General features: G+C 44.7%; 1 protein-coding gene across 1 annotated transcript; it reads right to left on the reverse strand.

Annotated features, from left to right (window-relative positions):
• Nucleotides 1-35,353: 35,353 nt before the first annotated feature.
• OTUB1 (OTU deubiquitinase, ubiquitin aldehyde binding 1) lies at nucleotides 35,354-49,325 on the reverse strand. The gene is made up of 7 exons (XM_077287619.1): nucleotides 49,099-49,325; nucleotides 44,337-44,398; nucleotides 44,020-44,118; nucleotides 43,690-43,808; nucleotides 38,190-38,274; nucleotides 37,839-38,033; nucleotides 35,354-35,706 (listed from the first exon to the last, which is right to left on the reverse strand). The coding sequence occupies exons 1-7, from the start codon at nucleotides 49,139-49,141 to the stop codon at nucleotides 35,509-35,511; spliced, it is 801 nt and encodes a 266-aa protein (XP_077143734.1). The 5' UTR covers nucleotides 49,142-49,325; the 3' UTR covers nucleotides 35,354-35,508.
• Between the last annotated feature and the right edge of the window lie 22,689 nt (nucleotides 49,326-72,014).

The following is a 72,014-nucleotide window of genomic DNA, read 5'->3' on the forward strand; positions in this document are numbered from 1 at the left end:
TTCCCAGAGCACCCTGCACGGGGCTGAGGGAGAAATATGTTTCTGATTTTGCGTTTTGGGAATTCGCAAACAAGTCGACCTCCGAGGTTCCCCATCTTGAGGTTAGGGATAGGAAAACCTCCTGATTCAGGCACCATTCTCCAGGATGTATGTCTTTCCTGCTGAGGAAGTCAACTTTGGTGTTGTCTAAACCCTTCAGATGAACCGCGGAGATTGAAAGGAGGTGTTTCTCCGCCCAGAGAAATATCCAAGCTGCCACTAGTTTCAGACTGGTATACTCTGTGCCCCCCTGGTGGCGAAGATAAGCCACAGTCACGTTGTCGGAGTAGACATGAATATGATGGCCTTGGATTAGAGGTGAGGCAGCTAGCAGCGCTTCCTCTACTGCCTTTAGTGCCCTCAGATTGAAGGATCTGGAACTTATGTCTGTGGGCCATAGGCCCTGAAAATGTTTGATCCACCATGGCACCCCAACCTCTTCGACTGGCATCTGTGTGGAGCACTTTCAGAGGGAGCTGATCCCAGCTTACCCCTCGCCGAAGGTTTCGGCCTTTTAGCCACCACGACAGGGCTGATTTCACATGTCCGGGAAGAGGGATTCTTTTGGACAGGGTGTTCTGATACCTCCGAGAATGTAAGAGAATGTGAGTCTCTTACATTTTAGTCCGAATTGTATCGTATGAAGGATCCACTGGTTAGTGGATATGGACCGCCATTGGGTGAGAAACCGTGAGAGACGGTCCCCGACCGATGAGTCACTGTTTATCCTGAGTCTGTTGCTGCTGAGGCACGAGGATGTCCCTGCCTCTACCCCCTTTTGTGTAGCTCCAACTACACATTTTTCCTTTTTCCCTGAAATCCATCTGAGAGGACTGGTCCTGGGGGGGAATGAAAAAAATGCTTTCTTGTAACTTTTTGTTCAGGAAGCGATTTCTTCCTATCAGAAGCCTTATCCAGGATATCATCCAGTATTGGCCCGAACACATGGTGACCCTGAAAGGGGATGGCGCAGAGTTTTGTCTTAGCGGTAATATCGCCTCCCCAAGATTTCAGCCAAAGAGCTCTCCTGGCTGAACTTGAGAGGACTAGGGACTGTGCGGCCACATGAACGGATTCTCCCGAAGCATCTGCTAAGAATCCCGAAGCCTTTTGTAGAAGGGGAAAGGAATCCTGGATTTCCGGTCTGGAAGTACCCTGGGAGAGATGATCCTCTAATTTGCGAAGCCAGAGAACCAGGGCCCTGGCGACGCAAGTAGAAGCAATATTTGCCTTAAGAAAATTCGTAGAGGACTCCCAGGATTTCTTTAGGTGACTCTCAATCTTTCGATCCATTGGATCTTTTGAGAAGAGTCCTCAAATGGGAGGGACTTTTTTTGGTGACTTTAGAGACCTGAACGTCCACTTTGGGAATCTCTCAAATAGAATTTTCACCCTCCAAGGGAAACCGTTTTTTTTAAATCTGAAGGGACACTAAGGCCCTTCTCTGGGGAAGCCCACTCTTGGAGAATGAGATTTTGAACATTCTCGTGTATAGGGAACCCTTTTTTAGAGAAAAAAAAAAAATTGAGTTCCAGCTCCTTAAAATAGAAAATGTATTGATATCCAAAATATTAAAAGCGATACATACAGGTGGATTGTCTCCCTCCGGTGGGTGCCCCTGAGCGTGAGGGACTACTAGGCAATGCGTTTCGATCAAACGATCTTTCTCAAAGCCATAAATTAGTCTGGCTGTGTTGCTCTAAATAGAGAGATTCGCCCAACCAGATTCCCGGAATATGTCACATGACAATTCTTCAGGTCCTAATATAAAATCATTAATACATATAAATGCATAATAAAATATACAATACATGATAAAACATTCACTTCTTATTCAACAATAATGGAAGAAATGATCGGAAAGATATGATAACATCAAAAAAGAACATAGATCTAAATGTGGGGAAGAAGCCCTATATATGTTTCCAATATAGTCCTCAATTCACCAAGATCAAGGATATTATCTATAGATATTTGCCTATCCTTTATGAGGATCACCAATTATGTGATATATTAAAATCAGGCATTAATGTGGTGTCTAGAAGAGCACCGACTATAGGTAACCAAATAGCCCCTAGTATGCTTCGATCAAATATAACCAAGAGTAAAAAAAAACATGGTTAAATTATCCTGTTTTTTTTAAATGTGGCACAAATAATTGTAGCACCTGTAAGCATGCTTTTGTAGCTAAAATGTTCCACAATGCGGAGGAAACAATCAAATTTGATATAAAACAATATATTAACTGTAATTCCACCAATATAGTATATAAAATCAACTGCACAGATTGCAATTTGTCCTATGTGGGTTGTACAATGAGGAAACTTAAGACACGCATCCGGGAGCACTTATATGATATAAATAACTTACAGGGTGGAAACAGAAATATGTCGGCGGCTTCCAGACACTTTGTTACTCACCATGCCCGGAGTACTGCAAGCTTCCAAATCCAGGGAATAGAACAGGTTAATATGCCTCCTCGCGGTGGGGACGCCAGGAGGCGTCTCCTTACGCGAGAGGCATATTGGATATTTCACCTCAATACCCGATCCCCGATGGGACTTAATAAACGCAATGAAACTATGCTGCATTATTGTTGAATAAGAAGTGAATGTTTTATCATGTATTGTATATTTTATTATGCATTTATATGTACTAATTTTTTTTAAATTCGTTTATTTTCAAACATAAATAAAGTATAGCATACATATTTGTCCTCGTCATTAGTCTGCATGGTTACATTTACAAAGGATAATAAGGACAGCACATACATATGCCAATTATTTCACAGAGGAAAAACTTATGTGTACAATTATAAAACAATCAAACACAAAGTTATAAACATAAAACTCTTTAACTATAACCAAACCAAGCCTCTGAAACTATTAAGCCACCATTTAACGATAGTAAACAATATTTCCCTCCCTCCGCTGCGTAGTGCTTGTAGAACAAGAGTCAAACAAACCATGTCCTTGTCTATTAGTCATGTCATAAGGTGAGATGAGAGGTGTTCCATCTATCCCAGATTTTGTTGAACTTACCCGGGCAACCCCTGTTTTGATAAAGAGTGCGCTCATATGTGACAACTGTATTCACCAACTCGATCCAGGATCTAATGGAGGGGGGTGAACTCCCCATCCACCGCAGAGCCAACAACTTCCGTGCCAAAAATAAAGTTTCACGTAGAAAGATCCCCGCATAATGGTCCCAAGCCTCCTCGTCCCATACTCCAAACAGACAGACTAAAGGCTCCATAGGAACCGGGATTGACAGTACAGAAGTTAACAATGACGTCACCTCTCCCCAATATCGAAGAACAATGGGACACTGCCATATCAGATGTACAAAGTCAGCGCCTGGTGAGTGGCAACGCAAACAGTCTGATGTCGAGTATCGACCCATCCGAAAGAGTCTCAGTGGGGTCAGATACGACTGGTGGATTATATACAGCTGGGTCATCCTGTTATTAACTGACGGAGAGACTTTGAGGGGGGAGTCTAAAATATTCTCCCATTCCTCGTTCTGCATATTAGTGATGAGCCCTTCCCATTTGCCAGTCACCGAGTCCATAACAGAATTCGCTCCCACCGATAGCAAATATGTGTACAAAGAGGAAACAAGGCCCTGAGGTCCCTGTGACAAGAATACCTATCAGGGGCAAAGATGAAATGTTACGGTTTGTTCCCACATTCCTGACAAATGACTGAATGGCAGATCTGAGTTGTAGGTATCGGAAAAATTGAGATCTTGGAAGATCATATTTAACCTGTAGCTGTTCAAAGGATCTAAAGACCCCCTGATCATATAAATCACCCATCGACAGGACCCCATGGGAAACCCAAAAGCCTGCAGACGGGTGACCCACCAACACAGGGAAATAATCATTATCCCATAGAGGCATCTCAGCCACAATGTCCCCAAATCCAATGACCTTTTTAATTTTCTTCCAAGTGGATCGCGCCAATCGTATCATGGGCAGCAATCGGGGGGCATTTACTTTTCCTGATTCTAGAAGGCCCAGTGGACATTTAGTGCCAGCAGAACTAACTAGGTGGCTTTCAGAATTAGGGAGATAATTATGAGGCATCCATTTACAAAGTGCTTTGGTCTGCCCCGCCAAGTAGTATAAAAAAAAAATCTGGTAATGCCGCTCCTCCTCCCTGCTTAGGTCTTTGCAAAGTCGTCAATTTAAGTTTGGGTCTACTTTTCCCCCACACGAATGAAGTAACATAAGAATTTAAGTTAGTGAAAAAGAATTTTGGCACGGTTACTGCGCTATGCTGAAGACAATAGTTGAATTTAGGGAGCAAGATCATTTTTATGAGATTAATACGGCCTGTTACAGACAGTGGAAGTTTACTCCAGGACGTGAATTTCGATTTGGCATATTCTAGCAGGGGGAGGACATTGAGTTGCAGATCTGATTCGCTACACCGGGACATATAAATACCCAAATATTTAAATTCAGACACTACAGGTAACGGAGAAAGAGCATCAAGATTAGACATTGGGGATTGGGACAGAGGTAGTAGGGCAGACTTATCCCAATTGATACATAGGCCTGAGAACCCACTAAATTTGTCTATGGTATCTATTACCTTTGGCAACGTTTTTTCTACCTCATCCATGAATACTATCATGTCATCAGCATATAGACCAATGATATCGGTACGGTCCGCTATTTTGATACCATCAATATCGGGGGCAGAACGTAGACGAATAGCTAATGCCTCTATCGCTAGAGCAAACAAGGCTGGGGAGAGGGGACACCCCTGACGGGTTCCCCTATGCAGTGAAATTGACTCAGACATGGAGCCATTTACGATTATGCGGGCTTTAGGTTTCACGTACAATACACCAACCCAATGTAGAAATTTTTCCCCAAAGCCATACCTCTGCAGACAAGCAGACAAGAAGGGCCACTCGAGAGAGTCGAACGCCTTAGCCGCATCCAGCGACGCCAGCGCCCAACTGTTATCTGGTAATAAAGAGCTATATTGGATCACTGATTGAACCCGTCTAATGTTTATAGATGTACTCTTACCAGGCATAAAGCCTGTTTGGTCTGGATGTATAATATCTAATATGATGGAGTTCAGCCTGGTCGCCAGTATCTTAGTAAAGATCTTATAGTCCACATTTACCAGCGATATGGGACGATAGGAACCGCACTCCAAAGGATCTTTCCCCTCCTTCTTGAGTACAATGATATGTGCCTCATAAAAAGTATCAGGTAGACATCCACCCTCCCAAATCTCTTTAAATACCTTCAGTAAAAGCGGAGCCAGTATTTCCCGGTACCTCCTATATAGCTCTACCGGGAAGCCATCCGGTCCAGGGGCCTTCCCAGAAGCCACATCTGTTATAGCTTGCTCCACTTCCTCCAGAGTAAACTCAGCGTCCATAAAGGCCTGCTGGGTGGGGCTCAGCGTGGGGAATGCTATATCAGATAAATAACTTAGACAATCAGAAACGTTAAAACTACTCTTAGACTCATACAATCCTTTATAGTAATTATAAAAACATTGAAGAATTCCCTCAGTAGTGGAATTTAATGAATCATCTGGTGAGCGAATTTGTATTATCATATTGGATGCGTTGTGTTGACGCACCAAATAGGCCAAAAATTTTCCCGCCTGATTCCCCATTTCAAAATACGATTGTCGCGTGAAAAAGAGTTTACGCTTAGATTTAGTGTCCAAGTGTTGGGTATATAGTCTTTGTAGAGTCAGCCACTCAATCCTATTATTATTAGTCTGATCGGCCGTATATGCGGCCTCAGCCTTTCTCAGTCGTTGTTCAACCTCATCGTCCTCCCTTGACGTTTTCTTTTTGATATAAGAGATTGTAGACGATAGACAGCCTCTTAAATATGCCTTAAGTGCATCCCGAAATAAATTAATATTTTGAAGGTCTGAATGGGATTGGATGTAACAGTTCAACTGATCAACCGTCCTATCATCTGAATTTAATAGTTTGAGCCAGAAGGGATTTAACTTCCATATTCTACCATTATTCATCTTCCCAAACACGAGTTTAAGTATAATTGGGCTGTGGTCCGAGATTCCCCTATTACCATGTTCCACATTATCCACCCACTGCACTAAATTGCTGGATCCAAAAATATAGTCTATACGTGAGAGAGAGCGTTTAGTGGATGAGTGACAGGTATATCCCCTCTCCTCTTGATGGCGCACCCTCCACAGGTCCACCCAGCCGCTGTTTTCTATGAACAGTGCCAGCTGAGTCGGGGTCGAAGAAGGGGGGGAAGGGCAGGGGACCCCCAGGAGATCCATCTCCCAATCTCACTCTATCGAGATCACTGTCCATAATTAGATTGAGGTCACCCATACAAATAACATGTGCGTCTGGGTAATTTAACACAAAGCTCATTGCCATCTTAAGTATAGAGGTACTGGCCGGAGGAGGGTTGTAAATACACAATATGACATATTCGCGGGAATCAATTAATGCATGGACAAAAACAAAACGCCCCTCCAGGTCCCGTCGAGTCGTCTGGGCCTCCCATCTGACATCTCTATGTACTAACAATGACACCCCTCTCGAATAGCTAGTGTGAAATGCGTGAGCATGCCATTGTACCCAAGGCTTCTGTACATATTTGGCCGTGTCTCTGGTCAGATGTGTCTCCACCAGGCCCACAATATGGGGATGGTACCGCCTTATCTGAGAAAACACCTTAATTTTCTTTCGGGGTGATTTAATACCCCGTATGTTCCATGTCATACATATTAGTTCAGACCCCATATCCACTCATTAAAGACATGATATGCATCGACAATAATAATAAGAGTCCACATACTACGCATAGAAGGTTATAACAATATCGAAGGTGGCTTTTAACTAGATACCTACTGAGGCTAGTTAAATTTAACAAAGAAAAGAAAAAAAAAACAACAACTTAACAAGAACTGGATAATCCAGGAGCTTAATTCAACGCTCCCATCCTCAAGTAAACCTGGGGATACCCCCGCTGATTCCAGCGTCCGGTATTACTGGTGTACTAAACGCTCATTGGGAGAGCTCCAATTCAACAGTTGAATAGTTGTAGATCAGCTTAGAATCTATCAGGGATCTGCTCCATTAGATTTCCCACGAGAGCGCAGCCAGTCCGCCGCCTCTGACGGGTCAGTGAAGAATAGGGAGGAGCCATTGCTGACAACCCGCAAACGCGCCGGGTATATCATGGAATAAATAATGTTCTTATCCCTAAGTTGCCTCTTGACATCTACGAATCTTGCCCGCTGCTTCTGAAGCTCAGCAGAGAAGTCTGGAAATATTGAGATTGTAGCACCGTCGAGCTTGATGGGACTCTTTTGTCGTGCCAACCGCAGGATAGTATCTCTGTCTTTGCAATTGAGGATACGTGCCAGAAAAGGTCTGGGTGGAGCTCCAGGAGGATGAGGTTTGGTGGGAACTCTATGGGCTCTTTCCACTGAGAACATTGGGGAGAACGTGTCTCCCAACGAGGACTTGAGCCAGTCCTCCAAGAATTTTTCAGGCTGCTGGCCTTCCACATGTTCTGGCAGACCTATGATGCGGATGTTATTGCGACGCATTCTGTTTTCTAAATCATCAGCCTTTTGCTTCCAGGCATTCGTGGAACCAGCAACTTTTGCCAATTTTGCCTCCATAGGTTTAATGGTGTCTTCTACCTGAGATACCCTTGTCTCCACTTCCGTCATACGTCCCTTCATAGCTTGCATGTCTTGTCTTAGACGTCCCACCTCAGTGTGCACATCCTCTATCTGCTCAGAAAGGGACGTTCTAGTCAGGGATATAGCCTGCATTAATTGTGCAGATGCCTGCGCAAGAGTCAGTTCATCTTGTTCAACCTCATCAGTACTATCAGGACGGTTTTTCCCCCGCTGGGCTTGTGAGGAGCTATTTCTAAGAGATCTTGTATTATCTTGGGCATCACTCCTAGCAAACTCTTTAAGTTTGTCAGCTGCAGATGTACTCTTTATGCGCTGCATGATTGACCAGTGAGTGACGCAGCAGGGCAGTCCAAATCAGAGTCACAACAATGTCTAGAAGCCACACCAGAGCTATTGTATATAGTATGCGATGCTGCTGTGAGCCTCTATGATCAGGAGGCGCGCTGATGTATTATCAGGAGATGTACGTTAGAAATGAACGGCAGTCCCTGCAATAGAGAAAGTTCCAAGTAGTGGCAAGAACGGTTAAGGGGGGGCTGGAGGTCTCCAACTAAAAGTACAGCCGGCTGGATTATTATTTATGGGGAGAACGTGGGGCTCAATCTTCCAGAGCTCACACCACGTTGTCCCTGAGTCTATGAGAACCAGATATGGGCTGCTCAGCCGCGCTGCGGTAATGAGAAGCTGCGCTGCCCCCTCTGCTGCAGAGGCACGCGCCTCAGTAATGGCCGCCGCACACAGCCGCCCCCGTCACCTGTACAGCCTCCTCTTCTCTCCCGTCGGATCAGGGTCCTGCAGCTCTCACCTGCAGGCGTCCGCTGCCCTCTGAAAGCCGAGGAGAATCTCTAGCTGCCGTTATCTGCAGCGCCGTGCCCTGTGTCACAGGATTTCCCGCCGGAAAGATGGCCGCCGCCACATGCAGGGCTCACCGCGCCGCCGGGCTCTCTCCCTCACCAACGCTCTCCAGCCGTCACTTCAGCCCTCACCAATGGCCAGCCGCCTCTGTGCCTCCAGGAGTCTCAGCAACGGTGAGGTATGTGCCAATCTAGGGGGTCCAACGGACCAAATGGTAGCAGGATACCGAGGAGCTCTCCCAGAACACGTCTTCCCTCACTTACTCCATAGCCACGCCCCCATTTATATGTATTAATGATTTTATATTAGGAAGAATTGTCATGTGACCTATTCCGGGAATCTGGTTGGGCGAATCTCTCTATTTAGAGCAACACAGCCAGACTAATTTATGGCTTTGAGAAAGATCGTTTGATCGAAACGCGTTGCCTAGTAGTCCCTCACGCTCAGGGGCACCCACCGGAGGGAGACAATCCACCTGTATGTATCGCTTTTAATATTTTGGATATCAATAAATTTTCTATTTTAAGGAGCTGGAACTCAAATTTTTTTTTTCTCTGATGATCAACTCGTTTTCCTGCAACGGAGTTCCGTGCACCTGCGGTGGTTACTGGTGAGCTGGCTACTAACTTGAACCCTTTTTTAGGCTTGGGCCTCAGACCCCCAAACATTACATCCTGTACGGAATGTTTTTCCTCTACTTCCTCAACCCCCATGGTGCTCCTTACTATGGAGACTAGCTCATCCATATCTTCAGAGGAAAAGTAGTACTTTTTCCCATCTGCTTTAGGGGTGGATGTGGAGCCCTCGTTCTCCCAATCATCTCCTGACTCAGAAGAATGGACCTCACCTGAGTCAGTATCAGTATTAACTAGGGCTATCTTCCTCTTTTTTTTGGGGGGGGATGCGATACTTGAGGTTGGGAGAAGGCCGCCATGGAGGATTGTACCTCCTGTTTAATCAGGCTTTTTATGCTGTCCAGGAGGGAGGGCTGTTCAGCACATATTATGTCATCCGTACAGGGTTGACATAGGGTCTTCTTATAGGCGGAGGGTAACTGGGAGCCACAAACACACTTGCGGCTAGGTTTATTCTTTGGGGCCGAGACCTTCTCTCCCTAAAAGAGAGAGGTATACTAAGTAACCCTTCAAACATGTCAGAACAGTAAAGGGACCAGCCCAGCTACTCACGGCAGGAGGGTGAACGCTGGGATCTGCAGATGAAGCAGAGGGTTTTTCGCCATCCATGGTCAGCTGTATGCAGTCACAGAGAGACAGGGGGACAGCGCTTACCTGGAGGCTCAGACCAGGATATATAGGTACTGAGGTCCCCAGCGATATTGTGTGCTCCTCCCCCTTTGGTCGATAGGGAGGCTTGAACGACCCTATCCGGTCAGCGATTCCCCCCGGTGGCCACCGACCTCGTGGAACGCCAGGCAAAGCGTGCGTTCCAGTGCAGAGCCCCAGGCCGCGAACCAGAAGTACAATGATGTCACATCCGGCCGCGTGAACCCGGAACTCCACACAGACGCTGGAGAGGGAGGACGCCGGGGAGCTCAGCGAGGACCCCGGCAGCACGTCACCGCCCCGCTTTGTCCCTGACAGAGCGCATGTAACCTGCACATAACTATCAATAAAGGTTTCTCAAAGACATATACCAGGAAGTATGAAAAATGTCAGAGGAAAATTAAAATCCATAAGACATCACTAGGGAAGAGACTGATCCACCCCTCCCCCCCCACACTGAATATATGGGGAAAAGGGAAATTTACCTATAACTGGAAGAGCTGACACTTTAACCTCCTTTTCAAGTGGCATTAATTACAGCTAGGGAGAGAAACTAATGAAAACAACATTTGAAGCAGAGACATCCTGCCTTGGACAGGTGATTAAAACAGTATATCTGCTGGGGAAAAGACAGTAAGCTTTGAGATCTGTTTACGCAGGGGAGAAGTGAAGAGTCTGCCTTTGATCCAAGGAAAGATGCATCTTGGGTTTAAAGGTTTTTTTTTTTTTTAGTGTTCCAAAAGCTGTCTCTCTATTGCCCAGATATGAATATTTGGGTTTTGTATCGATCCGATATTTGAGATATATTTTAGTTGTCATAGCAAAGGGATGGATGTGACACATTCACTCACATCGCCGTGGGGCTAGATCACCAACTTAATAACGGCCATGTTTGATCTCTATGTAACAGTAAAATCATAAGAAATATGATGTCAATATCTAGTTGAGGATGTCATAACATTTTAACAGTCCCAGCACATCCCACAATTCTGCCCCCACATCAGCTCAATTAGGGGAGTGGGCTTAACTTTGCGCTAGTAAAAAAACATTATTTGGGTCAGGGTCATTTCTCAGTCCTTGGAAGTCATAAGCTCACTGCCATTTCTGTCCATTTTCCCAGTTGGAGTGGTTCCCTCCGCTAAGCTCGGAGCCAATTTCCATGAACAGGTTTAGCAGTTTTCTTTCGTTACATGAAATAAAAAGGAATATTGTATTGTTTGTTCCCATTTTGTATCATCTTTGCATATTTTGTTTTTAATTATAATAAACACTGCCTATTTTTCTGGATTAAATATATAAAAAACAGCTTTGGTCCTCTTGCTCCATAAACCGCACCTCTGAAGTCATACTCTACCTGTAATGGGTGTCCAATCAGCCTGTATAGACAATTGGTGGCGCAGCTAATAGTTCTTTTGTTACTGCAGAGCTGACTGATTGTACCAGGGTGTATATACATATATTCCATTTGTTTGAATCAGCGGTATATGTACTATACACTCACTGCGAGTTCCTCAATAACCGACCTAGTAATGGAAGCAGCCGCGGTCTCCATTACTTGTCAGCCAATTGTGTAATTGGCCCAACGATTGGAGGCAGCAGAGTTGTGTTCCCTTGACAACTGGTGGCAATGGCGGGATCTGTGTGACCCCCGGCTGTGTATCCGTGACAAAACAGATAAGCTTCATTTAAAACATGACATACAAGGAAGGGGGAAAAAACGCAGCATCAAAAACGAGAAAAACGAAATGAGAAAAAAATTGCAAGTAATCAAATTTACATAATAGCTGCAGAAAATCTGCAAAATCAAAAACTTACCAAAAGCTCATTGTGGGAATGTAGTCTAAGGCCATGTTCACACGTTTTGTATTTTGTCAGTAGCACAATTGCAATCTGATGGAAGCTCAGACTCTGGATTGTTAGGAATGAGAATTGCTGATCTTGAAGACATCATGATTGCATTCATTTTTCTTCTGCAAATACTAGAGTGTTGGCAGGAAAAAATGCTGCGTAATATAAGCCCTTTATGTTTGTTCCCCATTTATTTGAATAGGTGAAAAATGCTGCAAAAAATGCTGAAAGAATAGAGATGCTGCAGATTAGAATCTGCCTCACATCTGCAAGGAAAAAATAATCAACATGTGCATAAGATTTCAGAAATCTCATTTACTTTGCTGGCACTGTAAAATGCTGCGTTTTTGGCTTTGGAAAAAAGGCATTAAAAACGCAACATCTGTACATACCCCTTTATAGCCTTCTATACGCCTCTATTGGCAAGAAAATAAAATCAAATAGTACTCGCCCTTCCTGGGTCCATCTTTGGCTCTCTAACACTGCTCTCTTCTGTTTTGGCTGCAGCGGTGTTGTCACAAGTACAGTGCACATCACCACTGCAGCCAATCACCGAGCTTAGCAGGTACATTGGCAGAGGTTAAACTCGGTGATGTGTGCTCTCAACACGACATTACTGCAGCCAATACATAGGGTTCGAAGCAGTGGTGGAGAGCCCACACTGGACCCAGCAAAGGGAAGTACCATCAAATGTTAGATTAAATACTGGCTAATGTAAGCTCAAAGTCCATAAGTGGAAACCCCCTTTAAATCAAATCACAATCAGATCAAAGTATGAAGACTAGTGATGAGCGCAAGTGTTCGTTACTCGAATTTGCCTAGGGTGCTCAAGTGACATGTTCGAGAACCTGTAGCTGTAAGACAGCCACAAAACATGTGGGATTGACGTTTGTCAGGCAATCCCTTGCATGTTTTGTTGCTAACAGCCGAGGGGACTCGAACAGGTCACTCAAGCAGATTATCGTGATACCCTGTGCATACCCAAAAACCCTAGGCAAACACAAATAACGAGCACTTGTGCTCACCACTAATACTCATCCTCCACATTATTTTCTTTTAGAATGTCTGAGTTATTAAACCGACTGCAGGAGAATCTCAGTTGCTGTTAATGGCCTGATATGATAATTTATGGAAGGAGAAATTAATTAAAGTTTATTGATAAAAATATATGGCGGATTAAAGAGAAAAATCATTACAATAATAGATGTGGATGTGCTAAGGGACAGAGTTCAAGAACTTAAAATTAAATCCAATAACTATGAAGACAATACATTGTAACAAATTAAAAGCATATACAGTGTTCTATATCGCAGATCCTCATTAATAAATTAACGAAAATTAAGTTGTAAATCGTTCTGCATTTAGTGTCAAAATGGAAAATCTAACGTTCTGTCTATAAGTTACCTGCATATCCGTAATGTTGGCTTCTGTTGGTGTTTTACATTCGGGATAGAACGATGTTCTCCAGGGTCGTAACATTCAAATTTCAACAAGAAAAGTGACCTTTATTTCATACTTTTGCTACTTTTCTGATATTAAAACCTAAAGTCTTTGTAAGTCCAAAGCAGAAAAATAATTTGGATGAATCTGCAATAAAAGGTAAAACTACTCCTGCTCCTCACCGAGCTTTCTGATGGATCACTTGTCAAGTGTGTTTACATGGCTGTATATCAGTCTGAGCTTTAGCAGTAAAGGTAGCTTTAGGAAAGTAATAAAATGCATGAGAATAGATTTTGCTGCAAAATGGTTCCAGATCTGCTCTAGTTTTAAAGGGATTTCCTGGTGCCAATTTTTTTCAGAATGACATTATGACCCTACTCACACCTGCCAAGATGCCTTCACAATTAGTAGATGTTGTGCATGTGTCTCGTTGACAAACCTTGGTAGATGTCTGGGGTTGTAATGACAGGTTGCCTCCGATTCAGACTAAGGCTAGGTTCACATTGCGTTAGGGCAATCTGTTTAGCGCATACGCTAGAGGATTGCGCTAACGCAATGTCCCAAAAGGGATCGCGTTTGGCGATCCCGCTAGCGCAGATGCCCGATCTGCGCCAACGAGGAACGGACCTCGGACGCTGCAAGCAGCGTTCGAGGTCCGTTCGAAAATAACGGGACATCGCTAGCGCATGCCAAAAATGGCATGCGTCAGCGATGCGTTAGCGACCCGTTAGCACATTGCGGTCAATGGGTTCGCTAACGGACCCGTTACATAGCGTTAATTGCGACAATTGCGCCATGTAACGGAGTCCGCTAGCAGACACCCATTAACGCAATGTGAACCTAGCCTAACGCTTCTTTCACAGTTCCGTAGGTACGGGACCGTCACGAAGCGTTGGCTCGACGTACCGACGGAAGTGTTTACTTTCACACTTCTGTCTGCATTGCCGAGCAGGAAGGATTGTGAGAGCTATATTTCCTGCTGGGCATGCGCAGTCTGAAACACTGGATGCGACGTACAGAAAAAACGTTCCCTTGAAAGTTTTTCTGTGACGACGGGCAGCCAAAACCCAAAGCATCCAGTGCACGACGGACGCGACCTGTGGCCATATGTCGCGATCCGTCGGCAATACAAATCTATGGGAAAATGCAGGATCCTGCACTTTCAAAAATCGACGGATTGCGACGTAAGGCTGGTTTCATACTTGCGTTTTGATCTGCAGCGTTTTAGCGCTAAAAAACGCATGCGTTTTTTTTCTATACTTAACATTAAAAAAGCATGCGTTTTTTAGCATGCGTTTTGACGCGTTTTCGGCAACACATGCGTTTTTTGACACGTGCGTTTAGTTGCAGAAATGCAACCTGTAGTAATTTCTAGCGACGTTTTTTTGCCGCAAAAAAACGCATGCGTTTATTTGCGGCAAAAAAATGTATTGCTGTCTATGTAAACGCATGCGTTTTTAAGCACATGCATTTGCTTGCGTTAAAAACGCATGCGTTTTTATAGAAAAACACAAGAAAACACAAGAAAAAACAAGAAAACCCTAACCACAAGAAAAAACAAGAAAACCCTAACCACAAGAAAAAACAAGAAAACCCTAACCCTAGGGTTACTAGGGATCCTAACCCTAAGGTTAGGATCCCTAGTAACCCTAGGGATCCTAACCCTAACCCTTAGGGTTAGGATCCTAACCCTTAGGGTTAGGATCCCCAGGGTTAGGGTTAGGATCCCTAGGGTTACTAGGGATCCTAACCCTAACCCTAGCTATTTCTGTTTATAGTGGGTTTTCTAGTTGATTTTGATAATTGGCAGCTGTCACACACTTCTCAGCATGCGTTTAAAAAACGCAAACGCAGGAAAAAACTCATGTAAACGCGGCAAAACGCCGCTTTTTTCTGCATGCAAATACGCATGCGTCTAAAAACGCAGCGTTTAAACGCGTTTACATGCGTTTTTTCACCACATGCGGTTTTTTTTTTTAAACGCTGCAGATAAAAACGCAAGTGTGAAACCAGCCTAAGCAGAAAGACGGAAGTGTGAAAGAAGCCTTAATTCGCACGGTATAATCCCTTTTATAGAGGTGTTTCACTACTATATTGATGAGCTATACTTACACCAGCATATAGTCCCCAATTCAAAAGAACTGGGCCAATTAGTAAAGGTACCGTCACATTAAGCGACGCTGCAGCGATAGCGACAACGATGCCGATCGCTGCAGCGTCGCTGTTTGATCGCTGGAGAGCTGTCACACAGACCGCTCTCCAGCGACCAACGATGCCGAGGTCCCCGGGTAACCAGGGTAAACATCGGGTTGCTAAGCGCAGGGCCGCGCTTAGTAACCGGATGTTTACCCTGGTTACCAGCGTAAAAGTAAAAAAAACAAACAGTACATGCTCACCTGCGCGTCTCCCAGCGTCTGCTTCCTAACACTGACTGAGCTCCAGCCCTAACAGCACAGCGGTGACGTCACCGCTGTGCTTTCACTTTCACTTTAGGGCCGGATCTCAGTCAGAGCAGGAAGCAGACGCTGGGAGACGCGCAGGTGAGCATGTACTGTTTGTTGTTTTTACTTTTACGCTGGTAACCAGGGTAAACATCGGGTTACTAAGCGCGGCCCTGCGCTTAGTAACCCGATGTTTACCCTGGTTACCAGTGTAAAACATCGCTGGTATCGTTGCTTTTGGTGTCAAACACAACGATACACGGCGATCGGACGACCAAATAAAGTTCTGGACTTTATTCAGCGACCAGCGACATCACAGCAGGATCCTGATCGCTGCTGCGTGTCAAACTAAACGATATCGCTAGCGAGGACGCTGCAACGTCACGGATCGCTAGCGATATCGTTTAGTGTGACGGTACCTTAAGAGTTTGATCAGTGTGATCCAATTTTCTTGGATAAGGAGAAGATAGATAAAAAATGTCTCCATTTTCTCCACTGTGTCAGTCCATGGAAATTGGACCACAGTCAGATTGCATTTCCAGAGACTCTACTTGCTTGGAAGAGTATGATCCAAATATCGGGTCAAACTCGGACATGCTGAGATTTTTCCCTGGACCGCCACTGTCCAAAGAAAGAAAAAAAAAATCAGACATGCGCCCGGTCCCATAACATTGGTCTAAGTGCAATCTAATGTTTTGTTGGACCGTACTGTGACCGAATAGTCGTTTGCATAATAACAGATCAGTGGGGGTCTGGGCACTAACACTCCAACCAATCAGCCTTTAAAAGCAGCAGCAGAGGCTTGATTTAAACCGGTTCTGAGCTAAACAGCGTTGTTTGGTCAACGTTTTAGTAGCCACTGATGGGTACTGCAGATTAGCTCTATTGGACTAGAAGCTAATCTGCAATACCAGGCAATGGCTGCTAAGCAGTTGATAGACCAATGCTAGATGTTCAGCTCCGCAAAAGTTTACATCCAGCCACCAGTGGAACGGATAAATGAAGGTGCCAGCAGGTGTCCAACCCCTACCGATCTAATTGACTTATCCTAAGGATAGCTCATCAATATCAAAGTAGTGACACATCCCTTTAGCCCATTCCTATTTAATATATACAGATGTTTCATGTCCTGAGGTCTTCACATTGGAAAATTTCCCCTTTACTCCTCTCAAACATCTGGATGGATCACTGAACGCGCTAATAGAGCACAGATGTCTGGGTACATCGGTTCTAGATTGGACTAGACTGCTACGTAATCTCTCGACCTAAGCATGACAGCTTAAAAAAAAAAGAAAATCATATTATATGAAGCGGTCAAGCTCGGGAGGGGAGATCCGCAGCCAGTCTGAGCATTTTGGTCCAATCTCATACCAATTTGCAAAGGTGTCTGAATGTGCCCTTGCAGCGCCCCAGAGCCCTGGTCGTTGCAGTACTGTGGCTCCGCCACTAAGGGGAGCTGTGGTACGTCTGATGGCACTGAAGGAGTTCATCTGATCAGGTATCACAGACACCAATACATTTCACCGCCGGGCCTCCAGGGGGAGCTAAGGGTTCTATTCATTAGGCCACTCCTCACACACTGGTAAAACTGGGGGTCAGGCAGGAAGTTAGAACAGAAAGCTGACTGGGTTGGAACCAGGCAACACCTTGTGGCAGAGGGTGTTGTGGGGGAAGATACAGTAGGGTCTCTGTCAGGGGTGGGATCCTGGCAGAGGCTTGGCAACTTGAGCGAACGAAACGGGACCGTGCCTGCTCAGGATAGCGGCGGTGCCCAAGGAAGGATCAGAAGCGAGATAGATTGTGCTGAGTGAGAAACGAGATCAAAGCAATAAGGCGAACACCAGTAGGAGTCGTGCTGTAAGACCGAAGCAACATCCTACTGAGGCGCACAACCGGTGGCCGGAACGCCGAGGGAGTATCACAATATTCAGCTTCAAGCAATACTCTAAACAGCGGCAGGACAGTCAGTCTAAGGCGGGCTGTCTCACTCAAATCACCTATGCAGTCTTGGGGGGCAACTTGTGGAGAGGGGCGACTCTAGGGTCCCGGAAGAGCTCCGAGCCTACCCGTCAAACGGGTGCCGTCCCAACCGTAACATCAGGGAGGGACGGAGGATTAGCAGAACATCATCTAATCGAGTTGTGAGGGAACTTAAGAAACAGACACAACAGTTGTGGGGACTTTCCGTAAGCACAGCAGGGAAGGACCGCAACACATAGCGCTAGAAGGAAGGCACAGATTTCCACCTGCTAAGAGAACTCTGGAGGTGCCATTGGACCGGCCGGACTTGCGCAGCCTGGTTATCCGGATTCCAGACTGAGGACCCAGAGATCTTCAGTAAAGAGGTAAAGAGACTGCAACTTGGTGTCCTCGTTATTTACTGCACCGCACCACTATCATCATCATCCATTTACACCGATCCCTTCCATTTTACTGTGCGCCCCTCGGCAGGGTCACGGACCGGGGCCTAGCCACCGTGACAACCCCAGAGCAGAGACTCAGAGGCCCGGTACCGGGTACCCCTCGGCCCTGCGGCAGTGGGGGCACTACACCCTTAGGTCGAGATGTCTGTGCTGTGGAAAAGTCCTAAAATTACATGTGGTGACATTTTCAGGGGACAGCATGGTATACATAGGAGCAGACCATTTTTTTCTCTCTCTCAAAGATTGAGAAAACCTGTGCCACCACTCTCCCCCCAGACTCTGGGACCTTGATTTCCAAATGAAATGCAAAATTTACTTTCATCTGAAAACACCTTGGACCACTGAGCAAAAGTCCAGTTCTTTTTCTCCTTGGTCCAGGTAAGACGCTTCTGGTGTTGTCTATTGGTCATGAGCTGCCTGACACAAGGAATGCGACACTTGTAGCCCATGTCCTGGATATGTCTTTGTGTGGCGGCTCTTGGAGCAATGACTCCAGCAGCAGTCCACTCCTTGTGAATCTCCCCAAAATTTTTGAATGGCCTTTTCTTAATCCTTTCAAGGCTGCGGTTATCCCGGTTGCTTGTGCACCTTTTTCTACCTCACTTTTTCCTTCCACTCAACTTACCATTAATATGCTTGGATACACTCTGTGAACAGGCAGCTTTTTAGCAAAGACCTTTTGTGGCTTACCCTCCTTGTGGAGTGTGTCAATGACTGCCTTCTGGACATCTGTCAAGTCAGCAGTCTTCCCCATGATTGTGGAAACTACCAAAACAGACTAAGGGACCTTTTTAAACGCTTAGGAAGCCTTTGCAGGTGTTTTTTTGTTCATTCTAATTTACTGAGGTAATGACTTTTGGGTTTTCATTGACTGTAAGCCATAATCATCAACAGGAAAAAACACTTGAAATAGATCCCTCTGTTTGTAATGACTCTGTATGAGTTTAACGTTTTGTATGGAAGAACTGAAATTAGTTTTTTGATGATATTCTAATATTGTGAGTAGCGCCTGTAGGTGAGGGATCACAGGATACTCAGGACCCCAGTTCTAGTGATCATAACATTTGACAGATCTAGTTTGAGGGGAAATACCGTTAATTTCATACGACGTGGATGAGGGTATCTTAAAATGATTTCCACATGTCTGATCTTTTATTCTACTAGACATGGAAAAGAAGAACTCTTGTCTGAAACACCTGGTAGTGACTTCTAATTAAACAGACATATTACACTAAAAATGTTGCATTTCACCTCTGGCAACACTTAGACATTTTGAATTAATTCCATCTACTGCTTTTTCTCCTCTATTTTCCCAAAGAGGTTGTTTCCTATGTTGGGGTCATACAACTAGAATGTCAAGTCAGCAAAGGTCCAGCTGTAATACCCCCAACAATCTCTACAACAATGTAGTGCAGTGCCACGTCACTTAACATTTTTCCAAGTGTTAGCATGGAAGGCCGTTCTACAACCCCTGGCAAAAATTATGGAATCACCGGCTTTGGAGGATGTTCATTCAGTTGTTTAATTTTGTAGAAAAAAAAAAAAAAAGCAGATCACAGACATGACACAAAACTAAAGTCATTTCAAATGGCGACTTTCTGGCTTTAAAAAACACTAAGAAATCAAGAACAAAAAGTGTGGTAGTCAGTAATGGTTACTTTTTTTTAACCAAGTATAGGGGAAAAATTATGGAATCACTCAATTCTGAGGAAAAAATTATGTAATAACCCTGTAAATTTTCATACCCAAACATAACACCTGCATCAAATTAGATCTGCTAGTTAGTCTGCATCTGAAAAGGAGTGATCACTCCTTGGAGAGCTGTTGCACCAAGTGGACTGACATGAATCATGGCTCCAACATGAGAGATGTCAATTGAAACAAAGAGGATTATCAAACTCTTAAAAGAGGGTAAATCATCACGCAATGTTGCAAAAGATGTTGGTTGTTCACAGTCAGCTGTGTCTAATATCTGCATTTAACAACCTTCCCATGTGGTTTGTATTTGGTCCAAACGTACTGGTAGACCAAGGAAGACATCAAAGCGTCAAGACTGGAACCTTAAAGCAATATGTCTCCAAAACAGGAAAAGCACAACAAAATGAATGAATGGGTGGAAACTTGAGTCAACGTCTGTGACCAAACTGTAAGAAACCGCATAAAGGAAATGGGATTTACATACAGAAAAGCTAAACGAAAGCCATCATTAACACCTAAACAGAAAAAAAACAAGGTTACAATGGGCTAAGGAAAAGCAATCATGGACTGTGGATGACTGGATGAAAGTCATTCAGTGATGAATCACGAATCTGCATTGGGCAAGGTGATGATGCTGGAACTCTTGTTTAGTGCCGTTCCAATGAGATTTATAAAGATGACTGCCTGAAGAGAACATGCAAATTTCCAGTCATTGATGATATGGGGCTGCATGTCAGGTAAAGGCACTGGGGAGATGGCTATCATTACATCTTCAATAAATGCACAAGTTTATGTTGATATTTTGGACACTTTTCTTATCCCATCAATTGAAAGGATGTTTGGGGATGATGAAATAATTTTTCAAGATGATAATGCATCCTGCCGTAGAGCAAAAACTGTGAAACCATTCCTTGAAAAAAGACACATAAGGTCAATGTCATGGCCTGCAAATAGTCCGGATCTCAATCCAATTGAAAATCTTTGGTGGAAGTTGAAGAAAATGGTCCATGACAAGGCTCCAACCTGCAAAGCTGATCTGGCAACAGCAATCAGAGAAGGTTGGAGCCAGATTGATGAAGAGTAGGGTTGAGCGACCTTGACCTTTTTAGGGTCGAGTCATGTTTTGCGAAACCCGACTTTTTGAAAAGTCGAGTCGGGCGAAGTCGGCCGATTACTGCGAAAAGTCGAGGATCGGCCGGAACACGAAACCCTATGCACGTCAATGGGTTTTTTTTTAATTTTCTCTCTCTCGCTCTCTCTCCTCCGTCCCATATTCCCCTCCGTCCCAGCACAGAAAATCTCGTGTTACACATTGCAAATCCCTACTGCGCACAAGCGATAAAATGATGATAGCCGTGCACGCCCCTAACCCCTATGTCATCACTCTGCCCACACTCCTTCATTGGCTGAAAAAATGGCGCTAAACGCGTCATACGAAACGCGACTTTGGCGCCAAGATCGCGTACCGCATGGCCGACCCCACACAGGGATCGGGTCGGGTTTCATGAGACGCCGACTTTGACAAAAGTCGGCAACTTAGGAAAATGAACGATCCGTTTCGCTCAACCCTAATGAAGAGCTCTGTGTGACACTCATTAAGTCCATGCCTCAGAGACTGCAAGCTGTTATAAAAGCCAGAGGTGGTGCAACAAAATACTAGTGATGTCTTGGAGTGTTTTTTTTTGTTTATTTTTCATGACTCCATAATTTTTCCCCTATGCTTGGTTAAAAAAAAGCATTAAGCTACTTACTGGTAGCGGCATTTTTCGGAGGCCCATGACAGCACTACGAGAGAGGGGATCCGCCCTTCAGGAACAGGAAACCTACAGATACAAAAGGGCGGCACCTCTCCCTATGCATCCTATGCATCAGCTGTATTTCAAAGCCTGAGAGGACTACCGCGGTTAGTGGCACACAATCATACAATATATACAGTTTAAACCAAAAAATATTTTATTACAATGTAGCTAGACACCACACGAGATCTATATATCTCAAATACATATATACAGTTTCAGGAAGTGCAACCCCCACGTGAATAGGGAGGGAACTAAGGGTGCTGTCATGGGCCTCAGAAAAATGCCGCTACCAGTAAGTAGCTTAATGCTGTATTCAGACTCCCATGACAGCACTACGAGAGATTTACAGAGATGTAAGCTACCTTAGGGAGGGACTACAGTTTGCAGCACCCTTAACCCGAAGGTGAGATCAGAAGAGTACCCCAAATCCAACCGATAGTGCTTAAAAAAGGTGGAAGGGGATGACCATGTGGCCGCCTTACATATCTGTTCCACTGATACTCAAGATCTTTCCGCCCAAGATGATGCCATGGCCCGGGTGGAATATGCCTTCAGATTCTGCAGAGCCGGCCCCCAACCTGCTGTATAAGCCAGAGAGATAAACTCCCTAATCCACTTAGCTAGTGAATACTTTGATACTCTACACCCTTTCTTCGGACCTTGGAAGGAAAGAAGCAGTGCATTATCTTTCTTCCAACTATCGGTGACTGAGATATACTGCAAAAGAGATCTCCTAAGTCTACGTTCACATTTGCGGTCTGCGCCGCGTCGTCGCCGCATGCGTCATGCGCCCCTATATTTAACATGGGGGCGCATGGACATGCGTTGCACTTGCGTTTTGCGACGCATGCGTCACTGCGGCGCACGCGTCCGGGCGCAGAGGACGCAGCAAGTTGCATTTTTGCTGCGTCCAAAATCAACCAAAAAAAGGACGCATGCGTCGCAAAACGCAGCGTTTTGCTGCGTTTTTGTTTGCGTTGTGCGTTGCGTCGCCGACGCTGCGGCGCACAACGCAAATGTGAACGTAGCCTAACATCTAACGTATGAAGTTCATGCTCTTTAGGATTAGAAGGATTAGGAATAAAGGCTGGCAACACTATCTCCTGTGATCTATGAAATCGTGTCGCTACCTTCGGTAGGTATGCTGGATCCGGTTTAAGGACCACTCTGTCTGGTAAGAATTCCATGTATGGAGGAAGTCTAGAAAGCGCCTGGATATCCCCTATCCTGCGAGCTGAGGTTATGGCAACTACAAAAGCTGTCTTAAGGGTCAACATTTTAATTGAGGCATCCTGTAGAGGTTCAAAGGTGGGTTTTGTTAAAGATGACAGAACTAAATTTAGGTCCCACGGAACCGTTCTGTCTTTATGTATTGGTCTAGATCTATTAACCGCTTTAATAAAGCTCGCTGTCCAATAGTTGTTAGCTATATTACAGGAGAATAGGGCACCCAGGGCTGAAACCTTCACTCTTAGGGTACTAGTAGAGAGCTTTAACTCAAACCCCTTCTGCAGAAACTCTAAAATCTGATGTATCGGCACCCCTTCTTGGATATTAAATTTTGAACAGGTCAAGAACTTCCTCCAGGTCCTAGAGTAGATTCTCGTAGTTATTTGCTTTCTACTCTTTAGGAGCGTTTCTACCAAGTTTGGAGAAAAACCTCTATCTACCAACAGTGACCGTTCAAACTCCAAGCCGTTAAATGGAGCGATGTCACTTGTGGATGGAAGATTGGCCCCTGAGAAAGTAAGTTCGGGATCTCTGGTAGTACCCAGGGAGCCGACACTGACATTGCCCTGAGCGAGGCAAACCATGTTCTCCTGGGCCAAAAGGGGGCAATAAGGATGACTTTTGCTCGATCTTCCCTGATTTTCCTCACCACTAGAGGTAACAGGTTCAACGGTCAGTGGGAAATCCCATTTTATCAGGAATGCATCCACCGCCAGGGGATTCTCCCTGGGATTTAGAGAGCAAAAATGTTTTACTTTTTTGTTGCTTTTGGTGGCAAACAGATCCACCACTGGCTGACCCCATCTGTGGACAATATGATCGAAAATGTCCTCGTTGAGATACCATTCTCCTTGCTTTAGTATATTTCGGCTGAGGAAATCTGCTGTCATATTTTCTTTTCCCTTGATGTGAAGAGCCGTCAAAGATCGAAAATTTGACTCTGCCATCCGGAACAAGCGATCCGTGACCTGCATTAACGTTTCGGAACGTGTTCCCCCTTGGCGGTTTATATAAGCGACTGCAACTCTGTTGTCCGATAGGATTCTGACGTGCTGGTCCTGCAGATATACGAGGAATTTTTTAACCGCCAATTCAACCGCCAACAACTCTCTTTGATTGGATGAGAATGTTGTGAAGGGTTCCCATTGTCCCTGGACCACCCTTTCTCTCATATAGGCTCCCCACCCTGAAGAGCTGGCATCTGTGGTTATTACCCGGGTAACCTCTATTATCCAGGGAACCCCTACTGATAAATTTTGTTTATCTAGCCACCACTTAAGGGACTCTAATGTTATTGACCCCAATGTTAATTTTTCATTTAAAGTGCCCCATAAAGCTCTGTCATAGAATAAGACTACTTTTTGTAGGGTTCTGGTGTGAAACTGAGCCCATTTAACTGCTGGAATGCATGATGTCACTGAGCCTAGTAGGGACATTGCTTGTCGAAGCGTCATGGAGGGTGTATTAATTGCTCTCGACACTTGATTCTGAATCTGTTCCAATTTCTCTATAGGGAGAAGACACTGCTGTGTTTTTGAATCTAATAGTAACCCCAGGAATTTAGGGGCTGTAATTTAGATTTTTCAAAGTTTATGACCCAACCTAGGTGCTCTAATTTAGTTTTAGTAATTTCCCATTGTGACAGGCAATGATCTACCGAATTTCCCACAATGAGGAAATCATCTAAGTAGGGGATTATAAGGATATTCGATTCTCTTAAAATGCGCCATGACTTCAGCGATTATTTTTGTAAATACCCTAGGGGCAGAAGTTATCCCAAAGGGAAGTGCTCTGAACTGAAACTGTCGAATCGTTCCCCCCATTAACACTGCTACTCTCAGGTATTGCTGGTAATCTGCATGAATAGGTACATGATAGTAGGCATCTTTTAAATCCACTACTATCATAAAACAGTTGTCAAAAGGCATTTTTACTGCTGAATTAATGGATTCCATTTTAAAAGTATGCTTCACCAAAAATTTATTGAGACCTTTAAGATTTATAATAGTTCTATAAGTCTTATCAGGTTTTTGAATCAGGAATAGGGGAGAGTAAAACCCTTTCCCTTCCTGAGAATGCGGAACGTCTACTAGGACGTTTTTAGAGCATAGAGTCATTACTTCCTCTTCTAACGCAGATTGTTCAGCAGGAGATGAGCGCAAGGGCGGTTAACTTAAACTTATTTCGTGGAGTATGAATAAACTCGAGTTTAAGTCCTTGAGATATAGTGTTTTTTATCCAAACACTGTGATTGTCGACCATTCTGCAGAGAAATGTAACAATCTCCCCTCCACGGGAATTGCTAGTCATTGATCCTGTTTTTTTCTCTGTCGAAGAACGACGAAACATGAATCCTGTACCTCGTTTTCGTTTATCATCCCATCTGGATCTATCTAACTGGTGAGGAGGTACGCTTCCTTCCCCGATTGAACTTCCTTTTGTTGAAGGGACGACGATATGAACCAAATAAGTTTGGAAATTTAGTTTTTGTCATCTCCCGCTTTTTCTAATAGTTCATCCAAGGTGGGTCCGAATAAATATTCACCTTTACAAGGGATAGCACAGAGCTTTGCTTTCGCTTGCATATCCCCAGGCCAGCATTTTAACCATAGGGCTCTTCTAGCAGCATTAGAGAGTCCTGCTGCTCAGGCTGCCAGTTTAACGTAATCAAAGGAAGCGTCTGACAAAAAAGCCGCCCCCTCCTGAATTACTGGTAATGCTGCGAGTATAGAGTCTCTAGAGGCTCCCTGTTTTAACTGCTCCTCCAATTGGTCCAACCAGACCATCATTGACCTTGCCGTACAGGTCGACGCCACCGCAGGTCTTAAGGAGCCGGCTGCCATCTCCCAAGTACCTTTTAGGAAGGTGTCCACCTTCCTATCCAGGGGGTCTCTAAGAGTTCCCATATCCTCAAATGGGAGAGAGGATCGCGTCGCCACCTTGGCAATTGCCGCATCCAACTTTCTCCCAATTGTTGACTGCTGGGTCATCAAAAGGATATCTACGCTTCTGCGCTGGCGGTAAAGATCCTTTCTTTTCAGGTTTTTTCCACTCTTTGTTAATAAGCTCCTGTATTTTCTCATTCAGAGGGAAAACTCTATGCCTCCTTTGCTCTGGTCCACTGAACATCATTTGCTCTTTGGACAGCTGAGGCTTGGGCTCCGTTATACCCATAGTGCCTCTGACTGCCTTTATTAATTTATCTACCCTCTCTATGGGTAAACAAAAACGAGCAGCGTCTTCTTCCGAAGAGGATGCTGCTGAATCGTCTGAGATTCCGCTCTTGTCCTTATCCTCAGATGAATCGGATGTCCACTGAGTTTTTTGCTTAGAGCCTCCTGCTTGTGAAACACCGGATTACGTACCGGTAATGCTCTTTTATAGAGCCACGACAGCACCCACTTGAGAGAGGGGATCCGCCCCTAGGAACAGGAAACCCTATGGAGAGATAAAAGGGGCGGTCCCCCTCGCTCCCACAGTTGGGTTACAGAGATTGCGAGGAACCGCCCACCAGTATTAGTAGGCTATTATCATTTTATCTTAAACTACTAATATTTACAAGAACCAATCACCCTTATCCGTGCTCATATGCAAACTAATATATAAGGGAGGGAAGTGAAGGGGTGCTGTCGTGGCTCTATAAAAGAGCATTACCGGTACGTAATCCGGTGTTTTCTCTTCGCCACGACAGCACCCACTTGAGAGACTTTCAGAGATAGTCATTTGGGAGGGATCACAGTGTTAAGAACTGATCTACCAAAAGACAGGTCAGATGAAGAAGATAAATCCAATCTATAGTGATTATAGAATGTAGTGGGAGAAGTCCAAGTTGCGGCCTTACATATCAGTTCTATTGGAACTTCTGCTCGCTCGGCCCAGGATGATGCTATCGCCCGAGTGGAGTGTGCTTTTACAGTCTCAGGCGGGTTCTCCCCTTTGGATGAATAGGCCAGACATATTGCATCCCGAATCCACCGAGATAAAGTGCCCTTCGTGATTCCATCTCCTTTTCTATGGCCCTGGAAGGAAATAAAGAGAGCCCTGCTCTTCCTCCAGGCGCTAGTTCTATCTAAATAGGCTAATATGGCCCTCCTCACATCTAATGTGTGGTATTTTTGTTCTTCCTGATTCGTAGGGTTATCATAGAAGGAGGGAAGAAAAATTTCTTGTGATCTATGAAATTTAGTGCATACTTTGGGTAAGTAGGAAGGGTCTGTTTTTAGGACAATTCTGTCTGGAAATATAGACATAAACGGTGGATCTATCGATAATGCCTGTATGTCGCTTACTCTTCTAGCTGATACCAAAGCAACAAGAAGAGCTGTCTTGATGGAAACATGTTTTATGTGAGCTGAATGTAGTGGCTCAAAGGGGTGGTCTGTTAGAGCTTCAAGGACTAAATTAACATCCCAAGGTGGTATATGGGGAATTTGGACTGTCTCTGATCTTTGGCAAGCTGCGATAAACCTGGCTACCCACTTGTTACCTGCAATATCATGAGCATATAAAGCACCAAGCGCAGAAATGTGTACTTTTAAGGTACTGACTGCCAGACCTAAATCGCGCCCTTTTTGAAGAAATTCTAGGACCATAGGGATCTGAATCTCGTTTGATAGTGCTGTTGGGTAGAGGTTTAAGAATTTTTTCCACACTCACATAAATGGATGTGGTAGATTTTTTCCTACTTAGTAGCAGAGTGTCAATTACTTTGTTAGAAAATCCTCTCATTTTTAGCAGCCGCCTCTCAAATGCCAGGCAGTCAACCGCAGACCCTTCACCTGAGGGTGGTTGAAGGGGCCTTGGGAGAGCAGATCCTGATCCTCCGGAAGGATCCACGGGTCTGAAATTGACATAATCTCAGTCAGGAGAACCATGGCCTCTTGGGCCAAAATGGAGCTATTAAGATCACATGAGCTCTGTCCTCCCTTATCTTCCTGATCACCGTTGGAAGAAGTATTAGTGGGGGAAAGGCATATGCTTTCTGGAATGTCCATGGGACTTGCAGAGCATCGAAGATATCTGGATTGTCGGATCGGAACAATGAAGCGAACCTTTTGACTTGTCTGTTGTGTCTCGTCGCAAAAAGGTCTCTCTCGGGAGTACCCCATTTTTTGATTATCATTAAAAAGATACGACGGCTGAGAACCCACTCTCCTTGGCGGAGAGTGTGGCGGCTGAGGAAATCCGCTTTTGGATTGTCGACTCCTCTTACATGCAGTGCTGATAAGGATAGGAGGTGCTCCTCTGCTATGGATAGAATGTCGCCGGCTATACACATGAGAGCTTCTGATCTTGTTCCCCCTTGGTGGTTTATGTATGCCACCGCTGTCATGTTGTCTGAAAAGATTCTTGTATGCGTTCCGTGTAACTGCGGAAGAAATTTACATATGGCATGATAGATAGCCTTCAGTTCTTTTTGATTAGAGGAATCATTCGATTCTCTAGGAGACCACAGACCTTGAACTATTTGATCTCCTAAGTGTGCTCCCCAACCACTAGGACTGGCATCGGTAAAGAGTGTTTTTGAAGGTTTAACCACCCAGGGAACCCCACTGGTAAAATGACTCTGGTCTAACCACCAGGTAAGAGAATCTACCACGTCAGATGGTAAAGATAACCGACTATCCAATTGGCCTTGTAACCTCTCTTCTTCCTGTAGAATTTTATATTGTAATTTTCTACTATGGAATTGGGCCCATGGGACAGCTGGGATACATAATGTAAAGGAACCAAGAAGGGACATCCCTTCTCTTAGGGAAATTAGGGGTTTATTAATCACCGATTGTACCTTGTTTATAATTGCTAATTGTTTAGAGTCGGGAAGAAAGCACCTTTGATTTGTAGAATCTAGAATAAGCCCTAGGAATGTTTGTCGAGTTGTGGGGGACAACCTGGATTTCTCCCAGTTTACTAACCACCCCAATTCCTGTAGGGACGAAATTGTATCAAGTACTCGTTGATGGCATTGGGAAAGAGTTGCCCACTATAAGAAGGTCATCTAAATATGGTATTACAAGAGTGTCTTTTAATCTCAAATATGACATTACTTCTGACATTAATTTTGTGAAGACTCTCGGAGCTATCGACAGTCCAAAGGACATTGCTGTATATTGATAATGCCTTATCTGACCTTCCATTATAACTGCCACCCGTAGATATTGCTGATGTTCGATGAAGATTGGTAGATGGTAATACGCATCTTTAAGGTCAAGTACTGCCATAAAGCAATGGGGAAACAGGAGCTTTATAGTTGATCGTATAGACTCCATTTTAAAGGTTTGGTTTTCTAAGAAGACGTTTAGTCTTTTCAGGTTAATTATTGTTCTAAATGATCCGTCTGGTTTTGGAATCAAAAATAGAGGGGAATAAAAACCCCTTCCTTTTTGATGAGAAGGGACTTCCACTAGTACCCCTTTGGACAGGAGATTTATTATTTCCTGTTCCAAGGCCTCTTGTTGTGAATGAGACTTTAAGGAAGTCAATAAGAATGAGTCCGGAGGGACTCGGGCAAATCTTAATTTAAGACCCGTAGATATAAGGCTAGTTGCCCATGGATTGGAAGTCATTGTCAGCCATTGTGAAGTGAAAAAAGACAACCTACCGCCAACGGGTAGATCTGTCCTAACGGGTTTTATCCTCAGGTTTGAATGGACGTTTTCCGAAAAACGCTCCTTTCTGCTTAAAGTCTTTATTAACCCAGCGGTCTTGGTTTTTATAGTCCTTTCTTCTATTAAACGTGGGCTTACGGAACGCTCTCCTGTAGGATGGAAGATAAGTATTATTGGGGAACCCCTTCTTCCTCTCACCCGCTTTAGTTAGTATTTCGTCTAACTTAGTACCAAATAGGTACTCACCCTGGCATGGAAGACCACACAATTTAGACTTCGTTTGGGGATCTCCTTTCCACCCCTTTAGCCATAAGGCTCGACGAGCCGCGTTAGTCAGACCTGCCGATTTGGCAGCTAGCCGTATGGAATCAGCTGAGGAATCCGCCAAAAAGGCTGTAGCTCCTCTAATTAACGGTATGGAAGAGATCAGTCTATCTCGGGAAAGGCCGCTCTTTAATCCTTCTTCTAAATCATTTAACCAGACCAACATGGACCTGGCAGTGCATGTGGCTGATATAGCCGGCCTGAAGGCTCCAGTACAGGATTCCCATGCTCTTTTTAAGAGGGTATCCGCTTTCCGGTCCAGCGGGTCTTGCAAGGAGCCGGAATCTTCTACGGGTAGCAAAGATTTTTTAGAAGTGGAAGCCACTGCTGCATCTACCTTCGGGGCTTTTAACCATATAGAGAAATCTTCGTCATTAAAGGGATAGCGTCTTTTTGACGAAGACGGCAATCCTCTTTGTCCCTGGCTTTCCCACTCCTTTTTTACTACATTTTTAATTGCTGGAATTACAGGGAAAGAAGGTTTTTTCCTCTCTGACAGGCCTGCAAACATCACGTCCTGTGGTGTTTTAGGGATTTTTGTGTCTTCAATACCCATGGTGTTACAAACTGATCTTACTAAATTATCGATACTGTCTGTGGGAAAGCATGTATCCCGCTCATCATCTGAGGAAATGATCCTTTGGGAACCATCCGAATCTTTATCTTCAGTCCCAGAGGACTGCTCAGACCTGGGGGAATTATATTTTTTTCTACCCTCGGGAATTTTTTCCGAGCTTCGGAAGGCCTGTAATTCTTCCCTAATCATACTCCTTATATCTTCCGACCTTACTGAAGACTCCTCACGTAAGGTGGATTCGATGCAAGACTGGCACAACTTCTTTAAATAATTGTCGGGGAGCGGCTGAGAGCATAAAGCACATTGTATGTGTTTGGTTTTCCCCGTTCTTTTTGCCTAAGGAATATAGACAAAGAGGGGGAGTGTAATCAGCCTAAGAGGGTACACACACACACTCACCCAGTGAGGTTGTTGTTACAATACCGGCTGATGAGGAGGAGACGGAGGCACAGATGGAACCGACCGGCCTGATTTCTTGTCTCTGGCGCTTTTGGAAGAAGATGATCTGCGACTGCTGCTTGTTCGGCTACTAGGCGCAATAGCGGTGACTTCGGATGAAGCCATCGCCGGGTCCTGTGGAGATGCCATGATGGACGCTGGAGGATCAGTGCCGGCGTCCTTTTCTAATGGGGGCCATCTTCTTCCTGTCGCACCCGGAAGTGACCGCTACATCCGGGTCGCGGCTATTCAGTATGCGCCTGCGCTCCCACCAGCATCAGCGCAGGCGCCGTCCTCCTCCTGTTTCACCCCGGAAGTTGCGATCTGCTTCCGGGGGATAGTATACCGGACCCACGCTGCCTGCGCACCACGAGGGATGGCGCCGCAGGATCTCCTTACCCCAGCGATTTGGTCCTTGCAGGTCTGCTGGGTGGATCTCCATGAGCCAGGCGACTCCCCGGACCTGGCCTCACAGTACCTGCCAGCAGAGGGGGGAAGCTGCCATAGGACCCCCGACGCTGCTTCCAGCTTCTGGAGCCCTTGCCGTCCCATAAAGGTAAACTGCGCAAGCGGCATCCAGGCTGGGCATCCTCTTCTCCAAGGGTCTCCCGTAGGAACAGGAAACCAACTGTGGGAGCGAGGGGGACCGCCCTTTTTATCTCTCCATAGGGTTTCCTGTTCCTAGGGGCGGATCCCCTCTCTCAAGTGGGTGCTGTCGTGGCGAAGAGAAAAGGTTCTTAATGGACTGTGACCTCCATTCTAACCATTTCCTTCAGACTGGCCGCAATAGAAGAGGATTCTTCCGCTACCTGAGGGGGCATGTAAGGCAGACTAGTCTTATAAGATCTAAATGCCATATCCCCTCCCCCTTTCCAAGACCTCACCGTCTGCTGGATACAGGGGTCACATAGTTTTTTAGGGTGTGAGTCAGGCAAGGGAGCCCCGCAGATGGCACATTCCCTATGCTTCGCTTTACTGACGTTTTTCCTTCCCTGTGCAAAAACATATGAGGGGAGACTAGTCACTGAGTGAACTTTCTCGAAGATCACTTACCAGTGGATGCCCACACCCAGAGAGATACCGAAGTACGAGAGGGATCTTTCTTGGCTGAAACTCCAGACCCCTGTCTGGAGGAGCTTTTGCGGCCAGATCCATCGCTCCTTCTTTCGTGTTCCTTCTCCTTAGGGCTTCTGGGATGCTTCATCCAGCAGCAAAACCTGCTGATCTTCATCAGACCCCATCTTCAGCAATTTGGAGCCAGAAGCAGGGAACACGCAGCTGGAGCTCTATTATATAGCCCCTCCTTCGGTCAGCACACCTTGCTCAGCGCCTGTCCGGATTATCCACCTCCCCCGCAGCTGCAGGGAATTACCCAAGGCCCTGAGGGAGAGCGGCGTGCAATCTCCGGTGGGCGCCGCCATCTTGGAGCTCCTGCTCATGCACAGGAGCCCCGCGACCCGGAAGTAGTCACTGGCTCCGCCTTCCGACGTCACCACAGTTCACAGCGCTTCCTGTCAGCGCTGCAAGCATCGTGGAACGCCAAGGCCAGCCAGCTGTACTCCGGCCGGTGCCACCTAGACGCTGCCGCCCCATCAGAGCCCCACAGCACTCGAGGGAGGGAGGACCCGATATACTTACCGCACGCTGGCTCCGGAGACAGGACACCCCCTGGCGACCGCTCCTTGCTGATTAGGCCACAGCCGTGCAGCCCTGCCAGGACCACATCAGGTACCCCACACCGGCCGAGGTAGGAGACCCCCTCGCTACCTGAATCGGCCGGCTTGGAAATTCCTGTAGAAAGACTTCTGTAGGATCCAGTCCCTTTAGGAACAGGAAACCAACTGATGCATAGGGAGAGGTGCCACCCTTTTGTATCTGTAGGTTTCCTGTTCCTGAAGGGCGGATCCCCTCTCTCGTAGTGCTGTCATGGGAGTCCGAATAAAGTAACCATTACTGACCATCACATTTTTTGTTCTTGATTTCTTTTAGCATTTCTTAAAGCCAGAAAGTTGCCATTTGAAATTACTTTAGTTTTGTGCCATGTCTGTGATCTGCTTTTTTTCTACAAAATTAAACAACTGAATGAACATCCTCCAAGGCCGGTGATTCCATAATTTTTGCCAGGGGTTGTAATAAGGTTTGTGAGAAGTCAAACCTACCACATCCTGTGATCATCACGGCATTGATAGCTTTTGCATTAAACAGGTTGTCTGCAGTAAGAACTTCATTAATGGTTCCCACATTTATTTATCACCATTACAACATATGTACATCTGCATTACAAAGTGAATCACCCAGACCTGGACGACCACAGGATATAGAATAGATGGGGGGTGAAGCACCGTCGCTTGCTGCCATTACTGAAAAGGCGGTCACCATACGCTTACAGAGATATGGGAATTCTGACCACTCTCCACTGACTGGTGCATATCAGGGCCTCATTCAAGATAGTTTAGTTGATATCTCACCCATTGGGACCCCACATCTATTATGACATTTGGATAGGCAGCGTTCCAACGCCAGTCCACAAGAGTCACCAATAGATCATGTTTTCAGGATATCCATAGTGATAATCCCATCACATGTGCAATACTTGAGAAAATCCTTACAAACATTAGCTGTTGGTGACTCTTGATTGGAGTTAGGGAACACTGCTGTATGGAAATGACATAAGTCTACGAAAAGGCAATACCTTTTTAAATTGTTGATTATTCAGGTGGCCCAGGTCTGAAGACCTCCGTCCAAGACCAGAAGCACTCAGCTTATGGGTGAACACACAGAGCATATTGCTGTGTGCTCATACATAAGCAAAGAGTATCTGTCCTTTGGTTTGAGTTTATCAGTACTCCATCTCATCAAGAGGAGCAGAAAACCAGAAATGTTTCACTGCGGCCCAACCAAAACAGGCAATGGATTACAAGTACTGGGGCGAAACTAAAAGTGACCTGGAAAAGCCTGTATAGTTTGATGAATCCTGACTCTTCTTTTGGCATGTGCCATACAAAAAACCTCACAATTGTGGTGAATGTGTAAAGACCTTTCTCCTAGACTGTTCATTAAATCTCTAAACTCAGGCTGAGCACAATGTCATTTATGTGGGTGTTTTTTCCTTTGGGGGTGGGCATTTAATTTGGAGTGTAGTACATGAAGAAATGGAAACGATTTCTGCATGCATTATAAATATTTTTTAACTTGTCATATTCTTCTCTCGACAAATTTCATTTTAGCTACAAAAAAAAAAAAAAAAAAAAAAAAAAAAGGTAGAATTCCTGAAAGTTCTTATTTTTTTTAGAAAAAGTCCTGTAGACCCCAGAAACTTCTATCAGTACTTTTGTAACAAATGTTATAGCGGTCTGCCCTCTGGTGGTGGACTTGTGTACAACCTTTTACTGTACAGCAGAATTACCGTATTTTCCGGCGTACAAGACGACTTTTTAACCCCTGAAAATCTTCTTAAAAGTCGGGGGTCGTCTTGTACGCCGGGAATCGCCTTGTACGCCGGGTGTATATGGTGGGTGGGGGGGGGGGGGGGGGGGGGGGGGGGGAGTGATCCTGATGACGACGAGGGGGCGTCTCACAGGAAAGTGTGTATCCCCCATTACCTTATCATAGCGCTGCAGCGTGGGGTCTCTGTGCTGGGAGCGGCGGCTGCTGTGCTGTGGCGGCTCCTCTTCTGCAGTGTGGGGCCTCTGGTGCTGTGGGGCGGTGGCGTATCTTCATGCAGTCGGGGCTCCTCCGGCATCTCAAAGCCTAGAAGCCCCGCCGGCAACTCCATCGGTGTAATGCGCTGGCCTCCGGGAAAATGGCCGCTGCTTAGATTCAGATCTCGTGTCCCGAGATTTCGGGACGAGATCTGAATCTGAGCATGCACAGCCCCCAGCGGCCGGGCCACCGCATCGCACCTATTGAGCTGCCTCCGGGAAAATGGCCGCTGCTCAGATTCAGATCTCGTCTCCCAAGATCTCGGGACGAGATCTGAATCTGAGCAGCGGCCATTTTCCCGGAGGCCACCTGACCGCATTGTACCGATGGAGTTGCCGGCGGGGCTTCCAGGCTGAGATGCCGGAGGAGCCCCGACTGCATGAAGATACGCCGCCGCCACCCCACAGCACAGAGGCCCCACACTGCAGAAGAGGAGCCGCCACAGCACAGCAGCCGCCGCTCCCAGCACAGAGACCCCACGCTGCAGCGCTATGATAAGGTAATGGGGGATACTCACTTTCCTGTGAGACGCCCCCTCGTCCTCATCAGGATCACTCCCCCCCCCCCCCAAAAGGCACATATTCACCGGCCCTATAAGACGACATACGGTGTATAAGAAGACCCCCAACTTTTAAGAAGATTTTATTTTTTAACTGGTAAAGTTGGGGGGTCGTCTTATACGCCCAGTCGTCTTATACGCCGGAAAATACGGTACATCAGCCTGTACTGCAAAGCAGACATTACGTATTACCAGATCAATTGTCCGCATTTATAAATAAGGAGGTCAAGTGAGGAGTGCACTCTAATAGACTCTCAGGAGAAATTAACCAAACATGGAAACCGAAGTAAACATTGCCCAAATCTAAAACAAAGTCTCTCCAATTACAAGCACTCAGTGAGATTGTATTTACTGCTTCACCCCCGCAGATCTGCCCATACTGGCCCCCCATAACGACATATATCCACGAGTCTGTAGAATTCATTTATTTAGCTCCATTGAAATAAAACGTAACAAGCAGAGGATAATGTACAGATCATGGGGAACAGATTAAAGGTCAGAGGAAGGTGGAGGGGAGAGGATGGGATTTTGGGGGAAGGGAGTGTACAGAACAACACAGAGCAGGTCACTTATAGAGAATGTCGTAGTGTCCGGGTCGGTAGAGCAGGAACACCTGTGGATCTGAGCCCTCAGGAAACACATGGGTGACTGTGCTGCCCCCCTCACCCCTGTCCATATATTCAACCTGGATAGAAACATTCAAGGCCTGGGAGAGAGCAATGATGTGAATGTGGTCACTTTCCTTACACATGGGCTCAACCTCCTGAGCAGGGATAATAGAAGGAAAAAAAGAATATATATTAAAAAAAAAAAATTAGCATTGCAAAGTCATAGTAAATGGTGAATTACAAGCTATACACGAAAATGCATTATTGTGTAGTGTACAGGGCCCAATTCATAATTTGCGATTTATTGAAGTCACTTGTCTTGTGGCATTTGCTTCAGTCTTTTCGTAGTCAAATGCTTCAGAAATGGTGCACACGGTTCATTAATTTGGTGAAAAGTAACAAATAATTTTTATTTGTCTTTAACTAGTTTGAGATGTTTTAGCACCAAAAAAATTAAATAAAATGCCAAATTGAAAAAGCAGCCAGAGACTTTATTTCAGGTGAGGACTAGAGTGAAATACGCAGTTACAGCAGTCGTTCTATATACTCAGAGCGGTGACTGAACCGCTCCCACCCTTGTGACTGAAACCACAAAAAGATAATTTTCCCCCAGCTGCATCCAGCTATGTGCAGGCGCCGGACATAATGCTGTTAACTTGCAGATTAACAGCACTATTTCTGGTGACAATTTCCCTCTAAAGAAGAAAAAAAATAAAAAATTTATATATATATATATATTCAAAATAAATGATAGAGAATAAGTCGCAGATACTAAATGTGCGAATTACTGCAGAAAAGCAGAGAAAAACCACAATGAACTGGAGCCAGAGTGTGTAATACACTGTATATGAGGGGGCAAAAAGGAAACATGACAGTATACCAATAAGGCCTGTTTCACACGTCCTGATATTTCCGGTACCAGAAAAACCTGTACCGGAGATATCCGTGTCCCTTTGTCACATCCGTGTGTACCATCCCTGTGCTGTCCGTGTCTTGAAACAATTTGTTTCAATTTTAACCCTATGACTTTAAAAACACACACCGAGGGCACACAGACGCCATTCGTGTGTAGTACATGTTTACACCAACCCATTGACTTGTATGGGTCCGTGTGATCCACGCTGACGCTCAAAAACGGACATGTCTGCGTGTTTTGCACACGGACACACGGTCCGTGAAAACACTCTGACATCTGCATAGACCCATTCATTTGAATGGGTCTACGTGTGTGTCTCCGGTACGTGAGAAAACGGTCACTACACGTACCTGAGGCACGGACGTGTGAAACCAGCCCAAATGAAATATGAAGCTTACTATTGCCATAGAAACCACTGCCAACAAGACATGACAATTCAGACTTTTTCCAACTATAGTATGTAGTATGTATAACGCAAACCTGTCAGTAGGATCAACCTTCAATACTCATCTATGTGGGTATGTAGGTTTTAGGAAGCTGAATAAAATGATACCTTGATATCTGCAATCTGATTTTTTAATTGAGAGATCCACATTGCTCTTAATATGTAAATGAGCCGTTAAGATCTATGGGCCGGACATAGATCTCCCTGAGAATCTGCTGCCAGATGGTTTTAAATGAAAGGGGCGTTACCAGTGAGAGACACGTAATGACTGACAGTCCGCTCTCTCCTGATATACATGTCTCACACTGCTAACACCACCTTTCATTTCTAATAATCTCTGGAAGTAGAGTATCAGGGAGATCTATCTTTGGCCCAGAGATCTTAACAGCTTATTTACATACTAAGAAAAACATTTATTTCTCAGAAATAAAACATCGGATCGCAGATATCAAGCCATCATTTTAGGCAACTTTTTGTGAACTATACACCTATATAGATTGGTTAGAAGGGTTGATCCTACTTACAGATTCCATAAAATGAAAACTACATAAGCTGGTTCACTACAAAAGTGGCACTTATTGAATTTATAGGTTTTGACTTAATTTTTACTGAACTATATAAAGGTATAAAGATGACTAACATAACTGGACAGTGTTTACATTTAATGGATAACAATATTGTGATGCCCACTTATGTAACCAGACAGGTTACTGTTAAATGAATGGCCTGTAATATTACATATTCTTTATCAATGAAAAGATGATCAGATTTTAAACAAAACAAAAACACAGTTCATAAAAGTTTAAGCCCCGAGAAGGAAAATGTGCAGATTCTAAATTAATAAAAATACAGCTACTACACATTGGAAGCGTGATCTTCCCATCCCAAAACTCTTTATAGCTCATTGTACACGTGGATTGTTTTACCTGCTGGCAGAATTCCTTGACGCTTCTTCCACCTTCTATAAAGTGCTGATAGAAGATACTTTCTCTCTGCAAGTGTCCAGAGGTCAAAAGACGCAGATAAACGACCACATAATCTGAAACAGTCTGCTCATTAAATGCTGCTAGGAGCTCAGACACTGCAGGACGTTTCTCTGCAAGAGCAATTAGATCCATGAACTGTGAATGCAAAAAAACAAGAACGACCCGTAGATAAAGTCGCAACAATGACCAAGACGAATGAACAGGGTGTCAGAACAAGTGTCCTAAACTGGAAGGGACACAACCGTTACAAGGAGAAAAAGGTACAATTGAGTATTAGGGAATAAAGCTTACTGTGTTATGGAAATCTTCTATTGTAAACTCTGTAAACCCTTGTCTGATTAGCTCTTCTTTGCTAAGCAGTGCCACCTCCTTAAACCTTGAAAATATAGGGGAAAAACAAAAAAACAAAAAGGATTAAAATGTGGTTTAGAAAATGGAATAAAAAAAAACAAAAAAAAAAAACACCACAACTTGATTGGTAAGTAGTGATGAACAAACGTGACCGGATGACTTTGGCGTGCTTAAAAAATATGTACCAGTATCCGCGCCTGCATGTCTCGCAGATGTTAGGCAATCCTTACATGGGTTGTGGCTGTTGAACAGCCGCGAGACATGCAGACTCGAACATATATTTCGTTAAGCCAAAGTCGCTCGGTTAGCACCCGAGCATGCACAGATAACACCTTTTCCGAGCATGTTCGCTCATTGCTAATTTTTTTTTTTTTCTTTAATTAACCCCACCTACCAAAAATGGTGCACCATAGGGCCATACTTCAGGTGGTCACAGGAAGAAAAAGACATCTGGCATGTGTGCACGCTGCACAATGCAAGCAGGGGGTCTCTGTACGAGACCTCTCCCCCCCACCACCTCCTAGTCTGTGCAACCTTTACAATTAATGAAGCCAACACTGATCGGCATAACAGTGCAAGACAAATTCTGCTATGCATTTTACAGTATCAGTTTTTTTTTTAAATCTTCCAAGATAACAAGAAAAATCTAAAGTTGTATTTAATATAATAACCTCTCCTAAATGTTTTATTCTGAAAAAAAAAAAATATGATCCAAAAATATCAATGCTGCAAACATCAGCTGTATTATGAAATGACCATTATTCCACAAGGTTAAATCAGTAAAAATGCCTCAAAGGATGTCCGCATCTTTTAACTTTAAGGGTATGTGTCCACTTTCAGGAAACGCTGCGTTTTTGACGCAGCGTCCAGACAGCGTCCAGATGTTACAGCATAGTGGAGGAGATTTAATTAAATCCCGTCTCCACTGTGCATTAAAAAACGCATGCGTTTTTCCTGCAAAAACGCACATGCGGTGCGTTTTTTCAGAACGCAGCATGTTTCTACAATGAGCAAAACACGCAGGAACACCGCAGGTGACCTGCCAGTGACCTCCGGTGCATTTTTAGTCAGGATTTTACCTGCATAAAATCCTGACCAAAGCCTGAAGCAAACCTGAACGTGGACACATACCCTAATACTTTCATTTAAGGTCGCAGAAATGCCATGTGTGGCATATTCGTAACTTTTTTTTTGTTTAATAGAGAGCTTCTCTAATTGGTGGTGTTCCACCGATTCTGGACCCCTCCAGAACAAAGTTATTAGTTTTTAAATGGATGCTAATTTTTCCTTCAACAAGTTGGAGCATACTCAGTTTGTTGGAGAAAATTTGCACCTTTTACTGTCATGGAGGGGACATAACTTTGCAATAGATGGGCAGAGAGGAAAGGTAAATACATATATATTTGTTGTTACAGAATCCGTAAAGCCCACTCAATTGCTGGCTGCAGAATAAGTTTACCGAGAATCCCTTGTTGAGCCTGTTCTGACGGGAAGTTTGTAATTCTTATCTCTTTTTGGTTTCCTCTCAGCTAAACCCCTTCATGACATCCGCCATTCGGGTATGTGCACACGTTGCGGATCCGCAGCGGATTTGACGCTGCGGATTCGCAGCAGTTTTCCATGTGGTTTACAGTACCATGTAAATCTATGGAAAAAACAAAGTGAACATGCTGCGGAAAATACCGTGCAGAAACGCTGTGTTCTATTTTCCGCAGCATGCCAATTCTTTGTGCGGATTCCACAGGGTTTTACACCTGTTCCATAATAGGAATACGCACAAAAAAAAAAAAAAAAAAAAAAAAAAAGAATTCCGCAGTAAAACTCTCAGGTAAAACGCAGTGCGTTTTACCTGCGGATTTCTCTAAAACGGTGCGGAAAAATCCGCACACTAATCTGCAACGTGAGCACATGGCCTACAAGTACGACTCAAGTCAGAAGCGGGTGTATGGAGTGGGCTCATGGGAGTGAGCACGCCCCAACCCCGGCAGATGATGGCTGCCTGTTACAGCCAGGACATGCCTCTAACAATAGTAGGTGGGGGAGCAGCAGTGCTCCACTTGCGATTGTTAACCTGTTGAATGCTGCTGTCAAACTGACAGTGGCATTTAACATGTGTTGGCATGGGGGCATGCCTCATTTCATGAGCCCATCGGCATGCCCATGATGTAATCACGGGCCGCCGATAGGTTGCTTTGAAAGCCAGGGGTCTGCTGAAGACCACCGTGCTCGATATTATGGAGTGAATTTGAAACTCAGCATGTGGCCGGACTTCAAAAGGAGACCGTCATTTTTGCTATAAGCAGCAATGCTATATTATTGTATATAGCACAAGCGATCAGTCAATAGCAACTTCAAGTCGCCTAAGGAGGCATAACAGTGGGGGGGAGGAATTCAAATAACTCATTTTCCCCCTACATTACAAAAAAAAAAAAAAAAAAAAGAAGAAAGAGAAAGAATATATAGACGCACGTTTGCGGTAATCATACTGTGGAGTTGAATCATATTGCGGGGTCATTTTTACCAAACTGTGCACCATAACTGTCAGAATCGCGATCCCCAATTTCTCCCCACTTGGAATTTATCATTTTCCAGTACACTGTGGTAAAATGGTGTAAATCAAATGTACAACTCAAATGTCTATGTGGACAGAAATTACAGAAAAATTACAAAAAGTTTTGGCTCTGGGAAGAAGTGAAATTGGACAAGTCCTGAAGATATTTAAAGGGAAGGTAAAATGTTTGTAGATCATTAATAAATCAATGTACTGTAGCATAACATGCTGTTATAACCAAGTTTTGATTGCATTTTAAACATATTTTGTGTGTTATAGGAGTTTAAAGAAGGAACTGGGGGCTTAAGGTACCTTCATACTGAACGATATCGCTAGCGATCCGTGACGTTGCAGCGTCCTGGCTAGCGATATCGTTGAGTTTGACAGGCAGCAGCGATCAGGATCCTGCTGTGCCATCGTTGGTCGGAGCAGAAAGGCCAGAACTTTATTTCGTCGCTGGATCTCCCGTAGACATCGCCGATTCAGCGATGTCTTCACTGGTAACCAGGGTAAACATCGGGTTACTAAGCGCAGGGCCACGCTTAGTAACCCGATGTTTACCCTGGTTACCAGCGTAAAAAAAAACAACAAACACTACATACTTACATTTCAGTGTCTGTCCCCCGGCGCTGTGCTTCTCTGCACTGTGTAAGCGCCGGCCGGAAAGCAGAGCACAGCGGTGACGTCACCGCTGTGCTCTGCTTTCCGGCCGGCGCTTACACAGTGCAGAGAAGCACAGCGCCGGGGGACAGACACCGGAATGTAAGTATGTAGTGTTTGGTTTTTTTACGTTTACGTTGGTAACCAGGGTAAACATCGGGTTACTAAGCGCGGCCCTGCGCTTAGTAACCCGATGTTTACCCTGGTTACCCGGGGAGTTCGCATAGTTGGTCGCTGGAGAGCTGTCTGTGTGACAGCTCTCCAGCGACCACACAGCGACGCTGCAGCGATCGGGATCGTTGTCTAGATCGCTGCAGCGTCGCTAAATGTGACGGTACCTTTACATCTTGCTTTCACAGTAGCAGCAGGACACTATCAGTGTCATAATACCGCACCCCATAGTCATAGAAGATAACAGACAGACTCCGACCCGATCTATTGTAATAGAACTGTCACTGCTGTGAACTGGGCACACCTATGTGGGCTGCACAATTCACAGTAGTGGGAGTGTTCTGCTGCCATATTCATGGAGCCCTCGGATCTGCTAACATAAGCAGCACTGCTTCCAACAGAACAGATCCTAGATTGACAGGAGTAAGGCCATGCGCACACGTTCAGTATTTTTCGCGTTTTTTCGCTATAAAAACGCGAAAAAAACGCTAACATATGTCTCCCATTATTTTCAGTGTATTCCGCATTTTTTGTGCAAATGTAGCCTTTTTTTCCGCGAAAAAAATCGCATCGCGGAAAAAAAAGCAACATGTTCATTAAAATGCGGAATTGCAGGGGATTCCGCACACCTAGGAGTCCATTGATCTGCTTACTTCCCGCACGGGGCTGTGCACACCATGCGGGAAGTAAGCAGATTGTGTGCGGTTGGTACCCAGGGTGGAGGAGAGGAGACTCTCCTCCACGGACTGGGCACCATATAAGTGGTAAAAAATAAGAATTAAAATAAAAAATAGTCCTATACTCACCCTCGATGTCTTCCCGCCTCTCCGCTACATGCTGCCGCTCCGGTTTCTGTAGCTGGTGTGCGGTGAAGGACCTGCCGATGACGTCACTGTCTTGTAATTGGTCGTGAGCGGTCATGTGACCGCTCATGTGACCGCGACATCATGGAAGGTCCTGCGCGCACACACCAGCTATAGGAAGAGGAACGGACGTCGCTGAGATCATCTGGGTGAGTATAAGCATTATTTTATTTTTTTTATTATTTTTAAACATTCTCTCTTTTACTATAGATGCTGCATAAGCTGCATCTATAGTAAAAAGATGGTCACACTTGTCAAACAGTATGTTTGACAAGTGTGACCAATCTGTCAGTCAGTTTTACTACAGATCGCTTGGAAAACTTTAGCATTCTGCAAGCTAATTACGCTTGCAGAATGCTAAAAAAAAAACGCGAAAAAAAACGGAGAAAAAAAATGCGGATTTCTTGCAGAAAATTTCCGGTTTTCTTCCGGATTTCTTGCAGAAATTTCCTGACGTGTGCACATACCCTAAAATGCAGGAGAAAAGCCAGGGCAGAGTATCAGAGACTGCAAAGACATCAAGGACGAACAGGGTACCATTATCAGAGCAGGAGCTGTGATTAATCCCTCAGATAAGATGGTGGGAAGGAGGGGGAAAACTGCTGGTGATAGCAGATCACAGAGCAGTCACCCACAAAATGGTGCTGCCCTGTGATGCTACTCTTCATTCTGCCCCAGGGATACTAGACCACCCAAAAGGGGAGGGAAATGGTGATGTCAGTTACTGCCCCAATTTTCCAGCTAACAGTAAAGCTGGCAAGTCTTACTTTAACGGCTTGAGGTCTAAAACGGAAAATGCTCCCCCTAGTGGAAATTATATATTTATAAAAAAATATATAGAAATGTTTGCAAACAGTGCATTAATACATTTTAAGCTTAATTTCACACACAAAAAAAACCAAAACACACACTACAAGAAAATTGATGGCACCTTCCCTTTAACAAACTTTAAATTGCAAAACTGATTTTTAGCAACAAATACATGCATTAGAAAAAAAATAAATCCACCACAAGTGTCTATATCCATTATCAATCTGTATAAAAGCATATGTATCAAGTCACTTAGACGGACATATATGAAGTGCAAATGACTTAAAAACTGCATCCCTCACATTAAAACCCTAGAAATTACGGGTATAATATCCTATATAATACCATATCGTTCATGCACAAGTAACTAAACTCACTGCCTTACCTTTCAAGTTCACTTCCTCCATCCAGCAGAGCTTCTAAATAGGAATAGCCAAATGCTCTGTAGAAACAGTTGCCATCTGGTCTTGTTCGGCGTATGTAAGTATATCTTCTGTGCAAGTCCTGGGAAAACAAATGTAAGCAGTTCTAAACTTCAGTTCTCACATTAAGGAGGTCAATGTGTTGAGGCTGTCTAACAGCAGCGAGACATGCAGCCAGGGGGTCTCAAACATTTTTCAAGCACGCCAAAGACACTGTTAGTACCCGAGAATCCTCAGATAACACCTTATCCAAGCACGTTCGCTAATCACTAGTAATAAACTGTACTATGTACCTTTATCTTGTCTTGGTAAATTTGGTCATCAGGAGCGTATTCCTGGTCGAGCACAGAGACGTCCAACCGGTCGGATAGCAGCGGAGTGTGTCCAGCAATCTAAGGTAGCAGAGCAAGTATTACTCTCCATTAAATAACCACTGTTTCGAACAGCCTGCACCACAGACATAAGCAGCAGTCATTCAAGCATCTATTTCAATTGGCAGGAAAGCTTAGCAAGAAAACGGACAAAGCTCCGCGTAAGTATCCAGATGGCTCATCTTGCACGTGTGGTGACAGATTCCCTCTCACCATCAGAAAAAACAGGAGATACTCACCTCCTGCTGTATACGGTCCTGCTGGGCAATAATTGCTTCATCGTATGTCAGGCAATTCACACCTGAAAATATACAAACATAAAAAGGAAAAAAAAAAACGATTACAAGAAGTAACCTCTAAAGTCACTCGGGCCCGGACATAAATCCTACATTGCCAGTTGGAGTCTAGGAAAGCTGGGAGAAAGCCCCATTGATGCTCTAACCTCAGCCTTGGATGTCACCCAGATCTTTTAGAAACAATTTACAAGTTATTCTGAATATTAAAATTACAGGGCTTTACACAACAGGGAAACTCCGGGACTTTCTGATGTGGATTTTTTTTTTTTTTTTTTTTACTGTTGGGGAAAAAACATGGTAAAAACTTCTAGGTTTACTCTCTACTTTAGGTGGTTCTGCTTATGCTGAAAAGTTCCTTTTGTGGACCGTTCAACAAACAGCCATCTATTTTTTCGGGGGGCTTCAACAGGTCTTATAAAAAAAATTACAATACAGGAAGAGGAAAGAACAAAAAGCTAACATCAGGAAACTACCATGCGGGCTCAGCAATAGAAAGTAAAGGGGTTTAGGGTATGTGCACATGTTGCGGATTTCTTGCAGAAATTTCCTGAAGAAAACCGGAAATTTTCTGCAAGAAATCCGCATTTTTTTTTTGCGTTTTTTTTCCATTCTGCAAGTGTAATTAGCTTGCAGAATGCTAAAGTTTTCCAAGCGATCTGTAGCATCGCTTGGAAAACTGACTGACAGGTTGGTCACACTTGTCAAACATAGCGTTTGACAAGTGTGACCAACTTTTTACTATAGATGCAGCATCTATAGTAAAAGATAGAATGTTTAAAAATAATAAAAAAATGCTTATACTCACCCAGACATCTCCTCAGCGGCGTCCGTTCCTCTTCCTATAGCTGGTCTGTGCGCACAGGACCTTCCGTGACGTCACGGTCACATGACCGCTCACGACCAATCACAGGACAGTGACGTCATCGGCAGGTCTTTCACCGCACACCAGCTACAGGAACCGAAGCGACAGCGTGCAGTGGAGGCGGGAAGACATCGAGGGTGAGTATAGGACTATTTTTTATTTTAATTCTTATTTTTTGACCACTTATATGGTGCCCAGTGCGTGGAGGAGAGTCTCCTCTCCTCCACCCTGGGTACCAACCGCACATAATCTGCTTACTTCCCGCATCGTGGGCACAGCCCCGTGCGGGAAGTAAGCAGATCAATGGACCCCTAGGTGTGCGGAATCCCCTGCAATTCCGCATTTTAATGAACATGTTGCTTTTTTTTCCGCGATGCGATTTTTTTGCGGAAAAAAAAGGCATTTGCACAAAAAACGCGGAATACACTTAAAATAGGAGGCATATGTAAGCGTTTTTTTTGCGTTTTTATCACGTTTTTATAGCGAAAAAAACGCGAAAAATACTTAACGTGTGCACATGGCCTTACGGTTTTAACAAGATAAACCCTATTCTCTGGCTGCAGGTTTTTTGTTTTTTTTTTCTTTTACTGTTTTATTCTCACCCTCCCTGTGTCCAGTGCAGAGTTCCTGCCGATGCTTCTAATAATATTATTATTATTATTATTAATAAATCTTTATTTATATAGCGCCAACATATTCCACAGCGCTTTACAGCTTAACAGTTTCAACACAACAGTCATAAGTAATAACGTTAGCAATACAATAATTAAAGCAAAATAAAACGACCCTGCTCGTGAGAGCTTACAATCTACAATGAGGTGGGGGAGGTACAAGGTACAGGTGTGTATTTACAATGATGGTCTGATGTTTATTATTGTCTGCCGCACTGACATCAGACAGCGCTGCATCCGATCAGTGAGGTCAGGGGTTCTGAACAGCCCATGCTGCCTACTTGGGCAGAGTCGCTGAGCTGCAGCGCTTTCGACATGACATCAGTGATGCATATAACAGACAGGGAGAGCGACTAACGCACACTTTATTTATTTATATTTTTTTTTATAAACAAGCTCACATGGTAACAGGGGTTTTCTGAACCAGGAAAACCTGTTTAATGGCTTACAACCTAAAAACTTAAGGGCAATGGATACCCGGAATACGGAGCTTTGTTTATTCTGCTGTCACCTGACCGTATTCTAGTATTTCATTAGTATTGGCAAGTCAACACCAGGCGAGAGCTTCAAATAGTGTAAATCCTTTCAGTATACTTTGCTTCCAGTAGGTTGTAAAAGTCAGGGAACTGCTGATAATGTATTCTCTAAAAAGGGGTTTATCAGTAGTGACACTAATGCTCTACCCATGGGATAGTTCTGACACCCCCACAATCAGTGTATGGACAAGCAACAGCACAGTTCCATATACAATTCTGTGGCCAGACTTGATCTATAGTCCCCAGAAGCAGCCACTACACAGTGTATGAAGCTACGATGATGTGGTTCTGTACACTGTTTACTTCAGGCCACAGATGGATCTGATAGCAGCTTTTAATGAGCGCACACACCCTCACACTTGGTACACACATTTGATATACATGGTCCAAGTGCATACTGGCCACCAGTATCCTGTGCTATACAACGGTTATATATCAGACCCCGGGACCCCCCACACCCCAAAGCCCCCGGGACCCCCACACTCCAAAGCCCCTGGGACCCCCACACCCCAAAGCCCCCGGGACCCCCACCCTCCCTCAGTGATTAGGACATAGAGTGTGCCCATAATACATATGGGGCTTTGTACATATGGCCATTTTCTACGCTGCACAGAGGAATCAATAATTAAGTATCTCACCACCTGTGCACTTGACCCGCTCCCAACCCACCTCATCCCAAACCTCACCACAATCTTCATCCCAACCCTAACCCATCTCTTCAACCTATCACTAACAAATGGTGTTTTCCCCTCAAGCTTTAAACATGCCTCCATCACACCTATCCTCAAAAAGCCCTCTCTTGACCCATCCTCTGTATCTAGCTATCGCCCTATATCACTTCTCCCTTATGCCTCAAAACTACTGGAACAACACGTCTACCTTGAACTGTCCTCCCATCTCTCTTCTTGCTCCCTCTTTGACCGCTTACAATCTGGCTTCCGGTCACACCATTCCACTGAAACTGCCCTAACTAAGGTCACCACTGACCTTTTAACCGCCAAGAGCAAGCGACACTACTCTGTTCTCCTCCTCCTCGACCTGTCGGCTGCCTTTGACACAGTGGACCATTCCCTATTATTACAGACCCTCTCATCCCTTGGCATCACAGACTTGGCCCTATCCTGGATCTCATCATACCTAACAGACCGGACATTCAGCGTCTCCCACTCACACACCACCTCCTCACCTCGCCCCCTCTCTGTCGGAGTCCCACAAGGTTCAGTCCTAGGGCCCCTGCTCTTCTCCATTTACACCTTTGGCCTGGGACAGCTCATAGAATCTCATGGCTTTCAGTATCACCTCTATGCTGATGACACACAGATCTACATCTCTGGACCAGATATCACCTCCCTACTAACCAGAATCCCTCAATGTCTGTCCACTATTTCATCCTTCTTCTCCGCTAAATTTCTGAAACTTAACATGGACAAAACAGAATTCATCATCTTTCCCCCATCTCACGTGACCCCCCCAACGAACCTATCCATTACAGTAAATGGCTGCCCACTCTTCCCAGTCCCACAAGCTCGCTGCCTCGGGGTTATCCTTGACGCTGATCTCTCCTCCAAACCACATATCCATGCCCTTTCCACTTCCTGCCGACTTCAACTCAAAAATATTGCACGAATCCGTTCATTCCTCAACCAAGAATCTGCAAAAACCCTAGTCCATGCCCTCATCATCTCTCGTCTTGACTACTGCAACCTCCTGCTCTGTGGCCTCCCCTCAAACACTCTCGCACCCCTCCAATCTATTCTAAACTCTGCTGCCCGACTAATCCACCTGTCCCCCCGCTATTCTCCGGCCTCTCCCCTCTGTCAATCCCTTCACTGGCTCCCCATTGCCCAGAGACTCCAGTACAAAACCCTAACCATGACGTACAAAGCCATCCACAACCTGTCTCCTCCTTACATCTGTGACCTCATCTCCCGGTACTTTCCTACACGCAACCTCCGATCCTCACAAGATCTCCTTCTCTACTCCCCTCTTATCTCCTCTTCCCGCAATCGTATACAAGATTTCTCTCGCGTATCACCCCTACTCTGGAACCCTCTACCACAACACATCAGACTCTCGCCCACCATCGAAACCTTCAAAAAGAATCTGAAGACCCACCTCTTCCGACAAGCCTACAACCTGCAGTAACCACCGATCCACCAAACCACTGCACGATCAGCTCTATCCTCACCTACTGTATTCTCACCCATCCCTTGTAGATTGTGAGCCCTCGCGGGCAGGGTCCTCACTCCTCCTGTACCAGTTATGACTTGTATTGTTCAAGATTATTGTACTTGTTTTTATTATGTATACTCCTCCTCACTTGTAAAGCGCCATGGAATAAATGGCGCTATAACAATAAATAATAATAATAATAATAATAATAATAAAGTACACCCCAAACAATAACATTTATTAACGGTGACCCTGCACCTGCCATGTGTGCAGCCACCGTCCTGTAGCAGGAGCCCCCACACCCAGCTCCCCCCCCTATACACAGCCTCCCCGAGAGGCTCCCATACAATACGGTGAGGAGAGCGGCAGCCTGCGTACTGATACCACCCGCCCACAATCCGGTAATGCTGCGGCTGTACACGGGGGTTACACACTGCTTGCACCGGAGCATCACAGCCTCTCACCGTCACAGTTGCTCTGGAGACGATCAGATTCTTCGGCCGCCATCTTCCCACCGGTCCCAGCGTTCGTTGCTATCACTTCCGGGAGACCTGGAGCGGAAGTCAGGCCTTCACCTCACGAGGCCGCCGGATGTCACGTGGGCTGCTGTTTATAGCGTAAATTCTGAGCTCCCCTCAGTGCGCGCATGCGCTGTTTGCGCACGCTTTGATTTACCTCACACAGCAACCCCAGAACTCGTTTGGAGGGGGCTGTCTTGTTTAGAATTCACAACCCCTCTCCTTCCATAATAAAACTTACTACACATCTCCCTCACCGCCTGTCTGCTCTCCTATAAGGGCATGTGCACACTTGAGTTTTGTTTACTACAGTTACGCCATAGCAGGTTTTGGTTCAAGTGTCCCTTAGGACATGTGTCGCATTAGGATATGTTCACGTTTTTTTTATGTGGATTTTTTAGTGATTCTACTCCAAAATCCACATGAAAAGTCCCTTCAAATATTCTTTGAATAATCCATGCCTATAATGGACTCGGTGCTAGTTTTTCCACTTGTTTTTTTACACATGGATAAAGAAGCAACATGAATTCTTGAAAGGTTTCTGCTTGAAACAAAAAAAGCTCCAAATTTGACTACTGAGTCAACTGAATCAGGAAAAACCCCCATACATAAAAATCGTATAAAATGTTTTTGCAAAGAATGTATTTTTTTCATCCATGCAATTTTTGCGTGTAAATTTAGCAGCCAGAAAATTCCACGTAACAAAAAAAAGTAGAGGAATTTTGCCAGCAGAAACGCCTCAATAATTGACATGTTATTTCTCTATCCCACATAGAACAAAAAAAAGCACAATGAGCACCACAGGTATGAAATAGGAAACCTACTGAAATACTTAAAGCCGGTTTTTCATGTGGATTTTGGAGTCCTTTGCAAAATTCTCATAAAAATAACAAGGCTACTAGAAGTTTGGTTTTTTTTTTAGTTTTTTTTCCGGCAAAGTGTTAAAAACCTCACTGACAGAAAAAAAAAGAAAGAAATGGCATGTCATTCCTTTGAGGAAGATTGTGGAATCTGCTTCAGACTTGACTGTCAAATAAAAAGGCTGCAAACCACGGTGTAAAAAAAAAATAAAATTCAAAAACCTTTTGAAAACTACATCATGAAAAAAAAAGTCTAAAATAAAAAAAATTAACATATTTGTCTTAAAAAAAAAAAAACAAGTCTGATTTTTATGATTTTTTTTCTACCTGCAAAAAAACTCTGTCGCCATAGCCTGGAACTTTAGACAGTTTTATTTTACTGAATTTTGTTTGCCTCGTATTCGTGTGTGTGTTTTTTTCAGGTTTTATAGAGAAGCCTATGGTAAGACAATTTTATAAAAAAATGCCATATCAATTCAATCACAATGACACAAAAAAACTCACCGAGAACAATGACAGCCCAGTTGCACAAACTATCTTTCTATACACGTTACGTGCGGTTGGCATGTGAGCGCGCTATTTAATGGCTGCCGATCGGCAAACCTGTAACCGATCGAGAGTTGTTTATTAGTGATGAGCAAACGTGCTGGGATAAGGTGTTACCTGAGCATGCTCGGGTGCTGAGTGTCTTCAGCATGCTCGAAAAATGTGTCCCCAAGTCCCCGCAGCTGTATGTCTCACGGCTGTTCGGCAGCCGCAACACGCGCAGGAATTGCCTAACAAACAGGTAATCCCTACATGTGTTGTGGCTGTTGGAACAGCTGTTTGACATGCAACTGCGGGAACTCAAACATATCTTTCGAGCACACCAAAGACACTTGGTTAGCACCCGAGCATGCTCAGATAACACCTTATCCCAGCACGTTCACTCATCACTATTGTTTATCGCTCCAGGTCAGATAGTGTAAACCAATGCAGGGGAAAAATCCACCATCTACATAGCAATTTGTAGGATAACTCTGTCAATAAAATGAAATGTTATTAGAAATTGCCCTCCCTTCTTGTTTGGCCGGGCATACAAATTAGATGGGTCGGCTGAAAGCCATCTGAGCCGACTCTCCCATGCACAAGCGCTCGCTCGGCCGGGTGCTCCTGTGTTCTCTATGAGAAAGCTGTCCGCTGTCTTATCTCTAGGAGAGTAGTGCGATTGCCAGTCCAATATCGGACATGTACTCTCAACATCTTTCCTGACCAGTTGCTGCTGCGCCAATACAAATTATACAGTCGGCTGAATCCGTTGAGATCGGCTGGTTCAGACATCTTTGATCTAATGTACATGGGGGCCTTTCACTGTCTACACAGTCTTTTGGGGGTAGAAGTAATAGGTGATATCATCTAGAATTCTAGATCATGTGCAGCACGGTGGCTCAGTGGTTAGCACTGCAGCGCTGGAGTCCTGGGTTCAAGTCCCACCAAGGACAACATCTGCAAGGAGTTTGTATGTTCTCCCCGTGTTTGTGTGGGTTTTCTCCAGTTTCCTCCCACATTCCAAAGACATACTGATAGGGATTCTAGATTGTGAGCCCCAATGGGGACAGTGATGATAATGTGTGCAAACTGTAAAGCGCTGCGGAATAAAGATTATTATTCAGACCCTGTTTGAATGGAGTAGTCAAGCTTGTGAACTCATTTTAAGTGGAGCTGCCAGAGATAGCCAAGTGCTGTACCATTAGGGTATGTTTCCACGTTCAGGAAACGCTGCGTTTTTCTGCTGCGTCAAAAACGCAGCGTCCAGATGTTACAGCATAGTGGATGGGATTTTATGAAATCCAGACTCCACTATGCGTTTAAAAACGCATGCGTTTTTGCCGCGAAAACGCATGCGTTGTGCGTTTTTTCAAAACGCTGCATGTTGCTACTATGAGCAAAACACGCAGGTACACCACAGGTGACCTGCCAGTGACCTCAGGTGCAGTTTTGGTCAGGATTTTACTTGCATAAAATCCTGACCAAAGACTGATGCAATCCTGAACGTGGAGACATACCCTTAGGATCCATTTCATCATTTGCAAATTTTTTGTATTCACTTTTAATTTGTCTTGTGCTATTTGTTGCAGTTTTTAGCGACAAATTCTTCAAATGGCGCAGGCAGGTTCATGAATTTTCAGCAAAATCGAAAAATACTCAGTTTTCTCTTCTACACCTTTTCAGAACAAAAAGTTGCATGATAGTTAAAATTTTCCTTCAACTGTGACATTTACACAATCATTTCTGTCTCGCAAAACAAATCACTCCAGGGAAGGGGGGACATTTACACACAAAAAAATACAAAAACCTGCCCAGAATGGGAAACGGATGAAAAACAGACAGAAAAGTACAAAATAGACTTCAGAATAGGCAAATGGAAGAATTTGAAGGAACAAGTAAAAAACAGCTTTAACCCCTTTACCCCCAAGGGGGGTTTGCACGTTAATGACCGGGCCAATTTTTACAATTCTGACCACTGTCCCTTTATGAGGTTATAACTCTGGAACGCTTCAACAGATCCTGGTGATTCTGACATTGTTTTCTCGTGACATATTGTACTTCATGATAGTGATAAAATTTCTATGATATTACCTGCGTTTATTTGTGAAAAAAACGGAAATTTGGCAAAAATTTTGAAAATTTCGCAATTTTCCAACTTTTAATTTTTATGCAATAAAATCACAGAGATATGTCACACAAAATACTTAATAAGTAACATTTACCACATGTCTACTTTACATCAGCACAATTTTGGAACCAAAATTTTTTTTTGTTAGGGAGTTATAAGGGTTAAAATTTGACCAGCAATTTCTCATTTTTACATCACCTTTTTTTTTTAGGGACCACATCTCATTTGAAGTCATTTTGAGGGGTCTATATGATAGAAAATACCCAAGTGTGACACCATTCTAAAAACTGCACCCCTCAAGGTGCTCAAAACCATATTCAAGAAGTTTATTAACCCTTCAGGTGTTTCACAGGAATTTTTGGAATGTTTAGATAAAAATGAACATTTAACTTTTTTTCACAAAAAATTTACTTCAGCTCCAATTTGTTTTATTTTACCAAGGGTAACAGGAGAAAATGGACCACAAAAATTGTTGTGCAATTTGTCCTGAGTACGCCGATACCCCATATGTGGGGGTAAACCACTGTTTGGGCGCATGGTAGAGCTCGGAAGCGAAGGAGCGCCATTTGACTTTTCAATGCAAAATTGACTGGAATTGAGATGGGACGCCATGTTGCGTTTGGAGAGCCCCTGATGTGCCTAAACATTGAAAATCCCACAAGTGACACCATTTTGGAAAGTAGACCCCCTAAGGAACTTATCTAGATGTGTGGTGAGCACTTTGACCCATTAAGTGATTCACAGGAGTTTATAATGCAGAGCCGTAAAAATAAAAAATCATATTTTTTCACAAAAATGATCTTTTCGCCCCCAATTTTTTATTTTCCCAAGGGTAAGAGAAGAAATTGGACCCCAAAAGTTGTTGTACAATTTGTCCTGAGTACGCTGATACCCCATATGTGGGGGTAAACCACTGTTTGGGCGCATGGGAGAGCTCGGAAGGGAAGGAGCGCCGTTTGACGTTTCAATGCAAAATTGACAGGAATTGAGATGAGACGCCATGTTGCGTTTGGAGAGCCACTGATGTGCCTAAACATTGAAACCCCCCACAAGTGACACCATTTTGGAAAGTAGACCCCTAAGGAACTCATCTAGATGTGTTGTGAGAGCTTTGAACCCCCAAGTGTTTCACTACAGTTTATAACGCAGAGCCGTGAAAATAAAAATCCTTTTTTTTTCCACAAAAATTATTTTTTAGCCCCCAGTTTTGTATTTTTCCAAGGGTAACAGTTGAAATTAGACCCCAAAAGTTGTTGTCCAATTTGTCCTGAGTACGCTGATACCCCATATGTTGGGGTAAACCTCTGTTTGGGCGCACGGGAGAGCTTGGAAGGGAAGGAGCACTGTTTTACTTTTTCAACACAGAATTGGCTGGAATTGAGATCGGACCCCATGTCGCGTTTGGAGAGCCCCTGATGTGCCTAAACAGTGAAAAAACCCCAATTATAACTGAAACCCTAATCCAAACACATCCCTAACCCTAATCCCAAAGGTAACCCTAACCCCACCCCTAATCCTGACACACCCCTAACTCTAATCCCAACCCTAATCCCAACTGTAAATGTAATCCAAACCCTAACCCTAACTTTAGCCCCAACCCTAACCCCAACTTTAGCCTCATCCCTAACTGTAACCTTAACCCTAGCCCTAACCCTAATCCTAACCCTAGCCCTAACCCTAGACCTAACCCTAGCCCTAACCCTAGCCCTAACCCTAGCCCTAACTCTAGCCCTAACCCTAGCCCTAACTCTAGCCCTAACCCTAGCCCTAACCCTAACCCTAATGGGAAAATGGAAATAAATACATTTTTTTAATTTTTTAATTTTTCACTAACTAAGGGGGTGATGAAGGGGGGTTTGATTTACTTTTATAGCGGTTTTTTTAGCGGATTTTTATGATTGGCAGCCGTCACACACTGAAAGATGCTTTTCATTGCAAAAAATATTTTTTGTGTTACCACATTTTGAGAGTTATAATTTTTCCATATTTTGGTCCACAGAGTCATCTGAGGTCTTGTTTTTTGCGGGACGAGTTGACGTTTTTATTTGTAACATTTTCGGGCACGTGAAATTTTTTGATCGCTTTTTATTCCGATTTTTGTGAGGCAGAATGACCAAAAACCAGCTATTCATGAATTTCTTTTGGGGGAGGCGTTTATACCGTTCCGCGTTTGGTAAAATGGATAAAGCAGTTTTATTCTTCGGGTCAGTACGATTAGAGCGATACCTCATTTATATCATTTTTTATGTTTTGGTGCTTTTATACGATAAAAACTATTTTATAGAAAAAATAATTATTTTTGCATCGCTTTATTCTGAGGACTATAACTTTTTTATTTTTTCTTTGATGACACTGTATGGCAGCTCGTTTTTTGCAGGACAAGATGATGTTTTCAGCGGTACCATGGTTATTTATATCTGTCTTTTTGATCGCGTGTTATTCCACTTTTTATTTGGCGGTATGATAATAAAGCGTTGTTTTTTGCCTCGTTTTTTTTTTTTTTTTTTTTTACGGTATTCACTGAAGGGGTTAACTAGTGGGACAGTTTTATAGGTCAGGTCGCTACAGATGCGGCGATACTAAATATGTGTACTTTTATTGTTTTGTTTTTTTTATTTAGATAATGAAATGTATTTATAGGAAGAATACATATTTTTTTTTTTGCATTTTTGGGGGGAATTTTTTTTTTTTTTTTACACATGTGAATTTTTTTTTTTTTACACTATAACATTGCCCCAGGGGGGCATGATGTTATAGTGTAAGATCGCCGATCTGACACTTTGCTGTGCACTGTTGTCAGATCGGCGATCTGACGTGCACAGCTCCTGGAGGCTTCCCGGCGCCTGCTCTGAGCAGGCGCAGTGAAGCCACCTCCCTGCAGGACCCGGATGCCGCGGCCATCTTAGATCCGGGCCTGCTGCAGGGAGGAGGAGGTAAGAGACCCTCGGAGCAACGTAATCACATCGCGTTGCTCCGGGGGTCTCAGGGAAGCCCGCAGGGAGCCCCCTCCCTGCATGATGCTTCCCTATACCGCCGGAACACTGCGATCATGTTTGATCGCAGTGTGCCGGGGGTTAATGTGCCGGGGGCGGTCCGTGACCGCTCCTGGCACATAGTGCCGGATGTCAGCTGCGATAGTCAGCTGACACCCAGCCGCGATCGGCCGTGCTCCCCCCGTGAACACGGCCGATTGCGCTGGACATACTATCCCGTCGGTGGTCATACGGGCCCACCCCACCTCGACGGGATAGTACGTCCGATGTCAGAAAGGGGTTAAAGTAGGAAAAAAATAGACTAGATTGAATAAATAATCTCCTTTGCTGGTCCTTCTTTTATTTCTGAGATACAGTACAGACCAGAAGTTTGGATACACCTTTTCATTTAAAGTTTTTTCTGTATTTTCATGATTATGAAAATTGTACATTCACACTGAAGGCATCAAAACTATGAATTAACACATGTGGAATTATATACTTAACAAAAAAGTGTGAAACAACTGAAAATATGTCTTATATTCTAGGTTCTTCAAAGTAGCCACCTTTTGATGACTGCTTTGCACACTCTTGGCATTCTCTTGATGAGCTTCAAGGGGTAGTCACCAGGAATGGTTTTCACTTCACAGGTGTGCCCTGTCAGGCTTAATAAGTGGGATTTCTTGCCTTATAAATGGTGTTGGGACCATCAGTTGTGTTGTGCAAAAGTCTGGTGGATACACAGCTGATAATAATCCTACTGAACAGACTGTTAGAATTTGTATTATGGCAAGACAAAAGCAGCTAAGTAAAGCAGCTAAGTAAAGAAAAACTTTAAAAAATGAAGGTCTGTCACTCCGAAAAATTGGGAAAACTTTGAAAGTGTCCCCAAGTGCAGTGGCAAAAACCATCAAGCGCTATAAAGAAACTGGCTCACATGAGGACCGCCCCAGGAAAGGAAGACCAAGAGTCACCTCTGCTTCTGAGGATAAGTTTATCCGAGTCACCAGCCTCAGAAATCGCAGGTTAACAGCAGCTCAGATTGATATTCATCCTTCGTAGTCGAAGATGACCATGACTTGAGGGTTACAAGAGAATTAGTAGTAATGGGTCCGGAGGAGACTGATGAGTCCAATCCGGGCCCTGAAGGTTCACCCACATACTTGACATAAGGAAGCAGATGTGGTCAGTACACCAGATTCTAATTGTGCCTTGCGGACAGCGCGCTTTCTTTTCAAGTCAAAGTTTTCCTATCTTCTGCTGCACATGCTCCTGAGGTGATCCTGCCCCGCCAACCTGGACGATCCAGGGCAAGCTCTTCCCATTCATTGGTGTTGACTTCCAGGTTTTTGAGAGACACCTTAAGGCAGTCTTTATAGCGCTTCTTCTGCCCCCCAACTGCTCGCTTTCCTTGGCACAGTTCTCCATACAGCAGTTGTTTTGGTAGTCGGCTGTCAGGCATTCTAATCACGTGTCCAGCCCACCTGGCTTGGACTTTCAGCAGGAGAGTGTAAACGCTGCAAAGCCCAGTTTGTTCCAGAATTGACGTGTCTGGGACATTGTCCTGCCACCTGATGTGGAGGAGTCTGCGGAGGCAACTCATGTGGAAATGATTAAGCTGTTTAGCATGCCGGCTGTACACTGTCCAGGTCTCGCTAGCATAGAGAAGTGTGGTGAGGACCACCGCGCAGTACACCTTCAGCTTGGTGGTTAGGCTGAGTCCCCTTCGCTCCCAGATGTTGTTACGCAGTCTCCCGAAGGCGGCACTGGCTTTGGCAATTCTGTTATTAACCTCAGCGTCTATGGTTACTTCACGGGAAAGTGTGCTGCCTAAGTAGGTGAAGTTATCGACTGCTTTGAGGTTTTGCTCTTTCACTGTGATACGTGTCTCCTTGTATAGTTTTCCTGGAACAGGTTGATACATGACTTCGGTTTTTCTAATGTTGATCTCGAGACCAAGCTTGCGAAAAACAGTCCATTTCATGCTGCATCTGCTGTTCCGTGCTAGCATTAAGTGCACAGTCATCGGTAAATAATAATTCACGGATAACAGTCTCATGCACTTTCGTAACCGCCTTCAGGCATTTTGGGTTGAATAGCTTGCCATCAGTCCTGTACCTGGACTCCATCTTCACAGTTGTTAAAGGCATCACTTAACATTGCAGAGAATAGCATACTGAACAGGATTGGAGCAAGCGCACAGCCTTGTTTTACACATTTGTTACTGGGAAAGCCTCAGATTCGTCTCCATCGTTCAGAACCTTCACCATCATGCCATCATGGAACTGCCGGACAATTGAGATGAACTTGCTTGGGCAGCCGAATTTTGCCATTGATCTTCCACAGGCCGTCTCTACCGACTGTGTCTAACCTCTTGGTCAAATCAACAAAAGTTACATAACGGTCACGGTGTTGCTCCTGGCACTTTTCCTGAAGTTGACGTGCTGAAAAGACCATATCTACCGTTCCACGTTTAGCACGGAAACCACACTGGCTTTCGGGTAATAGGCCTTGCTCAAGATGATGTAAAAGGCGGTTGAGCAAGAGACAAGCCAATATCTTTCCTGCAGTGGACAGAAGGGAGATGCCTCGATGGTTGTCACAAGATTGGCGATTACCTTTCCTCTTGTATATGTGAATTATGCTGACATCTTTCATCTGTTGTGGAACCTGTTCCTTTTTCCACATATACTGGAATAGTTTGGTTACCGTTTGCATCAGAGCAGGGCCGCAAGCTTTATATACCTCAGCAGCTATAGCATAATTTCCGGGTGCTTTTCCACAAGAAAGTTGTTTTACTGCTTTCCTGACTTCATCTCCACTTGGAAGAACCTCAAGGTCCTTGTTGATTTCTACCTGGGGCAAGCGAGCAATAGCCTCATCATTGATATTGTCAGGGCGATTAAGAATATTATTAAAGTGCTCAGCCCACCGTTCCAGATTTTTTTTCTTTTCTGTCAGCAGCTTAGTTCCATCTGCGTTAAGCAGAGATGAAGAGGTTGATGACTGGAGTCCATATACAGCTTTAAGCGCATCGTAGAAGCGTTTCTGGTCATGGGTATCTGCATAGCCCTGAATTTCATCGGCCTTCTTGCTAAACCAGTTAGCCTGCATCTCGCGTAGCTTGATCTGTACCTTTCTTTTTATGTTGGTAAAGGCACCTTTCTTAGCTAACGACGTGGGGTCATTTTGATACACCTTGTACCACTGATCTTTCTCTTCTAGGAGTGTCTTTATTTCCTCGTCGTTTTCATCAAACCAGTCTGGATTATTTCTGGCTGCTGATCCGAGATGCTCCAGAGCAGTATTTATAAACAGCATCTCTTATAATTGTCCACTGTTCCTCAACGCCGATCTCCTCTGCCTGCAGTATATTTAACAGTCTGCCATCAAGGTCTTTGGCAAATTCCCTTACAATTCTTTTATTTTGCAGGTTATAGATATTCAGCCTCTTTGTTGTCTTCTGCCCTTGGGGTCTCCTCGCAGGCAGGATGCGGAGCCTGCACTTAGACACAATGAGGCGATGGTCAGTCCAGCAGTCTGCACCGCACATGGCCCTCGTCACTCTAAAGTCCATCTCATCCCTTTTCCTGGCAATCATGTAATCAATAAGATGCCAATATCTTGAGCGTGGGTGCATCCATGATGTCTTCTTGCATGTGGGTAAGTGGAATAAAGTGTTGGTGATGACAAGGTCATGTGTGGCAAACATCTTGTTTCTTGTTTGTAAGTGGGAGCTGAAATATCATCAGACAGTCCTTGATGCCCTCCGGAAGCCTGGTAAGTTTACGAGCAAGATGAGTTTTGATAGCAAATCTCACACCTGCTTCTCGTTTTTCAGTGCTGCCTCGACCACTCCAGAAGAATATCCACCACTATGCTCTGTCAATTGACCCTTGTCTGCCAGGCTTATTTCGCTGAGAGCTGCTATATCAACCTTGTAACGAGCTAGCTCCCGAGCAACCAATGCCGTTCTTCTCTCTGGTCTGTCTGCCTTAGTATTATCCTGCAGAGTTCTCACATTCCATGTGCCAAGGTTGAGTACCATCATTTTCTTTTTCTTTATTGTGTGTCGACCGCTGTATGGGAAACCCGCCAGCTGCAGTAGGCTGGCCAGGTGAAATGAAGCAGACTATGTTTGAGGCACCTTTTCTAGCCCCGTCCTCGATTGAGGTGAGCAGAGTGATCCTGAACAGGACTGCTCAGACACCCAGGAGGCTGCCGAACTCCACTGCTGCTTCGGTCCAGTGGGGAGCGACCATATGGCCTGAGCCGCCTGTGTGCAAGTTTGTGACTACAGCTTCCAGTGACTCCACACCTGCTGCTATGCCACTCTCCCATCGCCACAGGACTTTAGAGATGCAGTGGTTGAAGTCATGACTTGCGCTTGACTTGGATTAAAGTGAGGAAGAGTTGCGCAGTTGTCAGCCTCACTCTCTCGCCCGTACCTATCGAGCCCCAGTGGCAAGAACTAGGCGAAAGAACTGGAGATAAGTCAGGGTGCAGTGGATGGCCAGCAGTGTCCTATATGTGCCTCGCTGCGCCCTCTCAGCGCTCCACAACGCTGTGCTGGGAATCGCTTGTCTGTCCGTTTAATCTTGGTTTCTTCCACACAGTCTGCCATGTCCAGTCTTCACATGCAAGGGTAGGCAAACCCTTGAAAATCACTGTAGGTCTCAAAGAAACCCAACAGCTACCCTCACCTGTTTTGGCCCGCTTGCTGAGGCGGTGTTCCAGGGTGTACCCACTGTCGCATGCTAGCAGCTACTTGGAGGTACAGGTGAGAGTTGAGCATGAGGACCAACGATGGAAGAGCTGTCCAGAAAAGACACGGCAAGCCCTCCACCAGAGGTGCTATCTCTATCTAGATACCCCATATACCAGCTCAGATTAGAGACCAGTTCAATGCCACACAGAGTTCTAGCAGCAAACACATCTCTACAACAACTGTTAAGATGAGACTTTGTGCAGCAGGCCTTCATGGTAAAATAGCTGCTAGGAAACCACTGCTAAGGACAGGAAAAAAGCAGAAGAGATTTGTTTAGGCTAAAGAACACAAGGAATGGACATTAGACCAGTGGAAATCTGTGCTTTGGTCTGATGAGTCCAAATTTGAGATCTTTGGTTCCAACCACCGTGTCTTTGTGCGATGCAGAAAAGGTGAACGGATGGACTCTACATGCCTGGTTCCCACCGTGATGCATGGAGGAGGAGGTGTGATGGTGTGGGGGTGCTTTGTGGTGACACTGTTAGGGATTTATTCAAAATTGAAGGCATACTGAACCAGCATGGCTACCACAGTATCTTGCAGGGTCATGCTATTCCATCCGATTTGCATTTAGTTGGACCATCATTTATTTTTCAATAGGACAATGACCCCAAACACACCCCCAGGCTGTGTAAGGGCTATTTGACCAAGAAGGAGAGTGATGGGGTGCTGCGCCAGTTGACCTGGCCTCCACAGTCACCAAACCTGAACCCAATCGAGATGGTTTGGGGTGAGCTGGACCGCAGAGTGAAGGCAAAAGGGCCAACAAGTGCTAAGCATCTCTGGGAACGCCTTCAAGATTGTTGGAAGACCATTCCCGGTGACTACCTCTTGAAGCTCATCAAGAGAACGCCAAGAGTGTGCAAAGCAGTCATCAAAGCAAAAGGTGGCTACTTTGAAGAACCTAGAATATAAGACATAATTTCAGTTGTTTCACACTTTTTTGTTAAGTATATAATTCCACATGTGTTAATTCATAGTTTTGATGCCTTCAGTGTGAATTTACAATTTTCATAGTCATGAAAATACAGAAAAATCTTTAAATGAGAAGGTGTGTCCAAACTTTTGGTCTGTACTGTATATCTAATGATTTTTTTGCTTGAGCATTCTCTTCATGAGAAAGGTTTAATCATCAGACTGGTATTCTCTGCGACAAGAAGTTGTGATGGTCAGTTTATTAAACACGTTCAATAAGGGTTTGGGTGTTATTATACATTTACTCAGGGATTTATTAAATTTTTTAAAGCCTGTGTTTCTATTCCCATCTCCTAGTAGTGGCAGGATTAGGCTACTTTCACACATCAGGTTTTCGCTGTCAGGCTCAATCTGGCTAATTTTCAAAAAACTGGATCTGGCGAATGTTGCCGCCGGATCCGTTTTTTCCCCATAGACTTGTATTAGTGCCGGATGACCTTGCGTTTCGTCCGGTTTTCGCCAGATCCGGCAAATCTGCCGTTTCCGGTTTCTGGAAAAAATGTCCATAGCAACGTTTTTTGTCTTCGGCGAAAAAGCCGGAAGCGCCGGATCCGGCACTTCCGGCTGTTTGCTAGAATGGAAGCCTATGGGAGCCGGAAGGTACTGGATCCACAAAATGACGGATTCCGGCTTTTTAAACTGAGCATGCTCCAAATTTTTTTTAATCCAATTATCTGAATATGCTAGTCGGATCCGTTGAAAAAAACGGATCCGACGCATCCGTTTTTTTCCAGCATTCGCCGGATTGTGCCTGATACAAAAAACCTGATGTGTGAAAGTAGCCTTAGTGGTCTAAAGCTATAGACTTTCTATGAGCACATACACTGCTTTGCCGAAATGTAAAACTCTACAGATTCAGGCGGCTGTATTTCACTGCCCGTATACAGACTGCAATGCAGAAATTAACCGCAGCCTCATATATATGTACAAGACTAAATTCAGTAGACCAGTGGTCAGTATGTACAGCCATTTAAACCTGGCGTGAAGCTGTGATCACCGTGTAGTCGATAAGGCTGCAGCTCAGCATTGTCACTGCATATTAACAGAAAAATATTGTAAAAAGATGGCACTGCCCAAACGTGTGTGGCCAGACACTGGATATCCTCATCTCGCAATGGAAATCGGCAGTACATCTCTCACTTGCTTTTAAAAAAAATATTTAGGCCATGTTCACACAGTGCGTTTTTTACCGCGGAATCGCGGCGGTTTTGCCGCTGCGGTTCCGCAGCTGTTTTCCATGCAGGGTACAGTACACTGTACCCTATGGAAAACAGGACACACTGTGCACATGGTCCGGAAATTTAAAAAAAAAAGCCGTGCTGAATAGCTCCCGGAAAAAAGAAGGAGCATGTCAATTCTTCTTCCTGAACCGCAGCGGTTCTGCACCCATAGACCTCCATTGTGAGGTCAAAATCGCAGTAAAACCCGCAGATCAAAAATATATCTGCGGGTTTTACTGCGGTTTGTTGTGCAGAACCGCTGCAGCCGGAAGTGCGGGGAAGCCGGCGGAAGTGCGGGGCCGGAAGTGCGTGGGCGGAGAGACATGGAGGCATACCGGCGCATGGGGATCGTGTCGGCCGTTTGATTGATTTGGTATGTGTGTGTATGTGTGTGTGTGTGTGTGTGTGTATGTGTGTGTGTGTGTCTGTGTGTATGTGTATGTGTGTGTGTATGCGTGTGTGTGTGCGTGTCCCCATGCGACGCTAGTGCCTCCATTGTGCTAAGTCGCCGTATGGACTACTACTCCCATCCGGTATTAGGATGGGAGAGTTGTCCCTGTGTCCGGCGACTTAGCACAATGGTAAAGTTACACAAAACACCTACACACAATACACATACATGACACACAGTACAGTACATACAACACATAACACAGAGTATATACTCACCAACAGCACACTTGTAGGCGAAGCCCTCGATCCTCCAGGAAAAAATCCCAAAATAATAAACCAAATCCATACTCCCTGTCCGCAGAATCCATAAAACGAGTGTCCCACGCCGATCGGCTGCTCTCCGGCGATACACTGCCAGGAGCGAAGCTCCTAGCAGTGTATCGCGTACTGTCCCGGAGCTCAATGACTCCGGCGTCTCGGTTAACAGCAGTACAGCTGCGTTGAACTTTCCCACGCAGCACTGCCGTTAAGCGAGAGTGCCGGGGTCAATGACCGCCGGTAAACTCGCTCGCGCATGCGCAGTGACACACCGACAGGAACTATGGCTCCTGTCAGTGTGTTGCTGCATCCGTGGAGAGCAGACATATCTCTGGATGTGTCTGTTCTCCATGGAAAATCTTCGTGGGATACGTGGCACTTAAATATGTGGCACTTAAATACGTGACACGTGTCACTTATACGTGATACGTGTCACTTAAATACATGATACGTGTCACTTAAATACGTGGCACGTGGCACTTAAATACGTGGCACTGAAATACGTGATACGTGGCACGTGGCACTTAAATACGTGGCACGTGGCACTGAAATACGTGGCACGTGGCACTGAAATACGTGGCACGTGGCACTTAAATATGTGGCACGTGGCACTAAAATACGTGGCACGTGGCACTTAAATACGTGGCACGTGGCACTGAGATACGTGGCACGTGGCACTGAAATACGTGGCACGTGGCACTGAAATATGTGGCACGTGGCACTTAAATACGTGGCACGTGGCACTGAAATACGTGGCACGTGGCACTTAAATATGTGGCACGTGGCACTTAAATACGTGGCACGTGGCACTACAATACGTGGCACGTGGCACTTAAATACGTGGCACGTGGCACTGAGATACGTGGCACGTGGCACTTAAATACGTGGCACGTGGCACTAAAATACGTGGCACGTGGCACTGAAATATGTGGCACGTGGCACTTAAATACGTGGCACGTGGCACTGAAATACGTGGCACTTAGGCTATGTTCACATTTGCGTTGTGCGCCGCAGCGTCGGCGCCGCAACACACAACGCAAAGTAAAACGCAGCAAAACGCATGCACAACGCTGCGTTTTGCGCCGCATGCGTCCTTTTTTTGATTGATTTTGGACGCAGCAAAAATGCAACTTGCTGCGTCCTCTGCGCCCGGATGCGTGCGCTGCAGTGACGCATGCGGCGCAAAACGCGGAGCGCTGTCATTCAAAACACGTCCACTCATTTTGGTGTTTAGTCCCAAAATGGAGGATGGAAGAAGAAAAGGGTTGGACAAGGAAATGACATCATTTCTTTTTTTTTTTTCCCCCACTGCAGTTAAAGCTTTATTTGTGTCAAACACAGACAATTTGCAGAGAAAACTGCATAAAAAAACGCACAAAAAACCGCACTAAAAAACGCACCAAAAAACGCACCAAAAACGCACCAAAAACGCACAAAAAACGCACCTGCGTTTTCTGCAGAGACCTGCAGATTCAGTCAGGAAAAAAAAAGGATGGAAATCCTGAACGTGTGAACATAGCCTTATAGTCTTGGCACCCTTGAAATTGTTCCAGAAAATGAAGCATTTCGTCCCAAAATATTATTGCAATTACACATTTTGTTATACACATTTTTATTTCCTTTGTGTGTATTGGAACAACAACAACAAAAAAAATAAAACAAAGAAAAAAGGTAACTTGGACACAATTTCACACAAACCCCCAAAATGGGTCAGACAAAATTGTGGATGTCAACTTTTGTTTCAAGCATTTTTTGTTTCAAGCATGTGATGCTCGTTCAAGCTTACCTGTGGCAATTAATAGGTGTGGGCAATATTAAAATCACACCTGAAGCCAGATAAAAAGGGGAGAAGTCAACTCAAACGTTGCATTGTGTGTTCAGTATATTTACATTTATTCCTTGTAATGATTTGACATCAAAACTTGGTAATTTGCTGTATTAGTAATGTAACTCATGTTTTATATCTTAAAGGGAGTTTCCGGGATTCTATAAAAAACGTACGTCAGCACTAACAGGCAGGTAATTGCATCTTACCTGTCTGTTGTATCCTGCGCCGTTCTTCCCCGTCACAGACCGCTCCTACCGGGGACTCAGAAGCCTCTGCTGACGTCACCTCTACAGATCGGAGGTTTCTTTTCTCCTCCGCTCTTTCAACGGAGCAGGACTTCCAACGTCATCAAAACGACGTCTGAATTCACACCAGACACGTCAGCAGAGGCAGCTGAATCCCTGGCAGGAGAAGTCTGTGACCGCTATGTGCTAGGTAAGAACAGTGCCGGGCACAATAGGCAGGCAAGTTGCAGTTATCTGCCTATTTGTGGTTTGGTACATTTTTTGTTTTTCCATAAACTCCTGGCTATACCCTTTAATAAACTTTATTTGGTGTAAAAAGATGGCACTAACTAGGTCCATGAGAAAGGAAAATATATTATGCAGGAAAAAAAAAGATTTCTGGCTTTTTCTGTATAGCTGGATTCATAGCCAGAAAACCACCTTAAATGAAACCGCTTCAATATACAAACAGTGCAAAGAATGAAGTTGGACGGCTCTTCTCCATATCTAGGGCAAAACAAGTTCTGGTTGAGTTTAGTGCCCAAGGTGACATTTCTACCTACAGTGTTTGTGCTGAATAAGAAAACTAGCCAGAGGACAGTTCATTGATGCAATTATGAACTTATAGCTTGATAACGAGCCTTTGCTTGCAAAGAAAGTAAGATAATTACACATTATGAGCATTTATTACAACACTAAGGCCTCTTTCACACGTCAGTGTCTCCGGTACGTGTAGTGACATTTTTCTCACATACCGGAGACACTGACACACATAGACCCATTCAAATGAATGGGTCTATGCACATGTGCGTGTTTTCACACGGACCGTATGTCCGTGCTGAAAACACGTCGACATGTCCGTTTTCCACCGGCAGCACGGACCACAATACGTCCTGCACACGTGCACACGGAGAACAGTGTGCACTCTCCTCCGTGTGCACGTAGCGCCCGCAGGAGAGACAGCGCTACACTAAGCGCTGTCCCCCCCGCATGTGGTGCTGAAGGCGGAATTCATCTCTTCTTCCCCGCCGGAGAGAAGAAATGAAAGTTTTTTTTTCTTGTTTTTTTTTTTTTTTTTTTTGGGGGGGGCTGGTGAAAAATAAAGTTTGCATGTGCCCCCGCGTCCCCCCCCCCAGTGCGCCGCCTGGCCTCTTGCCGCAGAAATACTCACCCGGCCAGCTCCTGCGATGTCTCCTGTGTCCTCTCCGCGCTGCCAGCTTCTCCTGTGTGAGCGGTCACGTGGGACCGCTCATTACAGTCAGGGATTATTCACTGACTGTAACCACGTGACCGCTCACACAGGAGAAGCTGGCAGCGCGGAGAGGACACAGGAGACATCGCAGGAGCTGGCCGGGTGAGTATTTCTGCGGCAAGAGGCCAGGCGGCGCACCGGGGGGGGGGGGGGGGGAGGTTTACGCGGGGGCACATGCAAACTTTATTTTTCACCCCCCCCCCCCCCCATAAAAAAAAAAAAAAAAGATCTTTCATCTCTTCTCTCCGGCGGGGAAGAAGAGATGAATTCTGCCTTCAGCACCACATGCGGGGGGGACAGCGCTTAGTGTAGCGCTGTCTCTCCGGCACGGTCCGTGTGGTCCTCAGGGGGCACACGGATGCCGCACGTATGTGCCACTTGAGCACACGGACATACGGACACAGATATCTCCGGTACCGGTTTTTCCCGGTACCGGAAATATCAGGACGTGTGAAAGAGCCCTAAAGCAAAGTCATATCAGTAACGGTATGTTTCCACGTTCAGTAAACGCAGCGTGTTTGACACTGCGTAGAGCTGCAGCGTCAAACACGCAGCGTCTAGATGTTACAGCATAGTGGAGGGGATTTCATGAAATCCCGTCTCCACTATGCGGTAAAACACAGAGGCGGCAGACCGGCGTAAACGGACATGCGGCGCGTCTTATCAGAACGCAGCATGTTTGTTTTGAAAGCGGCGACGCTCCGTCGCCGCACCGTATATTTACCATAAACTATCATTAGATGCGATAAAATCGCATCTAATGATTAGTCACATGCGTAGAAACTGCGTACAAGCAGCTTACTACGCATGTCCATGCCGGCTCACCTGTCCCGCCGCCGGAAGTCCCTCGTCCACTGCAGTTCTCGCGATAACTTATGTTATCGCGAGAACTGCCGTGCACGTGACCAGGACTTATCTCCGGTCACTAGTCTGGTTCTCGCAAACAGCTGATCAGCTGATTGTGAGAACGCTGCAGTGTAGGTGATCGCTGGAGAGTTATCTCCGGCGATCATCTACAGGCTCTGCTACATCTAGATGTCAGGCATCCAGATGTAGAAGAACCGGGCTCGTCTACACTGTGTGCACATACACCACACAACATACAAAACACAACAAACAGCATGCAACATGTGACATACAACATGCATCATGCGATGACATGCAACATACGACATGCAACAACATGCGACATGCAACGACATGCGACATGCAACAACATGTGACATGCAACAATATGCGACATGCGACAACATGCGACATGCAACAACATACGACATACAACATGCAACATGCTACATGCAACATGCGACAACATGCAACAACATGCGACAACATGCGACAACATGCGACATACAACATGCGACGACATGCAACATGCGACAACATGCAACATCCGACAACATGCAACATACGACATGCACCATACAACATACACCATACAACTCACACATACAGTACATACATACAACACTCATAACAGACATACAGTTCATAGAGTACATACTCACCATCACTTGTCACTTTGATCCCCGAAGCCAGTGTCACCTGTAAAAAATATTAAAATAATAAACAAACACTATACTCCCTGATCCGCAAAAATCCAAATAAAATGAGTGTCCCACGACGATCTCCTGTGGAGAACAGCAGCATCTGCTGATGCGACCGCTCTCCAGGGGCTCCAGGAATACAATGATGGAGGGTATCCTTCCACAATGTATTCCTCACAATGTATTCCTACGCCCCGTGAGAAAATAGTCCCTAGTCTCACTTTTGGCATTGCTGTGTGAGAAAGTCCCATGCAGCAATTGCCATAAAGTGAGAACAGTGAACTACAGTAACCTCTCAGTGATGCACTGCAGGAGCCATTGTCTCTTGTCAGTGTGCCACTGGAGGTCCTATAGAGCAGTGACATCACCCGATGTCACTGTTCTATAGGGGAGATCGTCGTGGGACACTCGTTATTAATTGGACTGCGTAGGACAGGGAGTATACGGTTTATTAAATTTTTTTGCAGGCGATCGAGTATGGTAAGTATGGTGAAATTAACCCCTTTCTGACCTCGGACGGGATAGTACGTCCGAGGTCAGAAACCCCGCTTTGATGCGGGCTCCGGCGGTGAGCCCGCATCAAAGGCGGGACATGTCAGCTGTTTTGAACAGCTGACATGTGCCCGTAATAGGCGTGGGCAGAATCGCGATCTGCCCGCGCCTGTTAACTAGTTAAATGCCGCTGTCAAATGCAGACAGCGGCATTTAACCTGTGCTTCCGGCCGGGCGGCCGGAAATGAGCGCATCGCCGACCCCCGTCACATGATCGGAGGTCGGCGACGCTTGTACATTGTAACCATAGAGGTCCTTGAGACCTCTATGGTTACTGATCCCCGGCAGCTGTGAGCGCCACCCTGTGGTCGGCGCTCACAGCACACCTGAATTTCTGCTACATAGCAGCGAACATCAGATCGCTGCTATGTAGCAGAGGCGATCGCGTTGTGCCTGCTTCTAGCCTCCCATGGAGGCTATAGAAGCATGGCAAAAGTAAAAAAAAAAAAAAGTAAAAAAAAATGTGAAAAAAATAAAAAAAATATAAAAGTTTAAATCACCCCCCTTTCACCCCAATCAAAATAAATCAATAAAAAAAAAATCAAACCTACGCATATTTGGTATCGCCGCGTTCAGAATCGCCCGATCTATCAATAAAAAAATCATTAACCTGATCGCTAAACGGCGTAGCGAGAAAAAAATTAGAAACGCCAGAATTACGTTTTTTTTGGTCGCCGTGACATTGCATTAAAATGCAATAACGGGCGATCAAAAGAATGTATCTGCACCAAAATGGTATCATTAAAAACACCAGCTCGGCACGCAAAAAATAAGCCCTAAACTGACCCCAGATCATGAAAAATGGAGACGCTACGAGTATCGGAAAATGGCCCAATTTTTTTTTTTCCTTTTAGCAAAGTTTGGAATTTTTTTTCACCACTTAGATAAAAAATAACCTAACCTCATGTTAGGTGTCTATGAACTCGTACTGATCTGGAGAATCATAATGGCAGGTCGGTTTTAGTATTTAGTGAACCTAGCAAAAAGGCCAAACAAAAAACAAGTGTGGGACTGCACTTTTTTTTGCAATATCGCCTCACTTGGAATTTTTTTCCCCTTTTCTAGTAAAACCAATGATGTCGTTAAAAAGTACATCTCGTGCCGCAAAAAATAAGCCCTCACATGGCCAAATTGACGTACAAATAAAAAAGTTATGGCTCTGGGAAGGAGGGGAGCAAAAAAACGAACACGGAAAAACGGAAAATCCCAAGGTCATGAAGGGGTTAAGAATAGTGAAAAACTTTTTTCTGGCTGTGTCTATTTCTTTTTTTAACTCTTTCACTACTCTAGGATTAATAATGGATAGGCATCTTATTGACGCCTCTCCATTATTAACCCGGCATAATGTCACCTCACAATAGCAATGTGACATTAACCCCTTATTACCCCATATCCCACCGCTACATGGGAGTGGGAAGAGAGGGACTAGGTGCTCCATTTCTGGAGCGGCTGTGGGCTGGTATTTGTAACCGGGGGGGGGGGGGGGGGGGGCAATATCCATGGCCCCTCTCTAGGCTATGAATATCAGCCTGCAGCTGTCTGCGTAGCCTTTCTGGCTATAAATTATAGGGGGACCCCACGTCAATTTTTTTTGGGGGGTCCCCCTATTTTAATAGCCAGTTAAGGCTACACAGACAGCTGCAAGCTGATATTCATAGCCTGGGGGGGAGCCATGGGTATTACCCCCATCCCAGCTACAAATATTGGCCCCCATCCTTCAGCTTTCCCCCTCTGGCACAGAAAATTGCGCGGGAGCCCACGCCATTTTTTTTAAATTAAACTTTCATTCATAAACATCGGCCTTGCTATTATATATCTACTAGATGGTGGCCCGATTCTAACACATCGGGTATTCTAGAATATGCATGTACTTTATTTACGAAGTGGTGTTTAAATCCCGCTGCAATATCGCTGATTGGTCGCGGCTGGCCGGGCGTGAGCAATCAGCGAAGCGTGGTTTAAATCCCCCACCAATTCACGGCCTGACTGCACCTGTCGCTGATTGGTCGCGGGCGGCTGGCGCGACCAATCAGCGACGCGGGATTTCCGTTACAAACAGACCCTTAGACGATTATATATATATACACTAGATGGTGGGGACAGTTGGAATCTCAGACTGGTTGGTACACATCTTTCTTCATCACCAGCGGCAGTAGCATGATATCATTTTTGTGCACTTTAGTTGCTTGACTTTATTTTTATTTTAGATTTTTCTCCCTGTGCACTGTTTTGGATTAATTCATATATATCGCAGCCCTATTAACTGGGAACACTTTTGGCACATATATTTGAAGATTTATTAGAGGCTTAGCACATTATGTATTTTATTCACTGGGATTTGCTTTGTTAAATTAATCAATTATTATTTTTTATATATATCATATATTAGGTTATTTATACTATTATTATTATTTATTTTTTTTTGTATCAGTTTTCACCACACTTTGGTGGCACATTGTGTTTTTCACTTTTTTACATGTAAGCACATGCTTATATATATGTGCATATGTATGTGTATATATATGTGTGTATATGCTTGAATGTTAATATTCAGCTATAGCATTGCTCTACTGCCGGTGCATTGCACATTCTGATATAGGATTTTGTATACATAGATCCCAGTACTTTTCAGTCTGTCATTCCCTGTCCCCTGCCACATTTTGCTTGATTTTATTCATTTTTCTATATTAAATATAATAATTTTTTGTTGTCTATCAATTTTATTTTAAAAATTTTTTTATTCGATATGTAATTTATTTCTGATAAATGTTTTCTGTGTGTAACCGTGGTCTGGTATTATTATTTTTAATAAAATTAATATATATTATATTAAGCTTGGCTGTGAATATTTTTTGGGTAATATACAAATCCTGATGCAATCCTGAACGTGGACACATACCCTAATAATAATAATAATTTTATTTATATAGCGCCAACATATTCCGCAGCGCTTTACAACTTATAGAGGGGACTTGTACAGATAATAGACATTACAGCATAACAGAAATCACAGTTCAAAACAGATACCAGGAGGAATGAGGGCCCTGCTCGCAAGCTTACAAACTATGAGGAAAAGGGGAGACACGAGAGGTGGATGGTAACAATTGCTTTAGTTATTTGGACCAGCCATAGTATAAGGCTCGGGTGTTCATGTAAAGCTGCAGGAACCAGTTAGCCTAAGTATGTAGCAGTACAGACACAGAGAGCTATTAACTGCATAAAGTGTATGAGAACACGATGCGAGGAACCTGATTATGGTGTAAGTATTTTTTTTTTGTTCTCAGTACATTAAATGCC

The sequence above is a fragment of the Ranitomeya variabilis genome, chromosome 2 (assembly GCF_051348905.1).
Source record: "Ranitomeya variabilis isolate aRanVar5 chromosome 2, aRanVar5.hap1, whole genome shotgun sequence".
Taxonomy (NCBI): domain Eukaryota; kingdom Metazoa; phylum Chordata; class Amphibia; order Anura; family Dendrobatidae; genus Ranitomeya; species Ranitomeya variabilis.

Coding starts and splice junctions, on each gene's coding strand:
- OTUB1 (XM_077287619.1), bottom strand. CDS start 49,141: ATGGCGGCCGAAGAATCTGATCGTCTCCAGAGCAACTGTGACG. Junction 44,119..44,336: donor AGGACCGTATACAGCAGGAG/GTGAGTATCTCC, acceptor CTGCTACCTTAG/ATTGCTGGACACACTCCGCT. Junction 35,707..37,838: donor TCAAGGAATTCTGCCAGCAG/GTAAAACAATCC, acceptor ATCCCTGCTCAG/GAGGTTGAGCCCATGTGTAA.